General features: G+C 37.6%; 3 protein-coding genes across 3 annotated transcripts; 1 reads left to right on the plus strand and 2 right to left on the minus strand.

Moving 5' to 3' along the window:
• Nucleotides 1–11969: 11969 nt before the first annotated feature.
• On the minus strand, nt 11970–16170 carry LOC134527839 (cuticle protein 76-like). Its single transcript, XM_063360832.1, has 2 exons — nt 15955–16170; nt 11970–12440 (listed from the first exon to the last, which is right to left on the minus strand). The coding sequence occupies exons 1-2, from the start codon at nt 16168–16170 to the stop codon at nt 11970–11972; spliced, it is 687 nt and encodes a 228-aa protein (XP_063216902.1).
• A 652-nt stretch (nt 16171–16822) lies between these two features.
• Nucleotides 16823–31368, plus strand: LOC134527899 (cuticle protein 76-like). The gene is made up of 3 exons (XM_063360951.1): nt 16823–16886; nt 21811–21945; nt 30803–31368. Exons 1-3 carry the CDS (start codon nt 16823–16825, stop codon nt 31366–31368), a joined length of 765 nt encoding a protein of 254 aa, XP_063217021.1.
• Nucleotides 31369–41765: 10397 nt separating this feature from the next.
• Nucleotides 41766–44562, minus strand: LOC134528985 (cuticle protein 76-like). The gene is made up of 2 exons (XM_063362655.1): nt 44527–44562; nt 41766–42324 (listed from the first exon to the last, which is right to left on the minus strand). Exons 1-2 carry the CDS (start codon nt 44533–44535, stop codon nt 41848–41850), a joined length of 486 nt encoding a protein of 161 aa, XP_063218725.1. The 5' UTR covers nt 44536–44562; the 3' UTR covers nt 41766–41847.
• Between the last annotated feature and the right edge of the window lie 9913 nt (nt 44563–54475).

A 54475-nucleotide genomic window follows, 5' to 3' on the forward strand; every position in this document is an offset into this window, starting at 1 on the left:
GCTTCAAACGTTCTTGTTCTATCCTCTGAGCTCTCCTCTGAACCAGAATCGCTTTCATGGGTGAGCTTGTGATGACACATGCATTTTGCTTATGAGATTATAAAGCTCAGAAAATCAAACAAAAGTTATAAAAGAGTTGTATGTGGATACCACAAAAACCGTATAAAGCACTTGGGGCAAGATGACGAGTCGTCATCTTGCCCCAGTCAACTTGCCCCGATCAGCAATGTTATTAGTATTGGATTTTTTCGCTAGGAAAAAAAATAAAAGGTTAACAATATATAGTGGTTAAGAAAAGTATATAGTCTAAGGTAATAATGTGTGGCATTGAATATCCAAATATCTTACCTGTTTGTCCATGAGATATTACTTCGAAGTTCTTGAAAATTACAATACGTCAGACCAAATGTACGAACATCATCTAACAAACAACTAAATGGTGGCAGCGGCTTCACTGTGCGATTCTTTAGTGCCCACCAGTGTGGAGCGCTAGTAGTGTCTGTTAGGTGATGCTATCTAGTGCCATGACGTGGAAATAAGTCATTCGTCATCTTGCCCCGCTCGTCAACTTGCCCCGTCCTCCCCTATATTATTATGTACTATTTTGAATAAAATATCTTTCGATCTAATTAAGGTGCACAAAATTTCAATACTAGTTTACTGCTGAGACAGCTTCGTTATCTCATACCAAACCTAACAGAACATACATGTTTATAAACTCCTCTGCGACACACTCTTCCTGCTGACCACTGCTCCTCTGGACTCAGTCCGCTGGAAACACTCGGGCCTCTCCCAGCTGCTCATTCCGTAGACTTGGTGGTGCTTAGTTTGGTATTGTGTACCTTGTTGTTTTTTTTATTTATATCTTTTAAGTGGATTACTGAAGTGAGATGTTTCGCTTCGAAAACACGTGGCGGCCACGTACCAATTTTTAATCACTGAAAAAAATTATTCTTCTCTCTCCACAAAGTATTTTTCTCGGCAAAGAACCAGCAATACTTTTTTTCTGGCGGCCACAATACGTTGTTTAATTTATTTGTAATTGCCTTTTATTTAATTTAAACACTTGGCTACATGCATTATCTTTATGCCAATAATATATTTTGGCAATGATGATTTTTTTCGTACGGTGTTTGTTTGCGGTGCCGTTCGCCATTTCGGATACGTTCCACGAAATGTAATTTAAATACGCTCTCAAAAATGGACAAATTATATGCACTATCACCTAAATTCCAAACAGAAAAATTAAGAATAATATGCAATAGAAACATAAAAACACTTATTTAAATGTTCTATAATTCGATGTTTATGCAGGGTTTATAATTCCATAGCCGTTTTTGAAGATCTGGGTCAAGACAAAATGTTAACATATATATATATATATATATATATAGTTTTTAAATGATGGACAACACCACGCGGATTACGTGATAAGTATAAGATATATTTTGTGTGTATGACAGATATTTTCAAGTGATCAGTATACTAAATTGAAAACACTACTTTTAAATTACGGTGGAAGTAAAACAACATATGCAATACAAAAGACGCTAAGAATGGTTTCCAGAATTATTGCTTTACTAACTATATTGTACCATCTTCGAGCACAAAACCGCAATTGAATACGGGAATTTGGTACTAATAGATCTCACGGTGTTAAAAGATTGACTTACTTAGTTGTTAATCGGGTTTATGTTCAAGTTGAGTGAGACTCATACTAAAAATACGTATCTATTCTGGAAATATTTTTTTCAGTAGTAAAGAAACTAAAATTTGAAGAGGGGAGTTACAGGCTGGATAACTGCACTGATATTGTTCTGTAATGGGCACAGAAAGTTACAAAAATGCTGTTACTAGTGGAAGAAATCGAGCATAAGACCTCTGGAATGAAAGTCAGGTATCTTATTGCTCAGATAAAAATTTGTTGTTTAATGTGTAATTATCTGGCTTTTAATTTTGGAAGAGAAAGCACGAAGTCATGTTTTCCCGATAACATCAAAAAACAAATCATGAAGGATGAAAATATAAACTTTACTGATTGTTCACTTACGCATTTTCTCCATGTATGGTGATGAAAATGTAACTGAAGGTTTTCGTATGTGTGCCCTTCACTGGGTCTTTTTTTTTTCTCCTCCGTAATAGCATGAGTGTGGAGAGAATGTCGTCCACACATTACATTACTCACTTCAGTCAAAACTTTCACTTCTAGCGTCATGCAATTTAATGGAACTTTTTACACTAATGATTTTATTTGGTCTGAAACCGAGCAATTACGTTACTACAGAGTTAATGGAAAAAATACTTTAATGGATTACACAACTGACCTAAAGTCCGAGTTTGGCATATTTAATATTGTTATTGGGTCTAAAGAAAAATGTATTTTTATAGTTATGGAAAACCCAGTTTAAAATGTCGATTATGGAATACTAGCAAAAACAATACTTACTCAACCACACACTCTAAACCTGAATTAGTGAAATTGTAACGACTGAACATTCTGCTAACAGTTTGTTGCTGACTGGTAAATCAGTGAGTTTTACTTCTAATCTTGCCTCCAAGAATGGAATTAATCGGTAATTTAGTGAAAAACACTGACAAATAACTGAAATAAATTGTAGAATACCCACTGATTCAAATGGCGAAGTGTTAACAAATTTTGTGTAAAATGCCATCGATTTGGAGCAGTTTCACTAGTTCGATTAAAGATTGCAGGCTATAAGATGGATATAGGTAGCTTAGGGGATTATCCACACGATACCATCCCAAAGAACTGTCAAAATCATCTGCGTTGGCTAAAATGGTACTCTAAAGTCTTACGCCGTTATTATAAATGATCGAAAGTAAAGTAGAAGTTTGATGCAGAAAATATTTTAATGTACTAGTATATGAAACACTTACTGCAGGATACACAAATATAGATGACAATTTTTAACCTCTTCAACGTGATAGCCGAGGCACACGTTTCTGACATGTGTTGGCAAGTAAGAATTTTATTATTGCTACCAAAATGGTTTTTCCACTACGTTACTTGCACATGCAGCCTGTACTTACAATTAGTCTGCACGTAACTTGGAAAGTCACATCTTATAACAGTTACTTAGAATTTGCGCCAATGTTCTTCTCAACTTGGAACTTGTCATAAGATAGAACGATGATAACTTAGCAACAAAAAACTTAGAACTACCTTAAGTTAGAGCCACATAACTTAGAAACACACATTGTTTAATCATAACTTACAACTTTATAACTTAGACAATCATAACTTACAAATACCACAACTTATAACAAACTAACCCTATTCCACGCGTGACAGGAGGCAGTGACAGTTACCGGAGTCATGGGGGATTGTGGGACCCTGTAGGGAAACCTTCTCTCCTGCCTAGCGTCCAGCGGCGCAGTGGGACTGCTTTCCGTTACACCATTCGTGCGTTCCGTGCGCAGTAGCAGGAGTTCTGCAACTCGATCAAAGTGCTCGAATGTATGTAATGGCTTCATCGTCCTTCTTCCGGCCTCACCTTGCACGTCCACGGCACTTGCTCTGGAGTAAATGCGATCCTTCTCCCGCTGACATCATGAGATTGAAACGATTGGCAGGAACGAATAAATAATCAAATGTAGACCTATTTGTTTTATTTAAATTTATTGAGTTTAACACCTCGTCAATAGCGAGTTCATTAACGAAGATAACATAAAGAAACAGACCACGGATACTGGCTTGATGTAAGTTTTTGGACATACGCCATTGCTATTTTAGCAATGGCGTATGTCCAAAAACTTACATCAAGTCATGCACTCCCATTGCACAAATCTTTCAAAGATAACACGGATACTGGCTTATACTGGTTGAGTCTGAATTCGATAGAAAAATTACACATGCAGGTTCATCACCACAAAATAAGTTGCAAACTTACTGTCTAAAGTGGGAAAAGTTTTTAAAATGGAACACTGAGCATATGGATTTTGTTTAATTGAAATAAGTTAGTTGCACAACCACTAAGAATTTCTTCACTGAGGCAAAATTATTTAATTGAAATAATTTAGGTATAGTAAAACGCCAAAAAACAAAGGTATTACCCCTAATTAATGAAATAATTTGATTTGCCTCAACGACAAAATTCTCGGTGGCTGTAGAACATCGATCAATGTTGTTTAGTCATAGACGTAGCACTTTATACCACAAGTCGTATGGATGTTTTCAACTTGTTTTGTCGTGATGAACCCGCAGCCGAAGCTTGTCGGTGTAATTCAGACTCACTCTGTATATAGGATGGAACCATCCAACATTCACGCGGAGAGAGGTCTGGAAATAAGGAGAAACGAAATCAGTATAACCAGACCTGAATTTGATCCCAGATCCTCCGGCATGCGAGTCGAGTGCCACCACGTTGCTCTGTATATTCAATAGACACGTGTACGCAGTTAGTCAATAAGGAAGAGCAAGTAGATTGTCAGCTGACTACCAAGATGAGATAACATTATAAAGTATTTAGGCTAAAACATATTGGGGCAGTTAATAATGTTCACAGGCTTTTACGGCCATTCTCTGAAGTAGCTTGTCTTCTGGGTTGTAGCCGTGTCCTTGGCGAATAATTCACCGATGTTTCGGTCGACATTGCAGTCGCCATCTTCAGGGAGCAGTTACCTACTTACCTACAACCCAGAAGCCAAGCTACTTCATATTGGGGCAGTGTTTTGAAGTGTGTGTTTGTGTGTCCCTTGTTTTGATAACGAAATGTCCGAACCTGTGTGTATGTTAGCCATACAAGTACCTACTCCTACGGAAAGTAGTGGGCGAAGCCAGTATTTGTGGTTAGGCCTCTCTCTGGGGGTTCTGCACGAGGTACAGATTATCCCCCGGGCAAGCGGGAAAAATTCTTTTTAAAAACACGGTGCTTGAAAAATCATTTTTAGGCTAACTGAGGACCCTTAGGTGCTTTTCATAAACCCGAAATTCTCTGATAAAAATTAATACTTATGGAAGTAACACTCTTACACTGCCACTAGTTATATGAGGTTGTCCTACTGCATGTTTAAAGACAAGGGTACTCTCTCATTTTACATATTAAGTGCATATAAATAGAGCCATACCTAAGTTATTTTACACTTAGTAACGAAGTTCATTGTTATTGAAAAAATACAGGGCCTAAGACCCCTCCGTCCCTCCTCACGGACCATCCCTGACTACAACCTTGCGTGTATAAACGGAAAGATTTTCGCGGGTATACTCACACTCGTGCCTTTCATGTAAATTACAGCTACAGCTACAACTGCGTCAGATGTTTAACGTTGCTGGATTTGACGGTGACTGGTTCCTGGGAAGGGCTGATTCGCCACCAACACGGGCTACCTAGAGCCATAGGGAAATGGATACGCCATCTCAAAGTGACTTGGAATTGTTTGAGGAGGAGATACAGCGAGAGATTGAGGTGACCCATCCCAGAAAAACTGCCACCACATCCCTCTTCGTCCGGCTGACCTGTGAGTGACTCAGAGGAGAATCCCGTTCCAAGTCTACCAAATCTCTTGGACCCTCAGAAATCCCCAGAGCGCCTGTGATCTGGCCGAAGTGCATCCAAACTCTAGTAGCTTTCCAGGCTAGTGCCGTAGCTGTTTCGCCGCTCACCGTGCCCGCCCATCAACGGAGTTGCATTCCGTGTCAGCGAGAGAGCGCAGCCTGTCCAAGAGCGGCCCGACCAGGCGCGCCGGAACCAGTCGAGCGCGAGCGACAGGTCGGCCCTCGGGACGTGGCGCAACGGGTCACCGGCTCGTGTTCCAGCGGTCCGCAGCTGCTTGCAGCTGAATATCGTTTCCCTGTCCGGTGTTCGAACACCAAAGGTCGGCGCGGCGCCCCAGTAACCCCTCGCGCAGAGGTCGCCCTCCCGTGGCCCGTGCTCAGGTCCGCTTCTCTAACGAGACTCGGAGGGAACGCTCACTCGCGACCGCCGCGCCCAGCTACGAACTAGAGGGAAGTCTTCTGCGACGAGAGACGTTTCCATTACAACGGTTCCGAGCCAGGCTGAGCTGCGGTTCCTCTGATTACGACAGGAGAGTACATCTGCAGGATTCCCAGGGGGGCCTGCGGATTACGTTTATCATTCCCGTTTCACAGTCATGATTTAGCAAGCGCAAACGGACCCCTCTCAGTGATGGGATTTTCAATCTTTACGGTTTACGCCCAAGGACTACGGTATCTTGCGGTTTTTGAGGGAAGCCACTGAGAACATTTCCGACCGAACGTAGAACCTTGACCAGCTATATTGATAACCAATACCGTCATGCGTTAACGGTTTCGACTCGCGTTCAGGAATTCGTGATCGATCCTGTACATCTGCACTGGAAAATGGGGAGAGGGGGTCATTCCAGGGTGGTTTTCCACGCTCCCCTCACATTCCTCCTTCCATATCACTCTTTTCTACCTCTGAATCAGAATTTGGGAAACTCTTGATTAAATTTTGCACACTTTATGATCAAATTAAGAAGACAATGTCTACATCCAATTTCGAAAAAAAAAAAAAAAAACATTTCACCGTGTGTTCAGCCCGGGATAGCCGGGTATTTATTTAAGCTGGTTTTGTTTTAAAATAAAACGTACTCTTAAACATTAGTAAATTCCACAGGTTTTGATAAAATTTAAGTTAATTTTTTTACATATACCTAATGCAAAAGGATGTAATAAAATTTATGCGTGCTATGTTTATTGGTTTGGGGAGGAGCTATTCACAATTTGTGCCCCCAGTCGAAGGGAAGCCTGGATCCGGCCCTGTGCCGAGACCGCGTGCGCTCGCGTGTGTGTGAGTGTGTGAGTGTGTCAGTCACCGGCGCGCCGAGAGCTGGTGTTCGCCGGCTGCCCCCTGGCGCATGCGTGCATCGTTACGCAACGAGGCGGGTTGCGCCCGCCGCGACCTGCTCTGCTGTCGGCGAGCTGCAGCGCGCCGCCGTCACGCCCTCTCGCGCGCGCCTGCGCGGTGGCAGCTTCTACACACGTCCACACGCGAACGAGTCTTTCGGTACTCGCCAGAAATGTGTGATGCCTAACTTCGGTAACGAGAAAATTTATTGCGTTCTCGTGTTGCAAATACGCTTATAATTCGAAACTCGGGCACGAAATTTAACGCAGAATTCTTTAAAATATTGCCGAGCGTGATAAATATACGAGGATTGTATTTTCAACCACATGTATTGACGTGAAACACACGTAGTTTCTGCAATCGCCACTAGTATTCGCTGTCGGAGCATTTACGTCGACTATCGAATCATTAGATTTGCAGAGCAAAATTTTAAACTATATAATGAAACGACTCCGATAAAATAAAAAAAAATAAAGACGTGTTACTTAATTTTTTCCACGGTTGACGGAAAACAAAGTTTCTTCTTCTCGGGTACTTCGTGGCCAAGCAAGCTAGCGCGAACCACTCACGTAGCGAGGGTCGAGGGCTTGATCCCAGCATCCGGAAATAAATCACACTCATGAGCACCGGGTCGGTGTTAATTGTTTTGATGCACACTATAATTATTGCCTTGAGTCTCTGTGCATATATTAAGGGCGAAAAACCTTACCTTTAACTTCAATTTGACAAGTTTCCTTTCTAAGCAACCATTGAAATCACCAATGCAAACTTCACTGTTGGACGACTGGGAGTAAGATCATGTTTTTTAATCACGACGCACCTCTTAATTCCACTCTGTGGGATTATCTTACATTGCTCCAAACGAACGTAACAGTAAATATGGCAGAAGTTGTATTGTCGATGTGTTTGTTGTCCAGATTATCTAATTGGCATCATAGTCGAGTTCCTCTGACTGCCGTTGTGTTGTCCGAGGTTGTTGTTTGTCTCTATTTTACAGTTTTTTTTGGTTGTAACTAACTGTTCGTCGTTGCCTGCACTTTGTGTTCGTCTGTGCTGTAATATTGTTCTGATTAATTACTTCCACGGAATTTTGTGTGTGTTTATACATTTAACATTTGGCATCGGCTGATTTTGGCCTGTTTTCTGTGTTTGTGTATTTATCTTTCTTTTTCCGTTCTTCGGGTTTTCTCTATGACACGCAGTGCACATTAGCAATGGCGTGTGTATAAAATAATGTTTTAAATTAACCTTTCCCATTTCAAGAATCTTTAAAAACGAGTGAGTTAAATCATAAAAAAAAATTATTCTACAGCTAAACAATAATAACCGTTACCATTACATTAATTAGATGAAGTTACACAAATTTTTTGTTGGCAAGTGTAATTATGTTGCCAAATATGCAAATTTAAAAGGGGTGTGGATATGTTGTATATCATGTTACTTACAAGTTTGTAGCATATCCCGACAACTGGGTGAGTTCGGTGATATCTCATCAGCAAAGAGAAGATGTTTCGAGCCACAAACACAATTTTATTCAAATAAGTAAGCAGCATTAAATTCTTGCTTCACGTTGAATAAATGCTGCCTGACACTTGCTCCTGTCGCATAATCCAAAAGGTACTGTAACACAGAACGTTTTCATTAATGCATCTCCAATAAAAAAATATTTATACACACAGGGAATAGGACATACACATAATTAAAAACCATAAACTTTCAAATTAATCTTAAACATTGAATTTCAAGCAGCTGGTAGATTTAAAACATTAACAGCCTGTATTTGAAACATTCAAATCATTATATTAATAATGTTCGTACAAATAAAACTTACATATAATATTTATAATTTGGCTATACACAACAGTCAATCATTTATTCCAGTCAGTGATATTAATATTGCCCGATAAAAACGAGTACACACTCACAACCATGCATAACAAGATTTAGCGAAAAAATAATTACATAAGTCAATCATGAAAACGCGTTACTCGTAAAATATCTTACTAAGGCAATGTATCTGAGAGGCTGCACGTAACCACCACACGAATATAAAACTTGCCTGCCATACAGTTCCTCAAGTAGCGAGTCCCCACTCGCTGCGTCTCGCCGAGGCAGTTGTAAGTTGTGACTCGTGCAACGCCTGGGCTACCCGCCAGCGAATTCAGCAGCGAGCGGCAGATGGTTCGGAAACCTTTCCAAGGGTTAAGCACTGCCGGGCCCTCTGGCCGTTGAGCCCCAAAGGCCTTGGATCATCGTGAAGAACTTATGGCGTGTTGGGAAAGGCTAGTCTGTGTGGAGCTTACACTATGGAAACGGAGGCAAACGGGCGTGAAAAAAAAACGCTGTAAGCTCTGAGGCGCTGGAGCCGGTGGAGTACACGAGGGTCTACCCTACGGGACCAGCTCCCGAGGCGTCTCCTGCGTCCCGGACCACGGCGGTTACCTCACTAGCTTTCGGGCTAACAGATCGCACAAGCCCGCAAGTGCACGAAGAATCCAGGCAGTAGTGCGGGGCGACCCTTGTTCATGCCGGGACTTCACTCTGGGATTTTCTTCACCGGCCCAGGTCGCATGGCGAAGACTCGCACCGGCAGTTGGTGGCTATGGTCTTCCCACTCCGACGAAGGGCGGACGTAGTGATTGGCGAAACAGCTCCGGTAAAAGCCTGGGCAGCTAGTATATAAGTTGCACGCACTTCGGCCAGACCACAAGGTTTTGAGGGGGTCCCAGAAATGTGGTGAACTTGGTTAAGCGCCTTGTGATATTCTTGAGATGGGGTTTCCCTTGAGTCAAACACAGGTTTACCTGATTAGATTAAGGAGGAATGGGTGGCAGTGATGCGGGGATGGGTTGCCTCAGCCTCTCACTGTAGCTCCTCCTCAAACATCTCTAAGTTGCATTGAAATAATGTATCCATTTACCTATGGCTCTAGGGAGTTCTTGATTAAGCCCTCACGGGAGTAGTTGCCGTTAAATCCCGGACGTAAATAAACCATTACAGCATTGGTGAATGACTGTCAAAATGATTAACTTGAACAAGTTAAATTTGAAAAAAACTGCCTGAAAATAGATCATGTATAATGTGTGAACGCAAAACACTTGACTGCGGAAAATATATTTGTCTATACACCAGGCTGTGTTGGCGTAGGAATAATTTGCCTGTCTTTCACAGCAAGTTTCTCACTGAATTCAGCCTTTAAAATAAATTGGATCCTGATGGATGCGTGCATTGGAGATAAATGTTATCCCCATACATTCTCTCATTGGTTGAAAACGGTTGAAGGTTTGATGGAAAAGATAGCTTAGTGTATCTATGAAAGCAGCCTGAAAGTTATTTGGCAAGGACATGGATTATTTTTAAACTTCAGTCACAGTGCGTGACTATGTAAAAGGTTGATGACACTTGATATATAACATGTAAAAAATCCAGGGTTCCTCTAATTACTTAATGCTAGTGTCAGTGGTAAACGTTTCGTGTTCATTATAACTTACTTCTTTACAAGTTAACTTATTACACTAAGTTGCAACTAGTTTTGCAACATATTTGAATGTACATTTCCGACTTATCATGCCAAGTACCAGTTTCAAAAAAATTACTATTAAATTACTGGTATTATCTTTTTCTCATGAACTATTACAATTTCATTCCACCACGAATCATGTCCCATCATGCAAAATATATTTATTTCTGTCTATATATATCTGTAACGCTATTTTTGACCATTATTTTAAATGCCTCCTTGACATCCTACTTAATCTTATAAATGCGAAAGTGTGGTTGTTGATTCGTTAGTTTGTCCTGCTTTCACACAGCAACGGAACAATGGATTGACATGATTTCTTGCATAGATATATTTTATGGGCCGGAGAATGACATAGGCTACTTTTTATCCCAGATAAATGGACGGTTCCTATGGGATATATCTGTATCTTTTTTTGTATCCAAGATAACGGGCTTTTGCATTGTTTATACCTTCTGCGTCTCCATTGCAATAGCCATTGCAACGGTTTCCTTGCAGTTCGGGTTGGATTGGTCGATTATTTAATATTAGTATCCATGGTAACGGGTATTGATCCGTTCGATTTTTTTTTCTTCAATCAAGGCACGGAAGTGGCTACCAAATGCTGACATACATAGTTTTACTTCTTGTTAATGTTTAGAGTGGTTATTTTTCATTTAATATTATTTTAATTAAGTTAATATGTATCGAACCAAATGCAGGCAGTGTCACTGCATAAACTTTTTATTATATCCTTCTACTTGTCAGGAAAAATAATTTCTTGTAATTAATGTTATTAGTATAAAATATTAATGTAAAATAAATTATCATTAGTAGGTTTTTTTTGAGTATGCATCATTTAATATGAAATAAAATGACATTTATTGTACGGATACTAGATTTTTGCCTTTTTTAGTAAATTAAATGTCAGTGTTTGTAATCAAGGTTTAAAACGTAATTTATATATTCTAGCCTGGATGGATATTAACACAGTTTACACATAGATTTGCTCTCAGAAAGTAATTACAATTTCATTAAAAAATATAATCCTACTTTCGTTATCAAAATGTGTACCTGTATTGAAAGTAAGAGATACAATAGGCATATTTCAAGTATCACAGGATAAATTAAGCGTTTGTGAAGATGAATATGCTCGATAAGTTTCCTGAAATCGAACGAACCATTAGATAGAAACACCGGTGAAACTTCCAACTTTAAGCTTGAGAAACTAATTTTTTTAAAAGCTTTCTTAGAAAGTCTTTATAATAATTAATAGGATACGAATATTTTATGTATAGCAGAATGTAACATATAGTTTTACCAAGACGTAGTTTTAAAATAAGTCCATAGTTATGTCTGTGAACCGTTAATTTCTTATAATGCCACGAATACTTCACAGTTCACATCATAACATAACTTAAACTATATCTAGACTACTTTTGACAAGTCATGCATAATAAATAAGAGAAAATGTGCAAACATATAATTTATTGTTGCAATAAATTATTACAATAAATATGTACAATCATGATTAATGAGAAAGGAGGAGGAAGGCGAAGAATGCGTCGTGCGTGCGTAGGAGAAAGAGGAGAGATAAAGGGGTGTTGAAAGATGGGCGATGTCTAGTAGGCGTAGTGGATGCCGTAGGCATTGGTGTAGGTCATGTGGGAGACGACGGGGGCGGCGGAGTAAGCCACGCCCAGGAGACCAGGGGCGACGGCGCGGGCAGCCAGAGCGGGGGCGGCGTAGGCGCGGGCGGCCAGGGCGGGGGCGGCGTACGCTCCGTAGGCGGGCGCGTGGTAGGCGGCGCCGTAGGCCAGGGCGTCGTTGCTGACACGCACGTCGGACTTGGAGACGCTGGAATAGGGCGTGTCGATGGTCTTGGAGTAGGTGGACACCTGTCCCAGGTTGCCGGGCGTCCTCAGGATGTTGGAGTGCTGGGAGGTGATGGCGGCGGGGGCGGCGAGACCGTGCGCGTAGGCGGGGGCGGCGTAGCCACCGTAGCCGTAGGCGGGTGCGCCGTAGGCAGCCACGGCGGGGGCGCCCAGGTAGCCGGCCTTAGCCACGGCCACGACGACGGCGAGGACGATGAACTGCGCATCAAGACAACTCCGTTGTTAGGTTACTTAAATAAAGTCAGCACGTCTTTTGAACTAACCATTCTTATTTATTTTAATAGCAGAGTTATCATCTGTTTACCAAGATGAGACTCTTATATTATGAATAACTAAAACTAACAAATAATTAATAGGTAACCCCTACTGTTAACGTTTACTAGAGTAAACGGATTTTCGATTTCACTGTATTTGTTGTCATTTCAGACAATGTATTTGGAGACTATGAACCCAATCGAACATTCATACCGTAAACCCCTAGCGTCCACAAGTATTGTAGACAAAACGTTTTAAAACTATTCAGGCCAAGTAACAAGCATTGACGAAAATATTTTTTGTGGACTTATAATTATTGTCAATTTTTCACAGTGTTACTTAAAAACATTATTTTTGACTTATTAAAAGTCCGTTAGAAAGTACAATAAAGATTGTTGAAAATAATTACTTTGCGGTCATACCAGAGGTTTTCTGTAAGAGATATAATCAACCTATTAATAATGCTAAATATAATTAAACAATTAAAAATACGTTACTTAACTCGCAACTCATAATTCATTTCAAGAAAAACAGTTCAAAAATAAGTTGGCAATAAAATTAGAAAAATATATTAAGGTAAGACAAAGTTTTTTCTCTTTTGTCCTATTTATCGTTTGTCGCATCACTTTAGTTACAAAAAAATATTTCGCACATAACGCACTGTTTGAGAAAATACAATTTATTAAGTTTTATTGGATAGGAAGTTTTTATATTAAATGAATTTTCTTTTCTGTAATGCATTATTCGAGGTCACAAGACGGACAATAGTTGAATATTAGGTGAGTTTGTAATGGGTATATTTTTTTAAATAAGCTCTTAGAAATTTCATATCTACAGGAGTGAGAAACATTCAAGTTCAGCAACTGTTTTAAAAATAATAAACTTAAAAATTTTCGAAGTATATGATTTGTCACCATACAGTAGTAGAAAAATATTCTCTTTTATAGAGACAAAACTATAATTAAAGTAAATTAAATATAGTTAATTTTCCCCTCTGATATTCACGATTAATTACTTTTCGTGAATAAGTAGGACTGTTTATAGTACACATGTTAAAATGTTGGGAGAGCTTTACCCAACAGGGAATCGAATCAGAGCCTCAGCGTGGTGATTTGGACGTAACTTTGGCCTCGGAGGTTCTTTCCATCAAATATACCCTCCCCCCACCGCCAAAATCTTCGTCGGAACAAATGTGGATTATTTGAAGATGCCACGACTGTAACGATACATTAGATTTGGACAACGGAGCGTGAAAAATAAGTCTTATATTTTTTTAAAATATGTGTCAGCACATCTCTAAATAATATAATTAAATGAATGATTCACACGTTGCTTAAATATCCAGGGTCCAGAAAAAGCAGACATAAAATGTTGTGTTAAAAATCATTGTTTTTACGTTAAACACGGATCGCATATAAGTAAGTTGCAAGAACACGTTTTAAAGATGTCACAACATGATATAGATACACCCAATTCACTGTAGTCGTGAAAATTAAAATTCAACGAGTTTGTTTGGAAATCTTATTATTTTATTAAACTTAAAGTCAATGAATTCTATATTTTACAGCTATAACATTGTTTAGTTATTATTTTAAGAAGCTACTTAAGTGTTAACAGTACGCCGGAGGTTATGGAGAGAACATCTACATGGACAGAAGAGAAAGAGAATTCTAACCAACGTCCCCAAAGTCAGAAGTTAAAATTCTTGGAAGTTTTGAATCCGAGAGCAAGATATTCATTAAAAAAAGTGAGCAGTCTTTCAGTACGCGCCAGATATGTGTAACATCTACCTAGGTTACGAGCGAATGCATGTGTTCTAATATTGAAATACACTTAAAATATGAAACTCGGACACTGAATTTAACGCAGAATTCTTTAACTATCGAATAATTATATCTTTAGAACGAAATTTTAAAACTATATAATGAAACGACTACAATAAAAGCGAAAAAAAAAAAAAACTTGAAAAATATTAAACCCCAGCCGGTTTTGGAGCTGATTTTAAACAACGATTTTTTTTTAAATACTACCCATCTCGAAAAACTAATTAAACAGTACCTGTTAATTAACTCTTAATACAATCAAATTTCCCTTTGTCTTTGTAAACTTTGGTTCGCAAAATCCGCCACAGATGGCAGTATCGTGGTAACACATTTCCGTCCCTTGACTTCCGGTTCAATTCACGAAATTACTCCTCCAAAATGTCGCATGTCGAGGGCTAAGATGTCACACATAAAAGAAACATGCCATGTCAAGCTGAAGCTGACATTACATCCACAAAAGAGAAACGGAAGTGCCTGGTCGGCCGACTTCTGGAGCGTAGTCGACTGCACGCCGGTTTACAATGTGAAGGACTCTGGGTTCGAGTCCCGGGTAAGGCATGAGCGTAAATTGTATTGAAATTCGTCACAAAATATGTTTATATTGTCTACCGCAAGCGCCCAAGTAAAATGTTCCATAAGTTTTGAAGACAAAACGTTTAAAGAATATTCAGACCAAGTAACAAGCCTTTTTTTAGCTTTTAATTTATTATTTAAGAAAACCTTATTTTAAAGAGTTTTTCTTGAAATAGATAATGAGTTGCGAGTTATGTATCGGAGTTTTAATCGTTTACTTATATTAAATATTTTTAATTGGTTGTTTATATCTATTACAAAAAATCTGGCATACCACAAAGTAAATTTTTTTCACATTCTTTACTAAACTATCTAAAGGTTATTGATAAATTAAAAATAATGTTATGAAGTAACACTGTGAAAATATTTACACCAAATAAAATACGTAAATAAAATAATCAAACAAAAACTGTTTCATAAAACAAAGAAATTTCAATTAAAACAACCTTAATGAAAATTTACCAAGCCAGGAGTGGACCGTTTCTTGTCACGTGTGCTCTAAGTGCCTAGCGGCAGTTTTCTCTTCGATGCACATACATCACTCGCCTCCCGAAACAATTGGTGCCCATTGTCTGCTCATTGTCAGAGTCTGTGGTGTGTCATTAGGTATAGAATAACTCTTCATAATTGCAGCGTACGTTAAAAGGTGCACATTCAAACAGCGGTTTCAAACGAATCGTGTAGTCTATGCAGCCAAGCAAGCACACGTATGACTTAACGATATTCTCCAGTTAGTTCTTACGTTGCTATTGATAAACAAGCTGTATAGTATTAATACAGCTGCATTGAAACCGCAAACATTGGTTTGGTGTTTGTGCGTTCAGTGAACAAACAATATACGAAGTTTGGGTGCAGGTGATGAGACATTAGCGTAGCGTTGCGATTTAAAACTGGGTATCATCCGTAAGACTAATTTCCGTCCGCACGGAAGCAGCTATGGCGAGAATCCATATTCAGGCATTTTCAAACACATTTCGAATTCTGTAATTTACTTTCAGTAAGTTGGCTGGCGTAGTGCTAAGCCACCTGGTGCCATTCGGACGATCGCGTTTCAAAGTCACCAAGCTCTGCAACTGTCTTCGGAATCCGATCACGCGAGCATTTCTGTTCACGACGGGCGACAGGTCCTCGGTCGCCGCGCACGCCGAGACCCCGAGCTCGGCACGACTCACGACCTGGGGTCGAGGTGAGACTGGTTCCGAGACGTCGGTCTTCGAGCTCCACGTCGTGTGAAGCCTTCCCGAGATCATACGACCGCTGCGAACCTCGAGTTTCATTTCTTTATTCAACCAACGAGAGCAGTTTTGGAAAAATTTAAAAAAAGACAAACTAGTTATTCAAGTCAGAAATTATAACACTTGCTTGTACAAACTAAAGCCTTTCACTGGAAGGGAAATTAAATATATTTTAAAACTATTATGATATGTTATTTATCTTCCTGTCGTCTTGGTTACCTAAAATATATTTGTATTCTTGTCATAATTTTGGAAGAGCTGTAAGGAAATTAAAACCTAGTTGATACGAACAATGTTTATGTCTGTATACTGTGTTATCACAATATTTGTCAGAGTTAAAATATTTTTGATCGTATGATTGTGTGAACAGTGTTTTTCTTGTGTAATTGTATGTTTTATGTGTTGAATTTATATGTTTTTTTATCAATGGCCACATAAAACTAACTAAATAAATAAAACTACTAGGAAACAAATTCTGAAAAGGAAGAAAACAGTACACGGATGTTGGCTATATGAATTCGAAGGTGAATATAGGGCAATGCCCGGAATAAAGATTACAGCGGGTTCCGAACGCTTGGTATTCTACTCGGGTGACGACCGAGATTGGCTTCGAAAACCTTCGACGACCTTCCGCGGTGTCCGCCGAAGAGACTAGTTCCTGGGTGGCCGCGCCGCCGTCATGCTTACCTTGTACATGGCTGCGTTTGGCTCGCTGGCTCTCTCGTGGGACAGTGATGCCGGCGTCGCCGCCTCCGCCGGTATATATAGTTCCCGCGCCCTTTTGCCGCGAGGACACGGCGTCTCCCCCTCCCCCCTGCGGCGACCTCGCGCCTCGGGCGAGCCCCCTGAGCCACGCTGTCGCAAGCCGCGGCAGCCTCGGATCAAGCACGTGGACCGATGCCCCCCCTCCTCCCTCCCGCTGATTCTCGCAACTTGGCAGCACGACATTACCCCCTCCGCCTAACCCCGCTAACCCCTCCCCCCGTGGCCCGGCGTCTAATCACCCGGATCACAATCCTCCAGTCAGCGGCGCCGAGCGTTTCGGCCACGTGGCCCCAGGGGGGAAAAACTTCATAAGTAGGACTTCAATTCGCTCCATCACGCACAGATACCTCACCCACCCATTTGGATTTTTTTTTTTACACTTCGTAATTACAGATTTCTTTTGTAAATGTTTCTACATAAGATAGGTTTCTACTCGTTACGTAGCTAGTGGGGTATCATGACGTTGACAAATAATATTTCTAAACCATGGATACTTGTCGAAATTTTTAAAAACCGCAAATAAACACGTTATATAGTACTGATGCCCGACAAATACAATATTTTTACGTGAAAACCTGGCATTGTTGTAACGTCAGTCCGATAGATGGCAGACGGTATGCCCAGTATGAACAATGTATCCGATTAATACATGTGGTACCAACATTATGACAACGAAAATAACAAATAACATTCTTTTCTTTTAGAAAAACGGTTTTAAAACCATATTTATATAGTTACAACTTTTGCCGCTAGGTTTATCATCACTCTCTAAACTGTGTTGTTAGGATGGACGAGATCTCCTGGGGAGGGGGGCAGGGGGGCTTGGGTCCCCCTGGGATTTAGCAGCCCTCACTGGGGGGCTCACTTGCGCTTGCGAAATCGTTATAAATTAAAACGTTAAAACTATGTTTTATTAAAAATATTTAAAGTCTCCTGCTTGTTGCATGCATATAGGCCAAAATGTGGGTAGTACGCAACATACGAGCACCTTTTCCAGAGATGACGTGTGTCGGTTAAAACCCGCGCGCTAAACTCTCGGGCCACGCGACCTCCACCCCCCCTCCCGCGAATTTCCACGGAACCCCCTTGCAAATCCTACAGGTTGGCGCCCCTGGTTGTTAATTAAGTCAGGTATTAGTCCTCAGTGTATTTGATGCAACCTCACCCTTGTAATGGAATTATACAATTTTTATATTACGATTTTTATTTTTTACGGACATTACACAAAAAATAAATGTCTATCGTAGCTCACTTTTTAAAAATTATATGTAAGATGGTATTATTCAACTTCTGGAAAGTTATTTCCTTTTTATTTTACATGAGCGTCTGCAGCTGAGGTAACAGTTACACTGAGCCGCGAACGTTGACCTCAACAAGTGTCGTCAAGCCAGAAAAACATGTGTGCGAGTCTTTCAGTATTTGTCAGAAACGTGTAACCTCGCTAACAAGCAAATTTATGTGTTTTCATGTTGCAAATACACTTATAACATTAAACGGAAACACGAAATTTAGCGCAGAATTCTTTGACATAATACTGAGCGTGATAAATATACAAACATGAGGTTTTCAACTACATTTATTGACGCGGATCACAGGTTGTTTCCGGAACTGCCGCTAGAATCAGCTGCCTGAGCAGCTACCGCGACTCTTGAATCATTTGATTAAAACACGGATATTTTAGACTAATGAAACGGCTCCAATAAAACCGAAAAAAAAAAGACTTGAAATAATATTAAACCTCGGTTTGGATTGGATTTTCGACAAGGAATTTTATTGAAATACAGTCCAACTTGTTAAAATATATTAGACAGTAAATACTATAAAGTTTCCTTTGGCTTTGTGAAATTTGGTTTCACAACATCCACCACAGATGGCAGCAACGTGGTTACAAATTTACGTTTCATGTGACTTCTGTTCCATTCACGAAATTACTCTTACCCAATACCGTATACCGAGAGCCAAGATGTTACACATCAAAATATTAACTAATAATCTCATACTGCCAGGCCCGTATGTCGGGCATCAATATTAATTTAAAAGTGTCTGAGTCTTCAGGATAATAGCGGACTCTAAATCTCAGGGGAAATCTGACAGGTGCTCATACATTATGAGCACCGGAATTTGACCACGAGTCGTGAGGACGAACCCAACGTTTTTACACACGACAATACACACAGGTACGCATTCTCTTTTGACAGTAAAGTTCCTGGGAGAACATTAGTGCAACGATTTGTAATAATTGCAGGAATTTTGTAACAGTTTCTAAGTAATGTCAGGACTATTTTTAATGCGTGTAAAATTTAAAGTTTGGAGTCCATTTTGTCTTATTTAATATTAAGTATCAGTCATTATTATAGGTGGGTTAAATTTGTCAGGTATTTATCTATGCTAATGAGATGATTATTGGGTGTATATATTTAGAAAAATGTGCTTGTACGTAAGTACGCACGTTTGAAGTAATACTTACGTGGCGTGGTAAAAACCTAACGTTAATTTTGCATGCAAATAAATAATAGATATAAAATAATAAAATGACTGGAGTGATATTATAAATACGGTTAGTACATTTTAAATGACATCATATTTAAGATTAATAATGACTCAGAATTCAATATTTATAGATACACACGCATAAAAATTATGATAAAATTGAGTAAAATAATAGAGAAAAATTTTTATAATAATGAAAATCAACAAATATGTTAAATATTTATTCTAATATAAATTTTTTTATTATTTACTAAATCTAAATGTAATAATTTATAACCCAAATAAATTATACGTATGGAACATAACCTCACATTCGAAAATACACTTGAAAATGTTTATAGACACAATTTATATCACTAATATTCACAATAATGAAATAGTTTTAATTATATGGACCAGTATTTAATATAAATCAATAAAATATAATATTTAAAAGCAAACATAAAAATTACGGATTTTCAAGATGGCGACCGTAACGTAAATTGTAACGGTGGCGTCATAATCCAAAATGGCGGTCATGTTATCCTTATTCTTAGAAATGGCTTTTCGGAGGTTTTAGAGATGGATACTTAAGCCTCTTTTAGGACATTGTGACCTTTCTAAGACAAAAAAGTATTTTGAGGTTTTTCTAAATCCTAATTTTTTAATTGCGGAATTTTTTGAGAATTTTTGGCGGGATTTTTTTTTTCTAAAAAATGGCAATTTTGGTTAATTTTGGTGATTTTTTCCTAAATTTTGGCTAATTTTTCTAATTTTGAAGGTCAATGGTCAAGGTCAAAGTCAAAAGTCAAGGTCATCCAAGATGGCCGCCATGACGTCAGAATCCAAGATGTCGGACCGACTCACGGCTCCACCTAAAAAACCCTGTACACACAGCTCCACACCCAGAACCCGTGTCCCAGCTAATACTTTTCTATACTACTAATGCGCTTAAAACAGCGTATGCCCTATGGCCTATACGAATCTTTTATTTCCTGTTGATAGCTGACGTGCTAAACAATGTAACATTTAGTCGCCTCTTGTACTAAGTGATTTTAATTTTATTTTAGACACAAGGAAGCAAGCTATGTATATATATAATTTGATGAGGGACAGAAAATAATACGGCTGTTAGCTATGCTAAAAATTAAAAATAAAAGTAATAAACAGTTGAAGGCACACTACAAATGTGAAAGTGTACCCAAACTTTAAACGAAATTTAGTTTTTCAGCATGAAGATTTTCCAAGTAAATAATAATTTTTGAAGTTTAGTTTTGTAATATTTCCGTTTTGCTTTCCTTCGTGCGGCACGACACGGCGTGATTACAAACAGAATCTACCTCTGCAGCCGACCTCCGTAGCGTAGTCGGATGCACACCAGCTTACGGTGCGAGGGGTTTTGGGTTTGTGTCCCGGGTAAGGCATGGGTGTTAATCTACGTACAGCAAGTTGATTGATGATATTATAATACATGGCTTCGATTAAGAAAGAAATGACCTTATGGCCATTAGCGCACAGCTGTAGGCCACACAGCATATAAAAAAATACTTTTTGCAGACAGTTGGGGCGCGTATTTTATTTTGTCGTGTTGACGTCACGCGAACCTTATATTTTCCATTGGCTACTGACGTGTCGTGTCGTGTCGTGCCCGTTGTGGTATTGTGACACCAGCTTTAATTTCTGAACTATTCAGGGAAAACTGGTTATGTTGTGTTTTATTTATTTGTGACAGAATAGTTTTTTATAAGAAATTAGAAAAAAATGGTGAAACATGGTGACGTCAAAATACACCACAAGGCGTCAAGAATAAATTGTAAGGTAAAGAAACTTGGTTTTTAATAGGGTATATATAGGATATATATAGGATATATATATATATATATATATATATATATATAGGGGCTAAACAGTTTTATTAATATTAATGCTTAGGAAATAGTGTTTTCCCACCTGAAACCAGTTGGGGGTACACCAGTAAGTATGGTCGCCCCTGAGCTGGCTTTGTACCTGGAGGTTCCGGGTTTGGGTCCAGAGATTTACTACGGGCCAGATTACATCTCAATAGACATTGCACGATTAGCTATCCGGAGTTAACAAGCCTTCGTAGATCAATAAAAAAATAAAGATTTCTGAAAAAGCAATGTACGCTGCGCAATCGACTAGGTGACCATGTCATAAATAAGTTACTTTTGCTGTACCAAGAGCATCATCGAATTTGTTTTGAATGTGATAATTTAGAACATATTTACAGTCCCGTGTTATTGAGAAGTACTTAATACGTAATAATTTACCTAGGTTATACTAAATTACTGTTGTAACCGAGTTGAAACTGGAAGCATTGGCCCCAGAGCTAGAAGTCAGATCGCTGAACAAACGGTTATTCGACTCTTTACCTTCTTACTTTGAAGAAGCTTTTTTAAATTTGGACCATATGGGTGGTTGTTACAGGCGGTGGTGCAAATGATTTACGCCCCCGTTGTTCCGGTCACAGTGCTCTGAAGAAGTTCTCTTTTGTGGCTATCTTTCCACGGTTTCTGAAACCATCGTTTGACGGACTGCCATTCTGGTCGCTGCACACAAGTGGTATTTTTCTTCTTTGTCCTTTTTGATGCGTAAACATCTTGACACTCGGTATAGGGCATTTGATGGGAGTAATTTCTGTGAATGGAACGAAAATGCGTAATCACGGTGTTGCCAAATGTGGATGTCTCAGAAATCTCGAAAAGACGGCGGACCCTCGTGATTCAGATATATATATATATATCGTGAACATAGCAGAATTTACACCACGCATAAGTAATAAAAAAATAAAATTCTATGATAGTACAACCACCCTTTTATTTTATGTTATAGTTTATAGTCATTAGAAGAAATAATAATAACTTAAAAAAATACGTTAGAAACTTGGCATTAAAACCCTTAGTTAACATTGACACATAGAGATGGCGCAGAGTTCCTCATACTGTAGAGACACAACAAATTGTTAGCCTACATACGTATATTTGACGCCACGAAAAATAAAATAATTTCGTGATGAAATTTGTATTGTTAAATCTTAAATTTTGTATTAACTCAATAAGTTAAATGTTTGTTTGTAGGAAGTATTTACAGACTTATTTATGTTGTTTAAGGAGAAAAAAAACGAATACATATATTTAGTGATAAAATATGGGTTTTAAAATGTTTCAGGTTAATATTTTAGTAATGCCACAGAAGCATAACTTCTAACGTGTACACAATCCTTTTTTTGTTTTGTTTTGAGAAATCAGTAGTACCATCTTGTTAAACAGAATCATTATGTTTTCAAAAATATTTTTTTTACCGTTTACCTCTAAGACGAATACTTAAAATATTAAAGTCATTTTATGATTTAAAAATAACTCCTTCTCTAAAGTGTACCCAGAAACAAAAAGGGTATAAGTGCATCCAATAATATCAACGAACCAAAGAATCACTCCAGTGAAAAAGTGATATAAGTTCTTATTTTTAACAACCAATAGTGTCATGCTGTTAAACATAAATACAGTTAAATTTTAAAAAGGAAAAAAGGTCATTTTTCTCCTAAAACGAATAATTTAGATGATAAGAACACTTAAAGGTTTTGACGGCTTTTGGAATATGTTCGAGTAATATATAGGTAAATTAATAATGCAAGTTATGGTTTTATATAGAACAAATGTGTGAGATTGTATAGGTATATATTTATCAACTAAGAATTTAACACCCCACAATAAAGACAGTTTGTAGCTTGTTCCCAAGTAAGATGTTCGACTTTGCACGTTTAGAGTGTTTAAGCGTTGTTGGTATTTTATAGTAGGTTTAGTGTTTTCTTTGCTCTCGTTATACGGCATTTGGTGGGAGTAATTTCGTGAATGCGACGGACATGTGTAACAGGAAGTAGGAAGAAGCGCGCGCAATTCAATTTTTCTCAGCGGCCTACAGTTGACGCATGTGCTGCAGAGTTTCAGCGAGAGCAAACATTTACATGGCGTTTGTGAAGAGAGTGAGAAATTGAGAAAGAGAAATAAGTCACAACTGTTTACCTTCGTTCCGCTAACAGTAGCCTTGAACAGCGCGATGCATTGTGAAATAATATAATATAAATTCAATAATTTTATGTGTTGTATTAAATTACGTGTTGTGTTAACACATAATTTTTGATACGAAAGGTTAAATGATACACTTCACTGAAGAGTAGGTACTGAAACACTAGCTCACTATTTTTTTTTCCGGTGTTCTTTATCGGAGCTAAAAACTCATCCAGACAAAAAATACCACTTACAACCATTTTGAAAAACGAGAGCTATTACGTCGCCACCTGGCAGAAGACACAAGCACGCTAGCACAGACATCGTTGCATTGGGCGTTAGTGCCAGTTTGACTTGGTGTTATAGAAGTGAAATCACCTTAATTCTAGTTTAAAGTTCACGGTTTGAAATTTCACGTGGAGCAAAGGATTAGTTAATTTTTCAGCCACCGCTCACAATATTTTTCGGCATAAGGCTAAGACTTAAATATAATCTAAAAAAAATATACCGTGTCCCTATTTCAGCATATTCTAGCACAGCGTCTTTTTATGTCCTTTTCTATTTCCCTAATACCTGGATTAAGATCCCGATTAGTGATCGGGCCTGAAGGATAACTGACACTATTATTTCCACACCGCAGACAACCGGTTGAAGTTTGACCTCAAACTAAAATTGTCATTCCACAATCGGTAGACAGTCTCGCTGGTAGCTCGTTGAGAAGCGTTTCATATATCAAAGGGAGAGGAGAGGGGTTGGATAAATTTCAACGTCTCGGATTTATTTTTTTAATTTTCAGCGCAAGTTGGACACATTTCAGACCAACATTCACTCAACAGTGTAACTATAAATACACTTTCGATTCCTCTTCCCTGATGGCCACAGGCGGGCAATTATTTGTTAATATTATTACTAATGGGGAAAATAGGTACGTAAGGATAGCCCAATTAATGTTTATACATTTTAATTTTACTACTAATATTAACATTAGGTACTTATTAAAAAACCATACTAATGTCTGTTCACAAACCACTCGCACTTAAAAAAAAAGTCTGTACACAAATCACTAAATATCTACCCAGTCCACAGTTCGCATTACTCACCGGAGCTAGGCTCAACAATGGGTCGCTCCTCACCTCGCGCCTGTCCACACACACAGTCCCGCGCCACTCGGTCTCACTCGCACGGTCCCGTCGCTACGCGTATGCGCCACTCGCCGAACTCGCACTTCACTCAACTCGCCTGTTGGAACTCTCGGAACTCCCGCGGAGGCCGGCGTCGCCGCTTTTATACCCTTGGCAGTCTTTCTGGAACCGACTGGAGTGGTTGTGGCGTGTCGCGTCATCCCGGGCCGAACCGACGCTCGAAGCATCCAGAATAGCGACGCGTTCATAACAGCGCCGAGGAAGAAGGGAGTGTTTGCTGGGGGAGGGGGAGGGGGGGGGGGTTTGTGAGACCCGGATGCCCTATTCCCCCAACGGTACGCGCGCATGACGTCAGTGGCCGTGCGGGCCCACCAGGCGCCCGGGTACCTGGCGCACGTCGCAGCCTTATCTCCTGCGTTCGTAACAATATCAAAACGTAACATCTCCAAATCTTAAGAAGCTCTTATCTATGCCCTGTAATGCCAAATAAAATTTAGGTAACATCAAATAAAATAATAGTGTATACCGTAATCCACTATACCGGGAGAGTAGGGATTGGTCCCATTTGTTAATCAACAATTCTCTTTAAACTGCAGTGTTAGCTATTCAATGTGAATTAAAATTTTTTAAGTGAATTTAAAGTGTTACTTTGTAACCTCTAGAACACGAAAGAGTCTTAAGATATGATCATGAGTTTACGTATTGTGACTCTAATTCAATCACGATATGAACTGAACACGTAATAAGCAAAAATTAAATACCGCAATGTTTTTTTTTACTTTATCTTAAATGAATGAACTCCCTCACTATGTGTCAAAGGAATGAGTAGGTTGGTTTACAAATGATGATAAATACAGCTAAAAAATGTGGGGCTCAAACCCACACCCTGAGGCTTGCATGTTATGTACGTGACTGATACGTCAACGAGGATGACTTCTCTTAATCGTTTGTGTAGTTTCAGTCATGGGGGAGGAACTCTAATTGCCGAGACTAAGACCTAGTTTTTTGAAGTATTTTTGATTCATCCTCTAGAAAGTAGTTTTCATAATACTCGTATATTACCAACTTAGCTATACTGATTGTGATGTCTAATGCATAAGCTATTATTAGGAAAACAAACCAGTTAAAAATTAATTCACTTCATTTTGGTAGCGTGGCATACCAGATATGTTGCATCTCCGACTCATTTACATAGAACATGCCCTTTCTTTTTTTTTATTACGAAACACCATTAAGTGTTTATCGCTCAGTTTAAATATCTGTTATGAACCTCCCATCAACGTAATTTTTGCTAGTAGTTGTAGACACACCCAACAGATAGTGTCACATGTCACGCTAAACATGGTTTCAGTTTCCACTGTAAGAGTCGCACTTCTATATCTCCCTCATTGTTCTGTGTTTTCAATGCTTGGTGTCGTGTCACGGCGAAGGGAAGCCTTCTTTTAACAGACGAGAGAGCCAAAACGCGAAGTTCCCCGAAGTTCATGTTTTTTTTTTCGTATCTTTAATGTAGCTATCCTAACCAAATCAACGGTCCACAATGTTTTAAAGTATTTATAATGTAGCTAACCTAACCTAATTGACCATTAGTATCCTTTTATCAACACCACCATATTTATTTACAATGAACAAAAAAAAAAAAAACCGAAGATGCACGATCGGCGGTTTGGCTCTCTCGTCTATGAAAAGAAGGCTTCCACACGGCGATTGCAGCGCTAACATCTGGACACTGATTGGAGGAACCATCCAGCATGGGGCTGGAGCTATTTGGCGTGCTGGCCTGATAATCGCTGGCAGATCGCGGATTTTACCCACAGGGGACGTGAGGCAATCACGGTCGCGCCCGTCGAACGAGGCAAGCTGACGAACCGGTTTCACGAACTCACTACTTACCAGACGTGTTACAAGTTCCTGAAACAAAAATCTGGCACATTGCACGCAATAACTCAAGCGGGTTTCCTAACTACTAGTTTATTAAAAGAATCTCTTCGTTAAAAAAATGTAAATGAACGTTTGGTATTTCTGTTGAATTATCAGTTTAATTTTTTTACCTAGAATGGAGCTGAAGCATTACTAATGGTTTACAAAAGCACATGAAATATCTTATATCTCAAGCCATCAATATATACTTTCGAGACAACCCCAGTTTGAGACCTCAGCATATATTCCATGGAAACCGAAGTTATATAATTTGATAGTATTTTACGTTACACGGTTACGTATAGAGTCTCCAAGGTTAGCGCTCACGACCTATTGGACACTTCTTCATTACAGATACCTTCCATTAAGTCTAGTTATACAAATTATACATTAACATTCTGAAATTACTTCAGACCATAACATAACAGTGGGATCAACAGAGTTTAGAAGGGTCCACGATGCACATAAGACTGTGACTACTATCTTACAAGGCATGAACTATGCACTAGTGATAATCAAACACCATATACCTAAAATTGGAGATTTGTTTTGCAACTGGATTTCAAGTACAAATAAACAATTAAAACACAATAAATATTCACTGGAAGGATTTGGAGAACATTCATATTTTATTTATGTAACAAGTATTTCTGTTACACTTGTACGTGATACGTGACAATATTTTCACTGTATGTTCCACTTGTCAAACATTAATATACAAGGCAAAATCTTTCAAAGAAATGTTCCTCTAGCTGAAAGGGAAGTTATTTACTTTTATATAGTTTTGGGAAATGAAAATTTATCATAACAATATGGCAAATTTCTTAAAGATTCAACTTAAAAGAATACAGGAAGAATATTACGGATTAGTCTTTACTGTTTACATTATTTTTTCACATCCATATTTAAAATGGTAAAATAACAACTTTTTATTTCAAAACTTGCAAAAATAATTTAGGCAACATGTTCGTTTATTTAAAATTATAGTTTGTGACGTCATATTTTAATAGCCGGAGACATTTGGAAAGCATATTGAACTTCTTAAATTTGGAATCTTGTCTGAAGTTCAACTCAATGGTTCGTTATGCTCCACGAACAGAGTTACCGGAAAATTATGTAATATATTGAAAGACTAAAACTAATACTAATTTTTTTAAATAATCGATTGAACAAGTATAATTTATTCCTGATATTGCACAGGACTCAACAACATTAGATGTACACATTTAGTTATTGTCAGTGTCAATATTTTATTTATTTAACTGTAAATGGGTGACTGTTTATTAGTGTCATGTTGTGCTTATGTGTTATATGACTATAGAGCGTAAATCAAGTTGTATATCATAGTGTCTATACCATATTTGTTCTTGTCATACTCCACCAATAATGTACCGAATGTTATTTCACGCTCGCAAATCATTTATTGAGGTAAAATATTATATTGAATTACACTGACTTAATACATATATCTTGTTACAATACTGAATTGGCATAACTTGAGCTACGCACAAACTATTTTTTTTCCAGATAATATATAACATACTGTTCGAACAAAACTAGTAAACAGATTAAAAAATAAGAATATATACATTTATTTAGTGTAAGATAAGTAATACAGTAAATATAGTAAATTATATTAGGTACAAATTTATATTACTCTAAAAATACCCGCGTTAAAAGGCGTTTCACCTTAACGGTGTCCAAACTTAAGGCGGTATCATTTAAACCTCTCAGTTCTTTGTTTTTGGTGTTTTTTAACGAAGAAAAAATTGAAGGAATGTTTGATCGATAGTCCTCGATTGGTCTAAAACAGTATTTATAATGGTTTGCTGACCTCCGTCGCGTAGTCGGATTTACATCGGCTTATGATGTGATGAGTTCTGGGTTCGAGTCCCGGGTAATTCATGGGTGTAAACTTTGGACTGCTTGAAAAATATTCTTGAGATAAAGATAACTGTGAAAAGAATAATGAATCTGAAGCTGGTTGCTGACGAAAGTCGTGGACCATTAATTAATAAAAGAAATTGTATGTACTAATCCAGGGCGCTATTCGAATAGAATTGGTGCATTCAAAATTATACTAAATAAAAAAAAATAAGGGTTGCTCTTTATTGATGCAGCCTTAACTGAATTATCCCTTAACATAAAAACTGAATTTATTGAGTCAAAATTATTTATATTATATATATTATATTATATATAATACAAATTATACATCATGGTGTATCAAAAATAAATACATTTCGGCGGTCATATATTTAGGAGCAACTTGTAACTTGTATCTACGTATTGTTAAATTCACGTATAGTTAATACACATAAAATTTTTAGACAGCATTTGGCTGGCTCGGCTACCGACTACCGCCACATGTCTACTGAAGGATGCAACACAAGCCCTTGAGAGGCCCCAAGGATGCAGTGAGGATGCGAGAAACTCATCCTTTCATGAAATGTGCGCCAGTGAATTCATAAGCGTTCTTTGAAACTGTTCGAAAGGTCAACAACAATGAAAGACATACTTTAAGATGTACCGCGGCTTTAGCTATTGTATCAAGAAATAACTGTTTCTACGTGTTCACTTCTTAACCTATTAATTTCAACCACCTTATGTTATTTATTTATAAAAGGAGCTTTATAAATAAAGATTTTTAAAATTTAATTAAATCATAAATTTAATTTTTTTAAACAATAAAAAATTCAATAAGTCATAATAGTGTGAGTTGAAGCTGTATTTTTTTTGGCACTTTTCGGGACAAAACACATAATTTCGTGCTAGGTTCACCGCGGAAATGACCTGCAGGGAGGTGGCCAGGGGCATAGCACGTTTGGAAGCCCCTTCGAGAAGGTGTTCGGCAACAGCATGTGCACGTGCTTGCAGTCTGGTCCGGCCAATGCAGCACTGGGGAAGCCTACAACTCACGTAGTTTCGGTTCCCTACCACGTTTGTATAACTTCGGATTTCTCTCAAAAATTGAAATTTAAAAAAATCGAAGGGTTAGGTTAGGTCAGTCACAACATGCTTGTTTTCATTGGAAACTCCTGATTTAGCGGCTGAAGTGGCGTTAATACCAAAACGCAAAACTTCGGAAATCTTCGGAAATTCTTCCAGGGAACCGAAACTACGTGAGTTGTAGGCTTCCCGCAGCACTGCGCGAAACACGTGACACCCGGAAGGCAAGCGGGTGTGCGTGTGTGTGTGTTTGCATGTGTGTTGGCAGGCGTGGACAGACACACTCCAGGCCGCCCGGCGGTGCAATAGAGGGGGTGGCAGGGCTGGTATAAATACTGCGATTCCGCGCCGTGTCTCCACAGCGAGCTTTCACCGACTACAGCAGACATGTTCAAGGTAGGTTCAGGCCGGGGTTGGCTGCTCATTCCTGCCATATACAACACATTCTTACACTATAATTTTTTTTTGTAAATTGAACAGAAATAAATGTTCGAGTAAAATTACAGATATTTGTAAATTTATACAATTATATGAGAACAACCGTATCACTACAAAATAATGTTCACAGTAATATTGGGGTCAAATTCTTTCACAAGCATTTATTCTTTGTGTTGTTCCAGAACCGGCAATAGTTAAGCTATTTGTAAATTTTCCCTGGATAGTATTTCATTATCAAAAGTGCAAATAAATAAGCATAAAAAAGTTAAATTATTGAATATTAAATGATCTTTTCCAATGGTTTAAACAAATTATGCTCGAATGAAACATCAATTAAAATATAATATTATGCACACTATTTTCGTAATAAATACACAGTATTATCTCGTAAAAATTGAGCATAACCACAGCCATATGTTGTAGAAATGTACAACACATTTCTTGTAATATTTCAAACTATTTCTTGGCAACTGGTATCCAAAGGAATCTTTTGCAAAAGTACAGGGAAGTTTTTATCTGTGAACTATTATTTTTAAAATAATTTATATCTAAATGTTTACATTGTAAAATCAACAAATATCACTGCAAAAGATCATATTTTAGCAAGAGATCTTCATAATAAAAAATAAAATTACTGATGGCAATATATGAGAAATTAAATTAAACCTTCCTTCTTCAAAATAATGGTACGCTAAAGTTTGACATATTTAAGATCCAAAACAGTATTATTGTTCACCGGAATCTTTTGTGACGTAGGACGCATTGAACACAAGACACGGAATATACACCCACCTGTTTTTATTTTATGGCAAAAAAACTGAAAGTGGGTTTCATATTTTTTTTTTGCAGTTAGAAATCAATGGCACATATTTTAAACATAAATATATATTTGACAAAAATAATTGCACTCAAATAGTCCTACAATTATATGGGGAAGATTGGAAACAGAATTGGCTCAATCAGGAACAATATCAAGGTTCTTTCATGTAAAATTTCTATTTTTTTGTAACGGATTCTTTGCTTTCCAGTTCATCGTCCTCGCCGTCGTCGTGGCCGTGGCTAAGGCCGGCTACCTGGGCGCCCCCGCCGTGGCTGCCTACGGCGCACCCGCCTACGGCTACGGTGGCTACGCCGCCCCCGCCTACGCGCACGGTGGCTACGCCTCCCCCGCCATCACCTCCCAGCACTCCAACATCCTGAGGACGCCCGGCAACCTGGGACAGGTGTCCACCTACTCCAAGACCATCGACACGCCCTACTCCAGCGTCTCCAAGTCCGACGTGCGCGTCAGCAACGACGCCCTGGCCTACGGCGCCGCCTACCACGCGCCCGCCTACGGAGCGTACGCCGACCCCGCCCTGGCCGCCCACACCTACGCCGCCCCCGCCCTGGCCGCCCACGCCTACGCCGCCCCCGCTCTGGCCGCCCGCGCCGTCGCCCCTGGTCTCCTGGGCGTGGCTTACTCCGCCGCCCCCGTCGTCTCCCACATGACCTACAGCAACGCCTACGGCATCCACTACACCTACTAAGAGTACTACAGTGACTTAGGTCATCTTTCCACAAAGTTCCTTCGGCATTAAACAAATTGTTTCAGCCCGCACCCACTCTTGTTACACCTCATAGTGCTCATGTACCTAAAAAAACAAAATAAAAGAAATACATAAAAAAAATTTTGATTTTGATTTGAACTAACCCCATTGTGAAATTTGATTATCTGTCATTTTTTTGGACAATGCTGAAAATCCAACAGTAGTTTGCCGACATGTGAAGGGTTACAGTTGACCGGATTGTTAACGCATCACACCTGTGTCACGAGACAAGGGTCTAAGTGTCTAGAGCTCACGGTGGGTACCCAAGTGGTTCCAAGTTCTTTTGATATTAGATGTCAAATCATCTAAAACCATCATGTGCATTTCCGCGTGAAGTAAAACACTTCTTTCATCTTCATAGTTGAGTAGTCTGATAGCAAGGAAGCTTGCAGTGGTGGTTTTTTCACCCTACATCAATTTGTTAGTAGTCACAAAACGTAAAGGGTAGCAGGCACTAGACCAAAAGTCATTTGATCGAAATTTCGGAGAAACTATTTTCGGTCTAGTTTCTTTCGGGCTTCTGCTGCGTCCCCAATGTAACTATTTATAGTATAACAATTTTATTCTTATAGGTAACCCAATGAAAGTATACCTAACACAGTTTTAGCTGATTTTAGTCTCATAGGTAGCTCAAAGTATGTATAACACATACAAATATTAGATGTTTAACGCTGGTGATTGAAACAAAAATCATGTGATATTTTGGTGTATTTGAAGGTAGGTAGTTAAAGAGAATAGCAGACTCTAGACAAGTAGGTTGTCGAGGTCAGAGACACTAACTACTACCAGGCTTCTGGGTTAAGGCCCCATTATTGTAATTGGTGATGTGTCCTACGTTTCGGTATGCTTTGTTGCAAACATCTTCAAGTGTCTTCAGTTAATCGCCCTTGAAGATATCTGCAACAAGACCTGCTGAAATGTTGGGCACACCAACATTTTCACAGACGTAGTCTCACCTTAGGAGCCAAGAAGTATGCAGAATAGCAAACATTGTAGAGAAATTAATTTCACAACTAAATTCAAAATAATGCACTGACATATATATAACGTATATTGTCTATATATGTAAGCTATCTAATATTATATCCAGTGACTGGAATAGGTAGAGTTATAGGTAAACTCTTAATAGATAAACGCTACCTATTCCGATCACTGAATAACACATTAAACTTATATTGCTCGTATGAATAAATACATATATAAAAATATTTTTATAAATATAAAAACCTACACCTTTCGTATATCAAAAACGTCTGTAATGATTTGGAGAAAATTTATATCTAGTTAACGTTTTGCTTTCCAAGTTTATCTAAATAGGTGTCTTCCCTGAAAAACCGGGATTTCACAACAACAACAACAACAACAACAGCAAAAGACGCCGAGCCAAGCTCGGTCACCCAGGTACTTTACATTAATCACAGTTAAACTTGTATACTTTGAAACTGTTTAACTTTCATGAAATAAAAAATTATATATGTTGCATACTTTTCGCATAATTAGCTGCCAGGTATTCCCAGAGAATTAATCGTTCACACTTCGTTCTATACGAGCATAACATGCATAGACACCACACATAAATAGCATAGTTTTTAATTTTTGTATAAATTATAGTATTGTAAACACTGCATCATATTCATTGGGTTCATTCTTGCCCCATGAATATTTGTAAATGGCGATGCCAATTTCTCTTAATCCTCTGTCTAATTTCCCATCCCACATTCCTTTTTGTTTGTTAAGAAGCTCTTTCGACGCCCCTGCAATGAAGGCTTGTTAGACTAATGGGTAAAACCAACTTTGGAGAGAGTCATATATATTTTTTTTATTTAGGTAAATAGGCTCACGCCGTGCTATTAACTGTTCAAGAAACCGTGAATGTATACTTTAATAACCGTCGTTGAATACATATTGTAAAAGTTCTTTATGCGTAGTATATCAGACTAAAGGCACTTCTTTACAGGATTTATAAGTAGAAGATTTTAATCTATTCAACAAGACAGGTTTATAAATGTGTTAAAAGCCGCCATGCTAAGTGCATCGTTGTATATATATAAGCATCAAATATTTTAATTTTTCGGCAATTCACTCCATTTCAAAATATTTCCTTTATTAAAAGTGTTTTCAGAAATAAATAGTAGGTATGACTGATTCTTCTATCATATTAAGTATAAAAATGAACTGAAAAAAGGTGAGATTCTGATTAATTAAGCATCATTTGTAGGTTTGTAGGTTTTTGTTAACCATTTCCGTAAACAGGTGAAAATTTTCCACCCTTACAAGAGTGTTATTGGTAAACCTTTATAAAAATAAATAAGTAATTTAGTACGTACTTTAAGTTACTATGACTCACTCTGTTGAATATTTACTATTATGCTCTCATTAACATTACTTGACAATAACTTAACATAGTTATTTCTTATATAATTCACGTTATGACAAGCAAGTTAACATATTTTAACAAATTACCAGCACGTATTAACTGCCACTGAGCTATTCGGAGTGGCTAAAATTGGATATTTTATGTTGTTACTGCGTTAGGAAATGACAACTTCAAAACTTTAATTTCACTTTCCAAATTTAAACGCATGCCTCACATGTATCTGAAAAAATCTTGAAATATATTCCGTTATTATACATTTTTAGGAAACATGCATCTTACTAAAGAAATCGTGCGGATAATTTTTGAGGCCAAGATCATTGTCGACGGAAATAAAAATATTGTTCGCTGTTGTTCCACTCATCAGCCAAAATCACGTGTCGTTAGATCTTGACCAGGTTAGTTTGAAAACAATCGTTTCATAGACCTAGGAAAATTATTGGAACTCCACTATCCTTCGAGACACCCGAACTTAGAATATGTAATATATAAGTTCAGTTTAGACACAAATATCCGAGGTTGATGGTAACTCGGATTACAAAAGAAATCGGATTATACAGAAAAGAGGAAAAAACGGAATTTTTAACTAAATATGTAAAACGAAGTCAAATTTAATGTGTAAATATTAAAATTACATATACATACTAGATACATACATTAACAGTGTTAGAAGAAAGACTCTTTATATATCACTTCCTTCATTTGGCTCAGATACAATTTCGATGATAGCAGAATCAGTCGCTTCAAATTTCTCATCATTGTTCAACCACTCAGCAACTTCACTGACTTCTGTGTTCTCACCACCAGGGATATTTTTTATGATTTATAATAAGGACAAATCATCATCTGGGTCGTCTTGTTCACTTCTAGGTATTAAAATTTTGTTCCAAGATTTGTTCACGGTTTCAACCCTCACTTCATCCCAAGATTCGGTTATCCAATAAACAACATCTTTCTTCGTAGTTTTCTTAAGAAAATTGCTTACTGTCACTTTACCGGGCATGTGTCATTTTGCCTAAAGGCGTTTTGCCTAATTTTAGGCAAAACGCCGTTAGGCAAATCGCCGTTAGACAAACCGCTGATAGGCAAAACGCCGTTAGGTTAGGTAAGGTTAGGTTAGCTTAGGTTAGCGTAGGTTAGGTTAACTTAGGTTATGTTAGCTTAGGTTAGGTTAGGTTAGGTTAACTTAGGTTAGGTTAGCTTAGGTTAGGTTATGTTAGGTTAGCTTAGGTTAGGTTAGGTTAGGCAGAACGCTGTTAGGCAAATCGCCATTAGCAAAATGGCGTTAGGCAATTTGCCGTTAGGCAAAACGCCGTTAGGCATTATGCCGTTAGGCAAGTCGCCGTCAGGCAGAACTCCGTTAGGGAAAACGCCGTTAGGCAAATCGCCATTAGGCAAATCGCCGTTAGGCAAAACGCCGTTAGGCAAATCTCCGTTAGGCAAAACGCCTTTAGGCGAAATGACTTTAGGCAAATCGCCGTAACGAATTCATGTTTAGGCAAACCGCCGTTAGGCAAATCGCCTGTTACTCACTTTACCTTCCGTTGCTTGCATCGTAGAATGTAGCAGACGAAGTCAATTTCTTTAGTTTTTTCATGGTTTCTAATATTCCTTGGTAATTACATGGACTGTATCAGGCTAGTGACGTTTAGCGGCAAAAATAAGCTCGGATTCCGTCACAAGTGATATCTTATTCATCAGAGTGACACCCAGCGTTGTCAAGTGTCAAAACCACTTTCAAAAGAATTTTTTTTTAATATTTTTTTTTTTTGTTTTGGGCACAAACTCTTCAAGAAACCACTTTCTAAAAATAGTTTTGTCCATCCACGCTGATTTCTGATGGGTGTAAATAACAGGTAATAAAGATTTTGTGATGTTTTTTGAAGCCCGAGGCTTGGCTACACTTACGTTTTATGCAGCAAGCACTGTTACCCTCCCTTTGATTTTTTAAGACCTAGTGTCAACTTTTCTTTTTTAGAAAGTAACATCTTATAGTTTAGTCCTGTTTCGTCACAGTTATACATCTAATTTAACGTAAAATTTTCTTCTGTAATAATCTTTTAAAATTCTCTACAACTTCAAAGTCTGCGAAAAGTTTTTTACCATAGATTTCAAGTTTTTTCATGCCGTATCGTTTTTTCCATAGGTCCAACCCTCCTGCACTCGCAGTGAAATCATCTTCGCCTTCTTCCAGCTCATTACGGAAAAAAACAGATCCTCTTCTTGAAGAATGGGACCCAAAATATGACTTTCTTTTTGCCGCTGTTGACTAAACCAAAGAAAAAGTGATTCACTAATTCTTTCATAATCAGAATTTTTTTCATTGATTTTCTGTTGGATGACGAAATGTTAACACTTTCAAAAGAAGAAAACTTTTCATTTTTGCTTCTTTATCCGCGCCAATCTCCTACTGTTGCTTCGCCTACACCGTAGTCGGCTGCAATCTTAAAAACTCACGAAATAGCGAGAAAATCAAGGTTCAAATTACTGTATTCCTACAGTAGTAACGCACTGTACTGAACAACATAAATGATTGCTAACCAGTCACAGTACAAGCAGACAGACTGCCGCCGCCTACGTGACCTTGGACGTAGTGTTGCCAACCCGTCAAGAGCCAGCTTTAGATTATCGTTAGGGGCATGCACATTTATCGAAAAGAATCTAAGAGTAGCTGAAAGTTAAAACACTGTAGCATCGTCAGTGTTTCGTAATTGGGTGAGCTTCTTTCAGGTGCATGTTCAGTGTTCCAACACCAATGAGAGTAATTCAGTGCGAAAGCAAACACGTACTGAGTGACTCGGTGAAATAAGGCAACGACTTCTCTCGCAGACGGCCGCCAATCACAAGGAATAAACCGCTGCTGCGGGTATACCTTGTTGCAATCTAATAGGCGTTCAAATTTTTTCGCGAAAAATGCCTGCCCCTAATTATCGTACATCACCTGTTTGGGTGACTTGACGCACTTCAGGCTTTTTTTTACATCTCGAATTGTACGGAATCTCGGATTATCGAGGCTCGGATTATCGCGACTTTACTGTACACGGAAAACTTAGGTTAAGCTCGTTGTAAAGTGCATGCCGCTGGAGAGGAATAATAACAGAGCAAAATTATTTTGCTGCTATTTTTAGCGTTCAATAGTAATCTTGGAATTGAAATTTCCAGTTCAAGGGTCAAAGTCAAGCAGCGAAACTTAAACGGTAAAGATAATATCTCTGAAAAAATATAGGTGAGTCATTTGTATAATATTTCTAAAGATTCATCTAAAGCATGATCAAGTTAAGGCCCATACAGTCTGTATGTAATATTAAAACAATACAGGAATTTTTGTCCAAGAGACCATTTTATTCAATATAGTGTTTATGTCCAGAATTCAATGTATAAACAGCCTAGATGTTTGTAAATTTTATTTCCATATTATGTATGAAAGATTTTGTGTTTTTGTTTCAACTACAGTTTCGTTCATTATTTTTTTTTTAAAATTCTGAACCCTCCTATGGACATGAAATCTGCATTTTTAAAAGTTTTCTGAACACTTCACTTCACTACCCCTCACTGTGCTTAGAACACACACGCTTTCAACCCTCCTTTGCAGATGAAGGCTTATAAACTGTATCACTGCAAGTAATAGTGATTAAGCGCGTATGAAATGTCATTCTCTATATTACAAGCAAACCGACGCGCAAGAAAATGAAAGTTGTTTGCGTTGCATTTTTGCATCTTGCCAATTTTATAAACGAGTATTCGACAATTTATTTTTGAACATTTTGCGGTTGCATTTGTTGCGTCTTGCGTTTCTTGCGTAGTTTATAAACCCGTACCAAGGCCACGACGAGCCTCGCTACTCGTGGTAAGATCGCTGGACAACCAGGCAGCAGTAACACGTCTCGGTTACAACACATCAATGTGTCTGACGTTAAGCAATCAAGCGCTTGAAAGGGAGTGGGAAGCATTCAATTTGCGAGCAAAGTTTTGAATTCACCACAGAATAAGTATTATCCTTCTTTCAAGACTCGAAAATTAAATTAGAAACGTCTTTTAGTCTGAGTCATGTAAATTGTCTCAAATGTGACATTCCCCAAAAGGTGTTACCAATGGTCTGCGTATGTTTTGCCACTGCTGTTCTGTGGTTGGTGTTTGTTAACAATCACACGTGGTTGTCTGTTTTCGTAAACTAATATTAAGCGATGTTTTGAAAGCTGCATTTGGGAAATGGGCACCACTTTTATTACTTTTGATAACTGTAAAATTTTATACAAGTTTCACAACACCAGTGTTAAGGTGGTGCATCACATTTCAAATCATTATTTTTTATCTGAGTCAAACACAGGTAAAAATGTAGACTTTTTAAATGGTTTAAATTTTACGAAATGAAAAATATATATGCCTACCTCGCATTACATTTTTTTCACAATTAGCTGCCAAAGTTACATTTTTAACGTTTTTGGCTTATACAAATAATAAGAATCAACCGGAAAACAGTACTAAAATTTTTTAGGTTTAAAGGCAATACCGCAACAGTTGGAATATATTTAAGAAAATATTACTCATTTTTACCTCACTTTTCAAAAGTCTCAAATTTATGAGAATTTTGACAGCCATACAAAATTTAATAGGTTTTTGTAATATAAATGTAATCCATACCAAGAATTAAACAGTAGCGTAGCAGTTGAACCTAAAACGTTACAATTCTGTTAGCCATTAAATTCCCCAGATTTTTACAGCCTAAAATCTATAAAAATGTAATAATGTAACTTTGGCAGCTAATTGTGCAAAAAGTATCCAATGTAGATATTTTTCATTTTGTGAAAATTAAATAATTTAAAACCTCTACAAGTTTATCTATGATTAATGAAAATATAAACAATTACTTAAAATGTGAGGCACCCCATTAATTTATTCATGAACATGTTCCATATTTCATAACCTCTCGAGGCCCATGATCAGCGAATTGTTAGAGCATCGACTAAATTTACAAGTGATGGGGGACTAATACCAAAAATATATGGAGTATAGGGATATCAACCTCCGGAAATTAATATTATGCCATGATCCGATAGGAAATTGGCATTTTTTTATTCCAAGTTATTGGCCATCACACTCAATATGAGGGAGGTGAATATTCAATGGATGCATGTCACGGGCACAGAACGGAATTGTGGAATACGATGATAACACACAGCTTTTTAATCTCTTAAAATTGGTATTTCTCAGCTCGCCTATTATTATAATTTTTGATTAATGTTAATACAAAATTTCTAGATGGTTAGCTCAGTGCTACCTGCATGAATTATTTTATAAGGTTCTTCATCGCACTTTCTCACACGCCATGTTCAGTTTTTCATTTTCATTTAAGGCCTAAAACTGAAATTTTAACTCAATACTTCTCTTGGATTTCTTGGTATGTAAAATTATTTTCAACGAATATTCATTAAGTGTAAAATAAAGAGTCAAATTATAGTAATTTTAAGTAAATATTATCATTTTTTCTAATAATTTCCTTACCTAAAAATTAATGTGTACGTTACTTACTGATACTGCCTCGTTTACAATTATTTTATTTTACAATTGCATAATAAAATGTTTTAAAAAGTTAAAATTATCTTAAAATTATAATACATTTTTTGATCTAATATTTGGGAAGTATATCAAGTATGACAAGTATATTATGAGATTTTATTAACTTGCAGCCAACTTTTTAAATATTTCTTTATTGTTTGGTTTCAAAACTTTGTTTTAAGAAACCATGTTCAATTTTTTTTTTAAATTATAAATATTATTGACTATTTATATACACCCAGGTCTCCGTAATTACAATATCTAGCCGACAAAATAAACCTCAATGATTTTTGTGAAGTCTTTGAGATTCTATTATTTTTTAGACTCTTGATATTCATGCACGATGCCACCTAGCCTGTTAGTCCAGACAAAATAGATATTCGAGTTTGCATTGATTCCCAACAAGTTGGATTTTGGCGCAGGTCTTGAATATGTCATTACAAATGATGTGTCAAAAGTCCCCATCAATCCTTCTTGCGCGTTGTTTTTTATTCGAGGTAAAAGTTCACTAATTTCCGTTTATTTTGCGTATATCTGTGAAACGAAAAGAGCTACCGTAAACATGGATCAGACAAAGTTTGTAGATCGCGGAATTCTTTTCAAAAAAGGTATGAATACCTTTTTTCCCTACGAAGCACCACTTTCGAGATATCGTGACTTCAGACCGAGGAATGCCTTATTTTCAATTATATGCACACATTTCCGCACCACATCTGAGGAAGTGTACTCGGCGCTTTTGTTTTTAACGTGGTTTCCCCTGTATTAATACCCCAAGATATATTTCGATCAAGGAAATTTGATGGGACAATATTTTAGTTATAAAACCTTTAGCAACAAGAAAATTACACTATTATTCATCATCAAATTCTACTTGATCACTCGTCTCTTCCTCTTCGCTCTATTCTTCCTCTTCTTGATCAATTTGTGTAGACTGCTCCAAGAAGAGAGATGTATCAGTTATATCCTCATCGATTTCGAATCAATCTGACAATTGGTTCAGACTGGCTCTTCCGGGTGTACACTTTACGACACTGCTTATGGATTGTTACAGATTGTTTGTCTTTCAAGTATTCATCAAACCCATCACTCCTTTCATCACTCGAATCAATCAAAGTTTTCATTCCACGATCAACAACCACAATTTCACCTTCAATCAAAAATTCACTGCAAATTAAGCAAACTTCTGACATTTTTATAAATTTTTGTAACGGCACAGTTGAAAATGAAAATATCATCTACAAACACGTCTATTCCCTACGAAAACCCGTTCAAAACTGACTGGATTTACTACAGTTATGTCCCTTGAAAAAGTCAGGTATACGCCGGTGATGCCGGCAGATGTTACTCAAGGCCAACCGACCAATGGAATTAGGTTTCGGATAATTGACTCACTCAAAATTGTATATTTTCCCCGTATTTGAGTGTGTGGGTCACAATAACCAATATTCCAATATTTTTTTCTTCAAATGGAAGACCCGATGATGCATACTGGCCGCATATGAGTGCATATTAGTATTTTCGAGGTTTTATATCGCGATAACTTGAGAATAGTGATTCGTAGGGGAAAATGTATTGGTACCTTTCTTAATAGATAATTTCATGATCTACAAACATTGTGTGATACATTTTTACGGTAGCTCTTATCGTTTAAAAATATACGTAAAAAAACAGAAATTGGTGACCTTTGACCTCGAATACAAGACAAAGCACAAGAAGGATCGATGAGAACTTTAGGCATATCATTCGTAATGACGTATTCAAGACATTTTCAAAAATTCAGTTTATAGGGAATCAATGCAAATTCAGCATCTTTTTTGTCTATTTTTTGGCAATTTTTTTGCATACATTCTTCCGAAGTCCCTGCGGTTGAGTGTCAATCGTCATAGTATTTAAACCGTAACCATGCCCCCCTCCGACCTACCATCATCGGTCCGTCGTTTACATGACCTGCAGTCAAACATATGGCTCGAAAAGTACCACCTGTCCGTCCGTCAAAAACTTAATAACATCATAATTTTGACGGACAGATTAAATTATAACTTTTAAATGTTTCCAAAGGTTTTTCGTGTCAAATTATATTATATTATAATTTTAAGAATAAGTTTAATGCTTCAGATGCTTATATAATAATTATTTTTTTTAAATTATGTTTGAAGACGTTTTAAAGTTTGTTTTTTGAAACAAAAATCTTTCGAGTCTCATGAGTGTAATTAATTACGTATGGTAAGTCTAAAACTAAGGGAAAAAAATTGTCAGAATGTAAATATATTAAGTTTAATGAATTATATGTGCATGGCTAATGCAGACCCAGTTTTATCTGTACTGTTTTGTACTGATTATTATCTTAGTAGATATTATGTCCAAATACTAATAGGAAACGTACAGTAAAAAAAAAACTATTTATGTAAAGTTAAAATTTTATTTGCTTGTAATAAATATAAATAAAAAAATTGCAGATAAAATCTGCGTCGTGTGTGTTGTCTTCACTTCTACCAGCCGTAGGCGGCGCCCAGACCAGCAACAGACACGTGGGAGACGACGGGGGCGGCGGAGTAAGCCACGCCCAGGAGACCAGCGGGGGCGACGGCGTGGGCGGCCAGAGCGGGGGCGGCGTAGGCAGCGGGGGCGTAGGCGCGGGCGGCCAGGGCGGGGGCGGCGTACGCTCCGTATGAGGCTATGGGCGCGTGGTAGGCGGCGCCGTAGGCCACACCGGGGTTGCTGACGCGCACGTCGGACTTGGAGACGCTGGAGTAGGGCGTGTCGATGGTCTTGGAGTAGGTGGACACCTGTCCCAGGTTTCCGGGCGTCCTCAGGATGTTGGAGTGCTGGGAGGTGATGGCGGCGGGGGCCAGCGCGGGGGCGGCGTAGCCACCGTAGCTGTAGGCGGGTGCGCCGTAGGCAGCCACGGCGGGGGCGCCCAGGTAGCCGGCCTTAGCCACGGCCAGCACGGCGGCGAGGACGATGAACTGGAGAAGACAAACCGCGCCGTTACCAACTTCTGGAAAACTCATAAACACATAATGCTTTTGCTCATACTATTCGTGAGGTAATCGGACATATTTTTGGAAGATCAATTTACTTCCCATCCATCTTTAAAAAAATATTACGTCTGAATTAGGTTATAAAATATTTATCACAATAGTAGTTTTTACGAGAATTGTACAGAATTTTTCGTTTTGAAAGCACGAACAAGAGGAAAAAAGTCAGTAAGTAATTGAAATTCTTAAGAATTGTTGAAATGTCAAACACACCTAACAACTAAGATCACCTAACGTATAAATTTCTTTAGAAACAAAACGGATATAAACCACTAAAGCAATTTTTATACGTGCTAAACACTCAGGCACTCACACTTAGGTTTAAACAACTGTGTGCTATGAGTAATAATATGTTAAGTTGTGAGATATCTGGTTAAATTTAGACTAGAAATTTAACTGTTTTTTTTCCCCTCGTGAGAGCATTCTCACTGTTAACATTACGATTTTAGAAGAAATTGTAATATGAACACTCGAGTATTAATATAAATGTATAAAAACAGTTTAAAATATGTAACAATTAAGCGGTAAAGTTAATTTTTTTGGTGTTTTTCAATTACTACCATATAGGTGTAAGTCGATAATTTTTTTCAGTTTTGAGTTGGCTACTTATTTCCCCAAATTGAATACTCAGGAGACTTACTTAATGAAATGTCTTCAAGTCACTCTCTTATGCTTCATATTTATTCATTTCGGACCTGTCTTCCTAACATATCCATTACACATGAGATAATTTGTAGTAAATGATACAAATTTTTATGAAAACCTATTGTGACAAGTTTTATGACACTCATCTTAACCCCAATATATAGCTAATATTTCCGGTATTTACCTAGTTTCTTCTCTAGTAAATTTAACTTTTTTTTATTGAAAGTGTAAATATTTGGAGTAGCGTTTATTAGAGATTTAATGGAAAACAATATCCATTCCAAGTACGTTCGCTGGTTCAGTATCTTATGACAAGCGTTTTTAGATCATCTAACGCCGTATAATATTAAAGCATCTACTAGTACATTGAGAAGAAGTTCCACTAAAAATAATTCAATTATTTATATTTTATCTATTAATTTATATATGAGTTAGATGTTGCGATAATTATAATTACGTGGTTACGTGGTCGTGATCGCTAATAACGAATCACGCTCATGTGTCGAGAGTCACAGGTTCATTTCAATACCCCGGCATGACTCATGTTAATGAGCTTTGGGACGACACACCAAGTGGTTCGGAACCCGCTATAATTTTGGCGGTCGCGTAGCTTTAAGCCTCTATGAGTAACCCTACAGAAAAAATCAAGGAACCTTGCGCGGAGGTTAGTTACATACAAATATATGCATTCTCGCAAATTTTTATTTATCTACAAGACAATGGAATGGTCAAAGTTGCAGTTAGCTTGTTAAGTGTCAATACTACCCGGGCACACATACATACAGTGCGCATTGCTTCAGAAGTAACCACAAGATTTAAAAACTGCTCGACATATGCGAGTGGTGTCTGTTAACGAAAATATTTAAGTATACACGGATGCAAATAATTAATAGAAATAAAATAAAAAAAAGAACGGGAGTTATATTAAATAAAAACTGGTATAGTACAAATTCAATAAAATAATATATAGGCTAGCCTATATATATCTAGTCTTGAATATTAATGTAAACACTTGTATAATTTTTTAATATAGTAAAACAATTGATATAAAATTTAATTGGAATTTAAATAAATTAAATATGCTTAATATTTATTCAAATGTATTAATTTTAATTATTTAGTAAATAATATGATAATATAATGTAAATAAATTATATATGCTGGAACTTAACACCACTTTTATAAATACACTTCAAAAAGGTTATACATTCAATTTATATCACTAATATTCTAAATAATTAAATGTTTTTAATTATATTAACCATTATTTATAATAAATCACTAAAGTATTATATATATATACAGCCTTTTTTCATAGTGTTAAATTTTCGTTGCATGGTTCGCGCTCATCGTAAAAATTCGCCATCATCATTATTTCCACCCATATCGCGCCTAAGTATAACCTCAAAAATAATTTTTGATCTGCGATCAATTAGCGTTTGCCCCCCGTGGGTTGATGGGCTAGGGCCCGGAGCGGGCAGTTACCTTGTGCATGGCGGGAGTGTGGCTGGACGGCTGCTGCACTGTGCCCGGCACATCTCGCCCCGCGGTATATATAGCGGGCCGGCGGCAGGGGTTGGTGGGCGGCGCAACAAGCCGCCGGTGTTTCGTCAGCTATGCCAGCGCCCGCCGCGCCTGGGTCCGGCTGCAGAGCCGCAGCGGCCTCTCCCAGCTGTGCTGGTCCCGCTCCCACTAGACCAGTACAAGACAGCTGCTACAGTATTCTAGCAGGACAATATGTATGGGAAACTCAGGGAGAAACATATATTTTCGTTACAACAGAATATTTGCCTTCGTGTAACTTGCGCGTCCTTACTGTGCTTGCAAACAACTTGCTACAATAATAACAGGGGCCTCAAATTCTGGAAATTTAGGGGTTTTCTCTTTTTCTATTTACCTAAAATAAACATAGATATTCTAATTTTATATTCTATTTATAGAATATGTGCTGTAATTGGTTGGAAGTTTTATGTTGATTGAATAGAACATTAAGATGTATTGAAGGCAAGTTAATTTTATAAAAATAAAAAATAAATATTCCAAAATTATATTAGTTTATCATTTTAACTAATGGTTGTGTTAAGTAAAAAAATTACAAATTAGGGATATTGTGAGAATGGTCAGTTGAGTTAGGTTAGCTACATTCAAAATACTTTTAGTAATTGTCTACTGTAGGGGGGCGATACTAAAAATAGTGGGTTGTAGGGGTGGGGGAAACACCCAAATACGGATTTATTAAGCTCCTTGTTTTTTTTTTTTTTAATTTCTAACTAGTTTTTACCCGCGGCTTCGCTCACGTTATGTCCTTAAGTATCAAAGATCATTGCAAAGAAAATAAAATAATATGGTAATTGTTTTTTTTTATTGCGTGACTGGAATCATCGGTATGTAAAAAATCTAACATCCAATTTAGCTTAAAAAACTGAAAACATGCTTTATTGAAATATCTTTCACTATTACAAAAAATAATAACGTTAATCCTAACATTTTAAAAAGTTCAAAGTATTAACGTAGAATAAAAAAATAAATTAATATTCTGCCCCAATTCTGTGAACAGAAGCCTCGTTCCATTACATAGTCGAGGAGCAGCTAGATTTCGTATAAGCGTAACTTGTAGGCCTACATTTTGTTTCATTTGAAGTTTATGTGAGGGTACACCTGAAAGTTCAAGTGAATAAAAAAACTGCGAAGGATATGAAATGCTTTGTTCTGTATCCATGATTGTAGATACCTATCTATTGACAAAGACTCAATTTCCCTTTGCACCTCTTTTAAAATATAAGTGTAGATTTTATTTACGATATAAATTGTAGTCCTGTATCCTCGCAGTTTCGTAAACTTGAAGACTCGTAGCCTTGTGGCCTCATAGACTCTTAGACTCGTAGCATTCTAGCCAAATATCATCGGAGCTGTTCAAGCAAAAGGCAGTTGGAGCCAATGACTGTTGGAGCCAATGACTTTTGGAGCCAAAACACTTTTGGAGTCAATGATTGATGGAGCCAATGACTATTGGAGCCAATGACTTATGGAACTAAAAACTGATGGATTCATAGACTGATGGCGACATTATATCCTAACTAAACGTTGACGATTGCATCCTACCGAGTTGAATGTACGTGAGAATGTATCTCCTTTTCGTTATTGAGCTTTCGTTTTGTAGAATGTGCTTCCTTTTGATTGACGGTGCGTCCAAAATGTGCTTCCTTTTTGATGATTGAGCTTTTAAATGTGCTGCCTTTTTTATTATGGTGCTTCCAAAATGTGCTGCCTTTTTCGTTGATGGTGCTTCCAAATGTGCTGCCTTTTCTTTGATGGTGCTTCAAATGTGCTGCCTTTTTTGATTGTGCTTTCAAAATGTGCTTCCTTTTTGATTGTGCTTCCAAAATGTGCTGCCTTTTTGTTGATGGTGCTTCCAAATGTGCTGCCTTTTCGTTGATGGTGCTTCCTTTTTGTTGATTGCGCGTAGTAAAATCTGTAGTGACTGAATATTTACTACTTCAAAACCTCTTGGTGTTACAAAAATATTTTTCAAGGTCACTTGGTCCTTTAGTATGTATAAAAATTTCACTATTGTCTAATTGACTGTAATTAGCTAAAGACGAAGAAGGTTATGCGGTCCTGAAATGACTAACCTATACATCTTATATTGTCATGACTCGGTCTCATGGTCCGGAGACACTTGGCCTGTATGTGTGGCTTTGTACATGAACGATTTATAGGTTATTCAGATTATCGAAAAATTAGACTTTCATGTAAGGCATAGCGGTACTGTATTTAATTCGTTGGTCAGGTATATTGTCTTGAGTTGTTTTTCGTAGAGTGAATGAATATAAATTCCACAAAAGGTAATGCAAAATAAAATATTAAATACATTTAATATTTAGTTACACCTGTCACTGGTCAAGAATCGAACCAGGGACGGGAACTGATATAATAAATTTGTAAATAATAATTTAATTTTCGGTGAATTTTTCCTGCCTGCCTGCCTGCCTGCCTGCCTGCCTGCCCGCCCGCCCGCCCGCCCGCGGGTCTCTTAGCGACCAAACATTATCTATGCGTAGCTACTAATTGCTGGCCTAACATCGGCTCGTTACACACCTCCACGAAGCTGGCTAAATCAGTAATAATAAATGATTACTGTACTCTAGCAGGTAAAACTTAGACAAGTATGATAGTAATGTACTCTATAAGACGAGTACACGCACAAGATGGTGTCCTCCAGCAGGCGAAAACCAGATGGTGGCAATGACCTCTAGCAGGTGGTAGCTCCTGGTAGCATGTACTGAACACAAAATGCCGGATACATTATGGTCGTCAAAGTAAAAGTCAAATTTCTAGGTCAAGGTCAAATTTCAAGGTCAAGGTCAAAGTTCAATGCCAACAGTTGAGGACAAAGGTATAGTCACCAGAAAATTTTACTAACATGGTATCAGCACACTCTAGCAGACGAAAACAATATGGTGGTCTCCAGCGGATGAAGACAAGATGGCGGACATGTCGTCATACCAGCTGACGATATATATACCTTGGTATTGGTGGTAGTAGATCAGTCTGTAGGTGGCTTCTGTGGAGGAAGTATTTGTTGTTTTTTTGCTCTTAGCGGTTTTGAACCAAGGACAGGAATCGAACTAATCAATCAGTATTCTAATAAGTAAATTTTTTGATGAATTTTGGAATTTTTCTCGAATCTGTAGCATAAAAATTACGGATTTTCAAGATGGCGGTCGTAACGATAATTGCAACATTAATAGGATCCAATATGGTGGTCGCAATGTAAATTGTAAGGATGGCATCGTACTCAACCAAGATGGCGGGATATATCGAAACATGCAACATTTATATAATCCAAGATGGTGGCCGTTACGAAAAGTGCAATGGTGTTTTTAAAGATTTTTACTAATCAATTCGATGAAATAATTTTTTTAATGATTTTTAAAATTTTTCCCGTTTTTTCTAACATAAAAATTACGGATATTAAAGATGGCGGACATGACGTCATATATATACTTTGACATAAGTGGCGGGGGTCAGTCTGCCAGCAGCCACTGCTAGGGTAGGATCAGTCGCCATTTTAATTGTCTTATATATAACAAAATTATTAAAATTTTAGTAATTAAATTTTTTATTATTTTAAAATTGTTTTCCTAATTTTTCTATAGTAAATAAAAGAGTTAAATATGACGACCGTAACGAAAACGTGCAATGCTCAAATTTCAGAATGGCGGAATGTTCCAGAATACAAAATGGCTGCGATCTTAAAACGACATGGCGGGATGACATCATAAAACAAAATGGCGCCCAAATCCAAAATGGCGGTCCAATATGACTGCCAAGGTCAAGGTCAAGGTAATGGTCAAAGGTCAAGGTTACACTCATCCAAGATGGCCGCCTAGACGTCACTATCCAAGATGGTGGCTCGGCACCACGCACCACACTCCGACTCCAGTGCCTGGAGCCCCATTTACATACTACTGATGTGTCCTGTTATGCTGATTGTACGCATGCGTGGCATCTCTCTTCCACTCGATTGGAACAACCATCGATTTGACTTTTCAATCATGTTTTCTTCGTTCGAATTATTAATATTATGTAATTTAACGATCGTCCACCGATTTTAAGCACAATCGGTATGGTTATTTAAAAGTAATGTTGAATATTCAAATACGTTTTTTTAACGAACAATGGTGTTTTACATTTACACATAATAATTCAAATTACACCCGGGATCTTTTGCACAATGTTTTAAAAAATATTGTAACACATTATAATAATGTTTGGTGTATTTGGGATGCGTATTTGTTATAAAATCGTGTTATAAAAACGAAATAATATTATTCCCCTACCGTGCTGCTATCTACGGTGACGGACGCAAACCGAATGAATCGCGATATCCATATCCGCTATCGCGGGAACCAGGCACTCCTTAATACATATTTTCCTTTGTTTATCGCGAGGGGCGTTAATATTAATGAATTATAAATAAAATTTCGTGGCCGGGGCCACAATTGCATAACATTTTGAGCACTGGAAAACATAAAAACAAAAATATTCTCGACAGATTTTAATCTCTGGTTTTCATTGCTTATTACAACAACAATTTCGGCAATGAAGGTAATTTTTTTATGCATTTTAAAAATTTGATTACTAGTATAATTTCAAGTATTTATACTTTTAATATTTAAAAAAGTAGCATATGTTGGCGAGTGCAGTAATAATAGGTTATGTTAGATATTTGATTACAATTTATTTATATGAAAACTTGTTCATAATTATATTTGAACAAAAAGTTAATATGGTTTTCATTACTTATTACAACAACAATTTCGGCAATAAAGGTTATTTATTCGTGCATTTTAAAAATCTGATTACTAGTATAATTTCAAGTATTTACTTATTCTTTTATTATTAAAAAAAAGTAGTATCTGTCGGCGAGTGCAGTAATAATATGTTATGTTACAATTGACTAAAGAATTATGGTGATTCATATAATTGATGATAGATATTTGATTATAGTTTATTTATATGAAAACTTGTTCATAATTATATTTAAACGTTATAGCTAAATGCCAGTTTTTAAAATTAATTACAAGTCATCTACACATGAACTGTTTCGTCGACTGTTTATAAAGTGAAGTGAAAAGTTAATGGGGTTTTCATTGCTTATTACAACAACAATTTCGGCAATAAAGTTTAATTATTCTTGCATTTTAAAAATCTGATTACTAGTATAATTTCAAGTATTTTATCTTTTATTAGAAAAATTAAAATGATTCAATTTTATTCATAAAAGTATGCAATCATTTCATCAATGTTTTGTTATGACGTTGTCACGTTTAAGGGTTTAAGGGTTTGTGCCGACGGTGCCGACCACCATCTCTGATTGTGACGTCACGGCGGCAATCTTGGACTCAAAATGACTAAAAAATGACACAAAAGACTCAAAATTTCTAAAAATGTCCCTATTTCGGGGGAAATTTTCCCGTTTTTGTCCTGAAAAATTAAAATATTCGGAATCCTAAAAACCTCAAAAGACTTTTGCCTTAGGAAGAACACAAATTCCTCATTGAAACTTAATAATCCATGTCTACAGCCTCCGATAAGCCGCACGTGGGGAGCTTTGACCTTGACCTTGACCATAAATTAAAAATTATTTAATTTTTGACCAAAATTTTTCGAAAAAATTCCATCCAATATTAAAAAAATTGCATACGGTACTTCAAATGTTGAGTTACTTAATCGATTTCGGTCCTCGGTTCAATTCTTGACGAGAGTAAACAGGTAAATTATTAATATATTAAAATATTCTTAATAAATTATAAATAGTGATAAAAATGTCTTACGTAACACCCACCATCTTGTATTAAGACGTAACTGTTGCAATTTTCGTTACGGTCGCCATATTTAAACTTTTTATTTATTATCCGATTTTAATGAAAAAATTTCAAATTTATTAGAAAATATTTAATCTAATTTTAATAGAAAATTACTTTTAAAACGCACTTACGTCATGGAGTCCTCGGATCGAACCCGGTGAGGGCAAAGAAAATAAAAACAATGACGATAGATCCTTCCTCCACGGAAACCGCCGACGGACTGACCTCCCACCACTAATGCCAAGGTATATATCAGATAGTATGACGTCATGTCCGCCATATTATTTTCGTATACTAGAGTGCTGTACCTCCGTGTTAGTTTTAGTTTTACCCGCTAGAGTGCAGTAATATTTTATTATTACTGTGGCACCCGTCATCTTGACTATTGGACGCCATATTGTAATGGTGTAATAATTTAGCTAGAAATATGGGAAAAATTCCAAAATTCATTAAGTAAATAAATTTTTTATTAATTTACTGATTGATTCGATCGATTCATGTCGGTTCGATCCCTGGTCGATGCAAAAAAAAAAATACTTTTATGTAAAAAAATATAAATTTCAATAAATCATGTTCAAAATTCTAAAATGAGCTTATATTACTCTACTACCAGAATCTAGTAAGCCGTTATGTACGCCATCTTGTAAATTCGTAATAATTAACCTAGAAATTCTGGAAAAATTTCAAAATTCATCAAAAAGTCACTTATAATAATGATGGACTCGATTGATATCCGTCCTCGGTGCGATCCTTGATCAAAGCAAAACAATACAATTTCAGGTAAAATCATACTAATTTAATTAAAATCATCATAAAATTTACAGTTTCGTTAAATAAAGCAACGTCAATACAAATAAAAAATTTATTAAATAAATTTTACAATTACAAAAAAGTAAATTACTAGTGTTTCTCGATTTCTACCGTCTTCTTAGAAGGTGAAGCGAGTCCTTTGCATGCCTTGACATGTGTTTTTAGTCAGTTATACTTAACAGTTGATTAACCAGGCATGTCTATTCAGTTACCAGACACGTAATAGGCGGCCAGGCACATACAGTCGGTGGTTAGGCACATTCAGTCCGTGGCTAAGCACGCATTTGAAGATCAGACACGACCAGCGTCGAGTCGGTGGCCACGAATGTATATTTAGTGGTCAGACACGTATTTAGCTTACAGCCATATTCAGGTTGTTGTTGGCTAGTCACGTCCAGTTGGTGGTTAGGCACTTCCAGATTGAGGTCAGGATAACACGATCAGTTAGTGGTCAGGCATATTGAGTCGATGGACAGGCACATCTAGTAGTTGTTGGCTAGACATCTCTAGTCCGTGGCCAGGCATGTATATTCAGGGTTCAGAAAAGCACATACAGTGGGTGACAAAACGTATCCAGTTGGTAGATAAGCCTTTCTATTCAGTAGCCAGGCACGTAATCGGCGTCCAGGTGCATTCAGTTTGTGGCCGTCATGCCCAGTTATCAGCTAGACATGTCCAGTCAACAACAAAGCACGACCAGTTAGTAGCCAGGCATGTATTCGACGATCAGGCACGTCCAGTAGGTGACAATACGCGCCCAGTTTGTAGCCAGGAATGTCTTTTAAGCGTTCAGGAACGTACAACCAAAGTCATATCTAGTTGGTAGCCAGACTCATCCAGTAGGTGGTCAAATACAACCAATCAGCAGTCAAGAGGTCAAGAGGTATTTTTACGTCGATACTCGACGAACATTTTAAACAGTTGATGTACAAAATCATACGCATAGGCCAAGAGTCTCCGAACCAAGAGGTGTCATTCACTTATATGCGACCAACATTTTAAACAGCTCATGTACAATGTCACGACAATATACCAGTCGTCTCCGAACCACGAAGCCAATCATGTCCTGTGTAGACTTTTCTATGCTCATTCATCGACAAAAAGGAAGCAGTTTCTACAAAGAAAGCACATTAGTAAAAAAAAAGGAAGTACATTAAAAAAAGCAGCACATTAAAAAAGGAAACACATATAGGAAAAAATTCGATGTGGTGTGATACGGGCTCGTCACAAGATTACGATCTCGCCAATATACGGTAGGCTCCAACTGCACCAACGCTCCAAGTGCTCCAACAGCTGCAAAGCTCCAATTGATCCCAGAGCCCCAATGCTTTAAGACCTTCAAATCTCTCGTTGTTCCAACAGCTCCATGTGCTCCAAAATTCCAATGCTCCATAGCTCCAAGTGCTCCAAAGCACCAATCGCTCCGAATGCTCCAACACTCAAAATTCTCCAACAGCTCCAAAGCTCCAAATGCACAAACAGATCCAAAGCTCCAAATACTCAAACAGCTTCAAAGCTCCAACAGCTCCAAAGCTTCAATTGCTCCAAATGCTTCAAAGCTCCAACAACTCCAACAGCTCAAAATTCTCCAACAGCTCCATAAACATTTGGCTCCAACTGATTTCATTTTCCTTTATTTATCGTACTTGGACAGAAGCATATTCGAAAAAAAGGAAGCGCATTTGGAAGCATAGTAAAGAAAGGAAGCGCATTTGGAAGCACAGTAAAGAAAGGAAGCACATTTAACTAAAAGGACGCACATTTGGAGGAAAATTCAACTTGGTGAAATACGATCTCATCAGAATGTCTCTCTCCCATCAGTCGGAAATGATACTACAACATTGTCTACGCACATTTATTGTAAAATACATACCTTTTCTCGAACATTCAACTCAGTATAATGCACTAGCTGCCCGACCCGGCTTCGCACGGCTATACTAATGGAAAAAAATTAAGCCACATCTCCCATTTAAAGTAATGGTAAAAAAAAATTCAGTGAAAAATTATTACAATGCTGTTTAATGTACCGGAGAGAAAATGAATAGAACCGTTGGTTTCCCGACTCGTGCACGCAACGTAGAACTGATGTACCCGTACTTCGCTACGGCAGTCTACAGGCAGATCACTCTTGCGCCGCTCATTATACATGCCCTTCCTTGTGGGTACGCCACTGCCGCGCGATGCCCGTTGCCATGGAGACGCAGAAGGCATGAACAATGCACAATCCTGTTCTCATGCACACAAAGTACCCACTGTTGCCTGGTTTTAACCACCCATGGGATCTAATTTTTGGAAAATGTCATCCTGCGTAACATAAGGAACATCACTGTGAAGTTTCAAGTCTGTAAAATATATATACTTGAAAAAAGAGCAATTTTTGATATTTAAAGTACCCGCAAAATTTCAACGGTGACGAGGACTGCACTAACAATGAAATAGTCGTTGACATAGAGACGAATGAAGCATCAAAAAAGCAACAGCCGTTGCCATGGTGATTTCCTACCAAGAACTGGAAATTTTGATATATTACGCCTCCTAAACTCCCGTTGGGATCGGATTTCCGCAGAATCCGTTCTTAGTGAGCGTCTACATCACAAAATGAGTAACTATGCAAATTTCAAGTCAATCGGGTGTATAGTTTTAGAGATCTCGTGATGAGTGAGTCAGTGAGTGGTATTTCGCTTTTTTATATATATATACACACACACACACACAAGCCCTTGTCAGAATTGTAACGGGAGAGGAAAATTATTGATGGTCCGAAAAATGAAAATTAATAAAAAATAATAAAAATAATTCTAGTAAAAAAAAAACAAATTAAACACAGAGAGAGGGAAAAAAACAATAGTTTTGGTTTGAGACTTAAAGTGATAAAAAGTGTTTAAATACTAATTGAACTCTTATGAGGGTACTGATTGCTTCGTTGTTAATATCACACGGGTGTTTTTTACTTGTATGGGAAAATTAAGAATCATAAGGCATCTAGTGCGTGGCAACAATGTTAATAGGCAATAGGAAATAAACTTCTAGCGCCTGCGGCATTGTCAACACACACTTCGTACGTGTACTGCATGTTGTATCTAACCCCCTCCAACGCATTTGATTCTAAATTGGACTTTTAGTAAGGATCCCTAATGTTATTAATAATATAATATAGCCTATAGCCTTCCTCGATAAATGCCCTATCCAACACTGAAGGAATTTTTCAAGTCGGACCAGTGGTTCCTGAGATTAGCGCGTTCAAACAAACA

The sequence above is a fragment of the Bacillus rossius genome, chromosome 1 (genome assembly GCF_032445375.1).
Source record: "Bacillus rossius redtenbacheri isolate Brsri chromosome 1, Brsri_v3, whole genome shotgun sequence".
NCBI lineage: Eukaryota > Metazoa > Arthropoda > Insecta > Phasmatodea > Bacillidae > Bacillus > Bacillus rossius.

Bases quoted from the DNA above. Each gene is read 5' to 3' on its own strand.
- LOC134527839 (XM_063360832.1), bottom strand. From the start codon at position 16,170: ATGAAACTCGAGGTTCGCAGCGGTCGTATGATCTCGGGAAGGCTTCAC. The intron at 12,441-15,954 runs GTGACTTTGAAA...CTTGATGCGCAG, and splicing joins GAAGACAGTTGCAGAGCTTG to TTCATCGTCCTCGCCGTCGT.
- LOC134527899 (XM_063360951.1), top strand. From the start codon at position 16,823: ATGGCTGCGTTTGGCTCGCTGGCTCTCTCGTGGGACAGTGATGCCGGC. The intron at 16,887-21,810 runs GTATATATAGTT...TGGTTGTTACAG, and splicing joins CGGCGTCGCCGCCTCCGCCG to GCGGTGGTGCAAATGATTTA. The intron at 21,946-30,802 runs GTATTTTTCTTC...TGGCTCAATCAG, and splicing joins CTGGTCGCTGCACACAAGTG to GAACAATATCAAGGTTCTTT.